We start from the raw sequence: 72,089 nt of genomic DNA on the forward strand, positions 1-72,089 counted from the left end.
CCACTGCTAAATGCAAACAATAAAGTGGAAATACTACAGGATCCCCTAAACTGCTGTATTGGTTTCTGCGCACTATTTTCTCAACTTGCTGTTCCCTGTCTCTCTTCCAGCGAACCTGGTGCCCATCCTGATCCTGTCCCGGGGAAAGTGCGGTCTCTCCAAATGTGTCACTCGCCACCTGGTGGGACTGGCTGCCGCCGATCTCCTGGTCGTTATATCAGATCGACTGTTGAGGTGCACTGTACTGATTTATTTGCCTTCCATCATTCCTGTCCGTCCCTGCTGTGTGCAACCCCTGTCATTGGTTGGTTTTTGTGAACACTGCGACCTCAGTCTGCTTGACTGATGCTTTCACCGCCGATCATTTGTGGCTATTTGCTGTGAAAAGCTGTAAACAAAATATTGCATTGAGCGAACAGCGGCTGTGGTTATAGGGACAGTGAGTATGCTGTCCTGTTTAGAATGTGTCCCCTGGAGCTTTATATACCAGCCTATAGAAATAATTCATGGTGCACCCTGGAGTTGTGTTCATACATAGAACTACAAAGCATCTCTGTCATGGGTTGCATATCATTTATATCCTCCGGAACCATGCCAGAATCATTTAATTATTGAAAGATCATAACTAATGACTACGCAATCTCTTCAGCCATCTCCTTCAGGACCCTGGTCAAGGTGACTTACCTTCGGTCTTTCCAGTTTCTTATGGCAAATTCTTACACTTCTGCCCCGACACGCTGAGACATCTGGCATACTGCTAACGGCTTCTACGATGAAGACTGATGCAAAATACTTATTCAGTTCATCTGCCATTTCCTTGACTCCATTAACTCTCCAGCATCATTTTGCAGCAGTCCGATATCTCCCCTCATCTCTCTTTTACACTTAATATCTGAAGAAGTATTTGCTATGATCTTTACTATTATTGGCTAACTTACATCTTTTCCTTCTTTATGACTTCTCTAGTTGCTTTCTGTTGGTTTTAAAAGCTTCCCAACTGTGTAAATTCCCACTAATTATTGCTGTATTATATGTGCCCTCTGGATTTTATGTTGACACGATTATGCCATCCTGCCTTTAGAACTTCTTCCCCCGAAAAGATCCTAGTGATCCAGAAACATAAACGCCTGCCCCGCTGCACCCAGTTCCTCAGCAACACATCCATTTGCCAAATCATCTTATTCTTATTTTCACTGCCATGTGGCAGAAGCAGTCGTCCTGAGCCTACAACCCTGGAGATTCTGCTTTCAGCTTTCTACCTAGCTCCCTAAAATCTCTCATCAGGACTTTGTCACCTTCCCTATCTACGTCTTTGGTGCCAATATGTTTCAAGACATCTGGCTGCTCACCCTGCCCCTTTAGGATGTCATGGACTTGATCTGAAACATCCCTGACCCTGGCACCTGGGAAGCAGTATGGTTCTCTATCATGTCCACATAATATCATCCCAATTCCTCTGAGAACTATGGAATTTCTTATCACTATACAGTCCTCTTTACCTCTCTTCTCTTCTGAGGCGTAGTCAGTATAGCGACCTGGTTTACTGTGGCTGCCCCCTGGTACCTCCTCTCCCTCAAAAATATCGGAAGTGGTATAGTTGTAACTGAGAGGAGAGGCCACCGGGTACTCTGCATTGCCTGCCCATTTCCTTTCCTTCTGACAGCCACCCAGTTACCTGCATCCTACAACCTGGGGGTGAATACCTCCCTTTATCACTTCCTCAGTATGCACCAAAGGTCATCAAGCTGCAGCCCCAGTTCCTTAACACGTTCTCTGAAGATCTGCAGCTCAGTGCACCTGGTTCAGAATTGGTTATTTGCAAGGTTGGAGGTCACCAAGAATTCCCACATCTCACACACAGCACTAAACTCAGCCCCTAAAGCCATTCTCATTGTACTAGTTTTTCCCTGACAAATGAGGAATGAAGAATAAAGAAGAAACTTACCTGATACTTACCTTGCCCAAGCCAGATGGAGCCACAGCCACTATAACACTGCTGCGCTCACTATAACTCTGCTTGCTCCTATCTTATTTGTATTAGCCCTTTCTACTGATTCCTATTCACCGATTGGCAAAGTCTGATTCTGAAAACTACTGCGATGCACTACTTTTTAAAAAAAAATCTTAAGCTCCGGAGCTAAATGAAATCACTGCTTCTTTTCTTGCTCACATTCACCAACTCCTCATTTTGCCCTCTCTTTGGCTTTTATGTTGGCTTTGACTACTCATGTTGGCTCAGGAAATTGCGGATGCATTGGTAATCATTTTCCAATGTTGCTTAGATTCAGGATCAGTTCCTGAAGATTGGAGAGTGGCTAATGTTGTCCCACTTTTCAAGAAGTGAGGGAAGGAGAAAACGGAGAACTATCGTTAGCCTAACGTCAGTCGTGGGGAAGATGCTTGAGTCCATTATTAAGGACGAAATAGTGGCACATCTAGATGGCAGAAATAGGATTAGGCCAAGCCAGCATGGATTTACCAAGGGCAAATCATGCTTGACTAATCTGTTGGAGTTTTTTGAGGGTGTAACAAGGATGTTAGATGAGGGTAAGCCAGTAGATGTTGTGTACCTAGATTTTCAGAAGGCATTCGATAAGGTGCCACATAGGAGATTGGTGAGTAAAATCAGAGCTCATGGCATTGGGGGCAGGGTTTCAACATGGATAGAAAACTGGTTGGCAGATAGAAAGCAAAGGGTAGCAGTGAATGGGTGTTTCTCAGAATGGCTGGAGGTGACTAGTGGGGTACCACAAGGCTCTGTATTGGGACCACAGCTCTTTACGATTTATGTCAATGATTTAGATGAGGGCATTGAAAACTATATCAGCAAGTTTGCTGACGATACTAAACTGGGTGGCAGTGTGACATGCGAAGAGGACGTTAGGAGAATACAGGGAGACTTGGATAGGCTGAGTGAGTGGGCAGATACTTGGCAGATGTCATTCAATGTGAATAAATGTGAAGTTATCCACTTTGGAAGCAGGAACAAGAGGGCAGAGTATTGTCTGAACGGTGTCGAGTTAGGTAAGGGAGAAATGCAAAGAGATCTAGGAGTCCTAGGCAACAGGCAGTGAAGAGGGCAAATGGAATGTTGGCCTTTGTTACAAGGGGAATTGAATACAAGAGCAAGGATGCTCTTTTGCATTTGTACAGGGCCCTGGTGAGACCACACCTGGAATATTGTGTACAGTTTTGGTCTCCAGGTTTAAGGAAGGACATTCTGGCAATTGAGGAAGTGCAGCGTAGATTCACTAGGTTGATTCCTGGGATGGCAGGGCTGTCTTACGCAGAGAGATTGGAGAGATTGGGCTTGTACACGCTGGAATTGAGGAGATTGAGAGGGGATATGATTGAAACGTTTAAGATAATTAAAGGATTTGATAGGATTGAGGCAGGAAATATGTTCCAGATGTTGGGAGAGTCCAGTACCAGAGGGCATGGATTGAGAATAAGAGGTCAGTTATTTAAAACAGAGTTGAGGAAGAGCTTCTTCTCCCAGAGAGTTGTGGAGGTGTGGAATGCACTGCCTCGGAAGACGGTGGAGGCCAATTCTCTGGATGCTTTCAAGAAGGAGCTGGATAGATATCTATGGATAGGGGAATCAAGGGATATGGGGACAAGGCAGGGACTGGGTATTGATAGTGAATGATCAGCCATGATCTCAGAATGGCGGTGCAGACTTGAGGGGCCGAATGGTCTACTTCTGCACCTACTGTCTATTGTCTATTGTACACTTGTCAGCCACGTTGTGTCATCCTGCCTTTAGAATGCTTCTTGAGTATTTTCTTTTGTACCTATATATTGTGTGCCTTCTGAACTGCTTGCAAAAACTCCTGGCATTACTGCTATGTCATCACCCCGCTAGTGTTTACTTCCAATGAATTTTGGCCCGCTGCTTTATCATGCCTCTGTAATTCAATTTACACTACTGTAATAAAGATAAATCTGACTTTAGCTTATCCTTTTCAAATTTCAGGGTGAATTCTATCATGATCACTGGCCTTAAGGGATTCAATTGCCTTCTGCTCTCTAATGATTTGTGGTTCATTGCACAATCCCTAGTTTGCTCAATCTTGTGTTAATCAAATGAGCCATCTCGCTGGCATTCTACAAACACCTCCTCTTGGGATCCAGAACCTACATGATTTTCCCAGTCCACTACATATTTAAACCTCCCATGACTATCCTAACATTGCCGTGCAATATGATAACATTATTGTAACATGGCGTGCATTTTATATCTCACACTGAAATTTTGTAGACCACATCTCTGCTACTGTTCAGAGGTCTGCATATGACTCACATCAGATTCTTTTTACCCTTGGAGTTTGTTAGCTCTGCCCACAGTGATTTAACACCTCCTGGCAAAATTTGATTTCATTTTTTTTAACTAGCGGAGCCACTCCTCCTCCTTTGCCTATTTGCCAGTCCTTTCAATACATTGTGTATCCTTGGATACTAAGCTCCCAACCACAATCATCTTTCAGCCATGACTCCATGATATCTACCACTTCATACCTGCCAACGTCTAATTATGTTACATGATTATTTGCGTTATTCCATATACAGTGTGCATTCAAATATAACACCATAAGTCCTGTATTTGTCACCCTTGTCATGTATCCCGTAACCAGGTTACTAAACCAGCAGAAATGGAATGATACGTTGGAGTCTGGTGGTACTGTAACTAAAGGTGTTTATTAGTAAACTAAGTAATACAGTATCAAAAATGCAAATATACATATAAAACAGGTTAAATTAACCATATAACCATATAACAATCACAGCACGGAAACAGGCCATCTCGGCCCTCCTAGTCCGTGCCGAACTCTTAATCTCACCTAGTCCCACCTACCCGCACTCAGCCCATAACCCTCCACTCCTTCCCTGTCCATATACCTATCCAATTTTACCTTAAATGACACAACTGAACTGGCCTCTACTACTTCTACATGAAGCTCATTCCACACAGCTATCACTCACTGAGTAAAGAAATACCCCCTCGTGTTTCCCTTAAATTTCTGCCCCCTAACTCTCAAATCATGTCCTCTCGTTTGAATCTCCCCTACTCTCAATGGAAACAGCCTATTCACGTCAACTCTATCTATCCCTCTCAAAATTTTAACTACCTCAATCAAATCCCCCCTCAACCTTCTACGCTCCAATGAATAGAGACCTAACTTGTTCAACCTTTCTCTGTAACTTAAGTGCTGAAACCCAGGTAACATCCTAGTAAATCGTCTCTGCACTCTCTCTAATTTATTGATATCTTTCCTATGATTCGGTGACCAGAACTGCACACAATATTCCAAATTTGGCCTTACCAATGCCTTGTACAATTTTAACATTACATCCCAACTTCTGTACTCAATGCTTTGATTTATAAAGGCCAGCGTTCCAATAGCCTTCTTCACCACCCTATCTACATGAGACCACCTTCAGGGAACTATGCACTGTTATTCCTAGATCTCTCTGTTCCTCTGCATTCTTCAATGCCCTACCATTTACCCTGTATGTTCTATTTGGATTATTCCTGCCAAAATGTAGAACATCACACTTCTCAGCATTAAACTCCATCTGCCAACGTTCAGCCCATTCTTCTAACTGGCATAAATCTCCCTGCAAGCTTTGAAAACCCACCTCATTATCCACAACACCTCCTACCTTAGTATCATCAGCATACTTACTAATCCAATTTACCACCCCATCATCCAGATCATTTATGTATATTACAAACAACATTGGGCCCAAAACAGATCCCTGAGGCACCCCGCTAGTCACCGGCCTCCATCCCGATAAACAATTATCCACCACTACTCTCTGGCATCTCCCATCTAGCCACTGTTGAATCCATTTTATTACTCCAGCATTAATACCTAACGACGGAACCTTCTTAACTAACCTTCCATGTGGAACTTTGTCAAAGGTTTTGCTGGTCCATATAGACTATCCACTGCCTTACCCTCGTCAACATTCCTCGTAACTTCTTCAAAAAATTCAATAAGGTTTATCAAACATGACCTTCCACACACAAATCCATGCTGGCTACTCCTAATCAGATCCTGTCTATCCAGATAATTATTAATACTATCTCTAAGAATACTTTCCATTAATTTACCCACCACTGATGTCAAACTGACAGATCTATAATTGCTAGGCTTACTTCTAGAAACCTTTTTAAACAATGGAACCACATGAACAATACGCCAATCCTCCAGCACAATCCCCGTTTCTAATGACATCTTAAAGATCTCCGTCAGAGCTCCTGCTATTTCTACACAAACTTCCCTCAAGGTCCTGGGGAATATCCTGTCAGGACCCGGAGATTTATCCACCTTTAAATTTCTTAAAAGCTCCAGTACTTCCACCTCTTTAATTGCCATAGGTTCCATAACTTCCTTACTTGTTTCCCACACCTTACACAATTCAATATCCTTCTCCTTAGTGAATACCGAAGAGAAGAAATCGTTCAAAATCTCTCCCATCTCCCTCGGCTCCACACATAGCTGACCACTCTGATTCTCTAAGGGGCCAATTTTATCCCTCACTATCCTCTTGCTTTTAATATAACTGTAGAAACCTTTCGGATTTACTTTCACCTTATTTGCCAAACCAACCTCGTATCTTCTTTTAGCTTTTCTAATCTCTTTCTTAAGATTCCTTTTACATTCTTTATATTCCTCGAGCAATTCCTTTACTCCATGCTGCCTATATCTATTGTAGACATCCCCCTTTTTCCCAACCAAATTTCTAATATCCCTTGAAAACCATGGTGCTTTCAAACCTTTAACCTTTCCTTTCAACCTAACAGGAACATAAAGATTCTGTACCCTCATAATTTCACCCTTAAATGACCTCCATTTCTCTATTACATCCTTCCCATAAAACTTGACCCAATCCACTCTCTTTAAATCCCTTCGCATGTCCTCAAAGTTAGCCTTTCTCCAATCAAAAATCTCAACTCTAGGGCCTGTCCTGTCCTTCTCCGTAATTATATTGAAGCTAATGCTATTGTGATCACTATAGCATTAGCTATAGTGATCACAATGTGGGGTTAGCAATGATAAATACAGAAGTGCAGGAATAAGAATCAAAACCAAGCTCTATCAAAGTCTAGGGGTAAATAAATAATCATAAGAGAATAGAGAGTTCAGTTCAGTTCGTGTTGAGGTAGTTGTTGTGTTACAATATTGGAGAGAGAGAGAGAGAGAGAGGGAGCAAGAGATGAGCAACTGCAGCAAGCAAACCTTCCGTCATCTTCTTGTTCCGTTGTACCGTTGGGGTCACCGGCTATGACCCTTCTTTTCCAGGCTAGACCGTTCTTCAGTGATGGACTCGTCACCTGGGCAAGGGCGGACACACACACAAGTCCCCACCGGTCTGCCTTCATCCACTGTGCTCCGGACCGATTCTCCTGAACCGATCCTCCAGGCCCCGACCTTCCTGTGGGTGCACAACGCTCTTTCAGTGTCCACTGGTGTGTCTGAGGGTGTCTCCCCAGACCCATCTTTTATCCCCACTGATGGGGTATCAGCCATCCATCAACTCAACATGTCCATGTCCATCAAACTAGGCCACTCCCTGCTGTCCCAGCAAGAATGTTAATGAGCAAAGAAGTGTCCTTGCAGCAAAAGGTAAACAATCAGTGAAGATGCCATAATACATAAATCATCCGTCTCTCTCTCTTATCTGTAGCAGATGCCTCTACCTCTGTTCTTCATCTGTCTCTTTCATTAGCAGCATAGTTCCAAAGGGGGGGGGGGGTCAGCGCTGGACCCCATTTCATCACACATAACACCCTTTTCAATTTTGTTCCCTTTATACACTGCACCCATCCCACTGACTGACTGCAATTTTGCCCTATCATCTGACTGTCCTCTCTGACCGTCTCATTATTTACCACCTCTGCTTGTGAACTAACATCCCTATCCTAGGCCCTATCCCCTGCCATATTAGTTGAAACTCTCTGACAGAAAAAGGGGAAAAACATGTCAGACATAACTGCATTTAGCTTGTCTTCTGCAATAAATCATTCAAGAAATACAAAGGAAAGCTCTTCACCCACAGAGTGGTGACTGTTTTGAACCCATCATCACAGGGAGATCTGGAGGTGAATCACAGGGAAGGGTTTAAAAGGACTGCCATGGGTCAGAAATAGTGGCAGGGACCAGCTGGGCCGAGTTGACTCCCTAATATACACTGGGTGTGTTGCAGATTCACTCAGTACCTGAGACAGAGTTTAAAATAAAACTGATTTATCTGAAACAAATCCAGAATATTAAAGTCCAGTCCCATTAAATGTGAACATTAGCAAAAATAACTCCTCCCAGTCTCAGTATGCAGAAATGGTTAACAGCAGCAATAATCGCAGTTTGACACCAACAGTCACTGTTGAACTTGCCTCTGGATTTGGTAACAGTGATTGTAGTGTTCTCGCACAGGTGTAAAAGAACTCTGAACTAAACACCAAGCTTAAATCAGTCAATGAGGCGGTCCCAGTAAGATTAACCATTTACTGTTCACTCTTCCACATTAACGTATGGTGAAAACTGTTGATAAAACAATACAAAATATATACAGTATTTGTTTCCTTCTTGATATCACATTTACATCATAAATACTTGCAAAAGTAAAACTACAACAACTATATTAAAGTGCAACATACAGTCAGAATCTACCTAAGCCATCGACTGCTTTAAATACACATGAAAACAAACTATCTGCAACTCTTTAAATAACAAAAACATAAACTTTATCAACCGTCATTACTTTTAACAGAATCAGCGTTAACATTTTTAATTCAACATATCGATTATCTCATGAACTTACGGCATTGTTTCACCGATGTTTCTAGTGCGTAGAAGGAAAACTTTTCCCGCACTGATCCTGCACACTTGAGCCCCCTCCTTCCCGTTTCTCCAAACCAGTATTTTCCCACAAGACGCGGCGAAACCGGATGTGACGTCATCGCGTGCCGCACTATATCGCAGACAACGAATTTACTTTAAACAATCTTAACTTTAACTAGAAAACGATAACAAACAAATTACTAAAGCGGAAATATAATAAACTAAACAAATGCCATAAAGGCAACACAGTGATAATTAAATATCCAGCATGTAGCTTATTTACTCCAAGTGTGAACGCGATACGGTGTGACATGTGGTCGGATGACTTTGTGAATTCCTCTGAGCCAGTGAACGGGCTCGCTCTAGTGTGAACTAGCTTTTGTTGAGGACTGAGTAAATCCCTTCCCATATTCTCAACAGGTAAATAGGCTCTCTTCAGTGCGAACTCACTGGTGTACCTTCAGTTCAGATGTCTGAGGAAATCTCTATGCGCAGGCGGAACATTGACGTCCTTTCCCTACTCCGGACTCGCTGGTGATCTACAGGTGAAATAACCGACCCTTTCCGTAGAATAGTAGGTACCAGTAAACGGTCTCTCCCCAGAGTGAACTCGCTGGTTTGTCAGGATCAAATGAATCTCTTCCCAAACGTGGACCAGTTGAACAGTGTTTTTTTCCTTAAGTACTCACTTTTATCTGCCGATCGGCTGAGTGAGTGAATCTGTTCCTACACTCAGAGCAAGTGAACGGCCTCTTACTACTGTAATTTTTCTAGTACCGTCAGCTCGGATGACAGAATGAATCGCTTCCCGGTGACAGAACTTGCTGATGTATCATCAGGGTGGGCGACTGGGTAGATCCTTTCCCACGTACAGAGCAAGCGAGTGGTGTCTCCCCTCTGTGTTTTTACGGGTCAGCTGAGTGAGACAATACATTACAACAGCGAGAAGAGAATGATAGCTCCGGGCTATCAGTTCTCTGGCAATCCATTAGAGTGAATCCCCCACACAGTCAATGAAGCTCAAGAACTGGTCTCTAGTGAGCAAATATCAGTTGGTTCTCACATCCCGGTTCCAGTTCAAAAGTTCATTTATTATCAAAGTATACAACTTGAAATTCTTCTTCTCTGGGTAGCCATGAAACCAAGAAAGAAAGGCTGCACGATCATCAACCCCCAAATTCTCCCCTTCCTGCACAAAAAAGCGAACAAAACGGAACAGACCTATTGATCCCCAAATCCCTCCTCTCGGAATTTAAAAACGACCAAAACAGATAGGCACATCAACCCCCAAGTCCATTGCATCAACCCCGCACGAAAAACAAGGAAGATTGGGCGAAAACACAAGATATATATGAAAAAAACTATAAGAATGAAAATTTTCTATAGTCCAAGTGTTATAAAAAACGCCGAAAACCTGGGCAACATTCTCTGGGCCCAGCGGCAGACAGTTCCCTCTCTGTCACAGAGCCATCAGAGACTGCCGCTGACACTCACCCTCCAATGCTTCAGTCGCTATAATCGGCGAAATGGTGTCGAAAATCAGCTTGCAGCCTGACCATCATGCAACTTCCGCACGTTGCCTCTGCCTCTCGGAGACCGCAGAATGCTGGAACACCCAAACGATCTCCAAACAGCAATTCACAGGCTCCAGCAGTTCCAGAATCACATTCAAGATGTACAACATAAAATTTTGCTTCAAGCATAAAGGGTGTTTCCAGCTAGGATGAAATACTTCTTCATCTCCCGGGATAACAGATATATTGGTGTTACAAAGGTAATATCCAGTCACTCCTTAAATATCTGAACAGACGTTAGAACTGACATGTTGTTGTGATTAAGATTGCTGCACACAAATTATTTGTCATTTCTAACCTGTAAAAAGATTTACAAAAGGCGGCAATGGGTGAAGAACAGCATTTCACATGAGATCATTTTAGTGTCGATGGTGATGTCTGACATCACAGTGTTACAGCGAGGTTTGGTCAAAGTCGGATTTTGTAGCTGAGCACAGACCTTGTAGCTGGGGATGGGAGAGGTTCTGGAGGATTGGAGGGTTGTGGATGTTGTTCCTTTATTCAAGAAAGGGAGTAGAGATAGCCCAGGAAATTATAGACCAGTGAGTCTTACCTCAGTGGTTGGTAAGCTGATGGAGAAGATCCTGAGAGGTAGGATTTGTGAACATTTGGAGACCAGAAAGCAGTTGATTGGGCCATCAAGATTTGAGTAGCTCAGACTCAGCAGAAAGTAGCTGATTGGGCAATCGAAAATTGAAAAGCTCAAATAAATAAAAAGAGGGGTAGCTCAAGCAGAGCAGCCAGTGAAGGAGTGGAGCTTTGAGGCTTTGGCTTGAGAGGCTTCGGTGAGAAGAGACGGAGGATCAGCTTGCTCCCAGTGAGGTAAGGCCGGGTAAATTTCTTTAATTAATTTAATTAACTTAGGAGTTGGTAATGGAGGCAGTAGATAGGGCAGTTCAGTGCTCTGATTGTAGGATGTGGGAAGTCAGGGACAGCACAATTGTTTCTGATGACTACACCCGTAAAAGGTGCATCCAGCTGCAGCTCCTGTCAAACCGTTAGGGAACTGGAGCTGGAGCTGGATGAGCTTTGGATCATTCGGGAGAAATAAATAGGCAGAAATAGATTGGAGTTTCAGGGAGGTAGTCACCCCTGGGAGTCAGGAGACAGGTAGTTGGGAGAGGGAAGGGGAACAGACAGGAAGAGCAGAGCACCCCTGTGGCTGTTCCCATCAACAATAAGTATACCGTTTTGGATACTGTTGGTGGGGTGACCTACCAGGGGTAAGTTGTAGTGGTTGCGTCTCTGCCATCGAGACTGGACCCTCAGCTCAGAAAGGAAGGAGGGAAAAGAGGAGAGCAGTAGTGATAGGGGATTTGATAGTTAGGGGGACAGATAAGAGGTTCTGTGAGAGAGATCGAGAATCCCGGATGGTCAGTTGCCTCCCTGGTGCCAGGGTCTGCGATATCTCGGATCAAGTTCTCGGTATTCTCAGGAGAGAGGGTGAGCAGCCAGATGTCGTGGTCCACGTGGGGACCAATGACATAGATAGGAGTAGGGATGAGGTCCTGAAGAAGGAATATAGGGAGTTAGGAAAGAAGTTAAAAAGCAGGACCTCAAGGGTGGTAATCCCGGGATTGCTGCCTGTCACACGAGACAGAGAGTGTAGGAACAGGAAGTTATGGCAGATGAATGCGAGGCTGAAGAGTTGGTGCAAGGGGCAGGGGTTCAGATTTCTGGATCATTGGGATCTCTTCTGGGGAAGGTCTGACCTGTACAAAGAGGACGGGCTGCACCTGAACTGGAAAGGGACCAATATCCTGGTGGGCAGGTTTGATAGAGCTGTTGGGGTGGGTTTAAACTAGTCTGGCAGAATGTGAGTGCAGGGATTAGAGTAGCAGGACAAGGGCATGATGCTATGTGTTCTGAGTTGGTGAGGAAGGACAAAACAGAAATGTAGCCAGTTAGAGGGGTTGAAATGTGTCTATTTCAACGCTAGGAGTATTAGGAATAAAGGGGATGAACTTAGAGCATGGGTCAGTAAGTGGAACTATGATGTTGTGGTCGTTACTGAAACTTGGCTGGAGGAAGGACAGGATTGGCTGATGCGGGTACCGGGGTTTAGGTGTTTTAAAAGGAATAGGATGGGAGGTAGAAAAATAGGGGAGTAGCATTACTGGTCAGGGATAGTATCACAGCTATAGAGAGGGAGAACGCTGCACAGGGAATGTTCACTGAGTCAGTGTGGACTTTGAAGAGATGAGGCAGGAACTAGCGAGAGTAAATTGGAAACAGACGTCCAAGGGTGAAAGGGTTCAAGCAACACACTGGAGCATGGTCCCACTGAGCTTTCAGGAACAGGGGCTTTTGCTTTCCGGGGTTCCTCAGTACATTGCTGGGAACGGGTTCCCCTAGAGACACCAGGCCATCCCCTCACTGGGTCCCCTCTAAGTTTTCCCAACGACTGTCTCTGCTTAGGTACGGCGGGGGGGGGGGGGGCTCACTCTCCTTCTGGTGTGACACTGGCTGCTAGCAGCCCTCCGCATTGTTCGTCCCCTTGGGGGATCTGTCTCCCCCCCCCCCCATCAGCTCCATGATAAGGGGGTCACACCTACTGATAACAACCAAGTTATCTCAGTTCGCAACTCTGTCACAATCTCCTCTACCATTCCCTGGGGTAGGATATCCATGGTCACTTCGCCACAGGAGACCACTACCGATGACTGTACCCTGCTGACCTCCTACACCTCCGACGCATTCTCTTCTTCTCACACTTCTCTGATCAGTTCAACAAACACTGCGCTACAGAGAAACTATTACAACAGCAGTGAAATCTTTCCCAGGTCGTTACACGTAATAGTCCCGGAGATGAGCATATATACCACAGAAATGGCGTCAGGGCCTTCCTTTAGCAGCAGAAAGCTCCCCGGGGCCCAGGAACAGATCGTGAGGTTGAGAGAGAGGGAAAGGACTGGGAATGTCTCGGGAAGTGGAGCAACGGTGTGTCCAGAACTTGTAACAATTGTCCCTCAGTCACAGAGTAAATGCCAGTGCTGGGAATGTTGCCGTCTGGAGCCGTACTCCTACCTGCTGCTGATCTTCCACAGCCTGTCGGACCCTGAGCGGATTTCAGGGACAAAAGGGAAAAGAAACAAAACTAGCAGACCTTAAAATTCCACCCACCCGGCAGCAAAAAAAAAACAGCCACAGTTAACAATCCCCAACCCCTCACTTGCAGAAGAGATCAACGGCAGTAGCACCAAACCCCCAACCCCCGCTCCCGCCCCCCTCCCCACACACACACAAATGAACAGATCACCCACCGGCCAATCGACCGCAAGAAACCAACAAAGTGCAGAGTCCAACAATCAGATAAATCTCAGAATATGGAAAATGTCTTTTCATCTGCATAAGAAGAGAGCTGCCGCATGAACTCAGTCCTTCTGTAAAGAGTGACCGCCGATCAGGGGCCGAACGCGTCAATCCGGCTGCTGACCACTTCTGTCGGGAGTCATCTCTGACACCTTCCACGTTCTCGTTAATGCTTCAATCGTCCTCGCCACTTTAAGGTGGAGTCGTTCATGACCTCACGCTTCATCGCTGGTCTTTTCCATGAGTCAGCTTGTGTTCTCGGACATTTTCGCCCCCCACCCCGTCTCTAATCTCCACAAGGCAGCTCTCCGGGCTCTGGATCCTTCGATCGAGATTCAAGCTGTACCTCACAGGCTCCAACAGTTTCCATTGTAGCGGTGTGCTACAAACAGCGCTAAAATTACGACACGGAGTCGGTAACTGCAGTCGAAGGAAAAAAACTTTATTCGAAAACTTCAGCCTCACTTTTAAGCCTCTGTCAACCGGCCCCCCATGGCGAAGAGGCTCCAAAGCTCTCTGCTCGCAAACCCCCGTAGGCTATCTAATTGTGAGTCGGTTCGCATACGCTAGGAAATGAGCCGCCACATAACCCCCCCCCAGAACCGGCGATACACCCCCCAATGTCCACAGCCTGGGCCAGAACCTGCTTGGGAGGTCGGCCTCTGCGCCGAGGCACCGGAAACTCGGCCGGTTGCGCCAGGTCCACATGGGCCGGCTTGAGGCGGTCCACCGTGAAAACCTCCTCCTTCCCCCCAACGTCCAGCACGAACGTGGACCCGTTGTTCCGGAGCACCGTAAACGGCCCCTCGTATGGCCGCTGCAGCGGTGGCCGATGCCCGCCCCTTCGTACAAACACAAACTTACAGTTCCGTAGGTCTTTGGGTACGCAGGTCGGGTGCCGCCCATGCTGTGAAGTGGGTATGGGGGCCAGGTTACCGAGCTTCTCGCGAAGTCTGCCCAGGACTGCAGCGGGTTCTTCCTCTTGCCCCCTCGGGGCTGGTAGGAACTCCCCGGGGACGGCCAGGGGCGCGCCGTATACCAACTCGGCCGACGAGGCGTGCAGGTCGTCCTTGGGCGCTGTGCGGATGCCGAGAAGGACCCAGGGAAGCTCGTCCGCCCAGTTGGCTCCTCGCAGGCGGGCCATGAGGGCCGACTTCAGGTGACGGTGGAAACGCTCCACTAGCCCGTTCGACTGTGGGTGGTAGGCAGTGGTGTGGTGCAGCTGAGTCCCCAAAAGGCTGGCCATAGCTGACCACAGGCTGGAGGTGAACTGGGCGCCTCTGTCGGAGGTAATGTGGGCTGGTACACCAAAGCGGGATATCCAGGTGGCGATCAGGGCTCGGGCGCAAGATTCGGAGGTGGTGTCGGTGAGCGGGACCGCCTCTGGCCATCTTGTGAACCGGTCCACGATAGTCAGGAGGTAACGCGCTCCGCGCGACACTGGCAGGGGGCCCACGATATCCACATGAATGTGGTCGAAACGCCGGTGGGCGGGATGGAACTGCTGCGGTGGGGCTTTGGTGTGCCGCTGAACCTTGGCCGTCTGGCAGTGCATGCACGTCCTGGCCCATTCACTGACCTGTTTGCGGAGTCCGTGCCAAACGAACCTGCTGGAAACCATCCGGACAGTTGTCCGGATGGAGGGATGCGCCAAGTTATGAATGGAGTCGAAAACACGTCGCCGCCAGGCTGCGGGGACGACCGGACGGGGCTGGTTGGTGGCGACGTCACAGAGTAGGGTCCTCTCACCTGGGCCCACGGGGAAGTCCTGGAGCTGCAAACCAGAGACTGCAGTCCTGTAACTCGGAATCTCCTCATCTACCTGCTGTGCCTCTGCCAGTGCCTCAAAGTCTACCCCTTGGGAAAGGGCATGAACGGTAGGGCGAGAGAGCGCATCCGCCACGACATTGTCCTTACCCGAGACGTGCCGGACATCCGTTGTGTATTCAGAGATGTAGGACAGGTGGCGTTGCTGGCGGGATGACCAGGGGTCGGATGCTTTCGTAAACGCAAAGGTAAGCGGTTTGTGGTCCGTGAACGCGGTGAAGGGCCGACCTTCTAGGAAGTACCTGAAATGCCGGATTGCCAGGTAGAGCGCCAACAGTTCCCGGTCAAAAGCACTGTACTTGAGCTCGGGTGGCCGCAGGTGTTTGCTGAAAAACGCCAGGGGTTGCCAGCGACCTGCGATGAGCTGCTCCAGCACCCCACCGACTGCCGTGTTTGATGCGTCCACTGTGAGGGCGGTAGGGGTGTCCATTCTGGGATGTACTAGCATTGCGGCGTCAGCCAAAGCTTCCTTCGTTTGAACGAAAGCGGCGGCGGACTCCTCGTCCCAGGTAATGTCCTTGCTCGGACCCGACATCAGGGCGAACAGGGGGCGCATGATCCGGGCAGCTGAAGGGAGGAAGCGGCGGTAGAAATTGACCATACCTACGAATTCCTGAAGGCCTTTGACCGTGGTGGGTCGGGGGAAGTGGCGGACCGCATCTACCTTAGCGGGCAGAGGGGTTGCCCCGTCTTTAGTAATCCTGTGGCCCAGGAAGTCAATGGTATCAAGTCCGAACTGGCATTTGGCAGGGTTAATTGTAAGACCGTACTCACTCAGTCGGGCGCAGAGTTGACGGAGGTGGGACAGATGCTCCTGACGACTGCCGCTGGCTATGAGGATGTCATCCAAATAGATGAACGCGAAGTCCAGGTCCCGTCCCACCGCGTCCATTAACCGCTGGAACGTCTGTGCGGCATTCTTCAGGCCGAACGGCATGCGGAGGAACTCGAAGAGGCCAAACGGGGTGATGAGAGCCGTCTTGGGGACGTCGTCAGGATGCATCGGGATTTGATGGTACCCTCGGACAAGGTCGACCTTGGAGAAGATCCGGGCGCCGTGCAGGTTTGCCGCAAAGTCCTGAATGTGCGGCACAGGGTAGCGGTCCGGTGTGGTAGCCTCGTTCAGCCTGCGGTAGTCGCCGCACGGTCTCCAGCCCCCCGTCGCTTTGGGCACCATGTGCAGGGGGGAAGCCCAGGGGCTGTCGGACCGCCGGATGATCCCCAATTCCTCCATTCTCTGGAACTCCTCCTTCGCCAGTCGGAGCTTGTCCGGGGGAAGCCGCCGAGCACGGGCATGGAGGGGTGGTCCCTGTGTCGGGATGTGGTGCTGTACGCCGTGCCTGGGCATGGCTGCTGTGAACTGCGGTGCCAGAACCGATGGGAACTCCGCCAGGACCCTGGTGAAGTCGTTGTCGGACAGCGTGATGGAGCCGAGGTGAGGGGCTGGCAACTGGGCCGCGCCCAGGGAGAACGTCTGAAAGGTCTCGGCGTGTACCAGTCTCTTCCTGGGCAGGTCAACCAGCAGGCTGTGAGCTCGCAAAAAATCCGCACCCAGAAGCGGTTGGGCTACGGCGGCCAGTGTGAAGTCCCACGTGAACTGGCTGGGGCCGAACTGTAGCTGCACCTGACGGGTGCCATAGGTCCTTACTGTGCTGCCATTCACGGCCCTCAGGGGGGGACCCGGTGCCCTGCTGCGAGTGTCGTAACTTGTCGGAGGTAAAACGCTGACCTCAGCCCCAGTATCGACCAAAAAGCGGCGTCCCGACCTGCTATCCCACACATACAGGAGGCTATCCCGATGGCCAGCCGCCGTAGCCATCAGCGGCGGCTGGCCCTGGCGTTTCCCGGGAACTTGCAGGGCGGGCAGCAACGGCGGGCTTCTGCGCCCCACCGCTGGTGGTAGAAGCACCAGTGGTCATTGGGCCGGGGGTTAGTGGGCTCTGCGGCCGGGCCTGGACTGGTTTGCTGCCGGGAGCGTGGCTGGGTGATCTGTGCGATGGACGCCCCGCTCACCTTTTTGGCGTTCCACAGCAAGTCCGCCCGGGCTGCCACCTTCCGGGGGTCACTGAAATCCGCGTCGGACAGCAGCAGGCGTATGTCCTCGGGCAGCTGCTCCAGGAATGCCTGCTCAAACATGAGGCCTGCGTGTCCCTCGGCCAGAGACAACATCTCGTTCATTAAAGCCGATGGAGGTCTGTCGCCCAAGCCATCCAGGTGCAGTAAACGGGCAGCCCGCTCGCGCCGTGAGAGTCCGAAAGTCCTGAGGAGCAGGGCTTTGAATTCCGTGTACTTGCCGTCTGCCGGGGGCGACTGTACGAACTCCGCGACCTGGGCAGCTGTGTCCTGGTCGAGGGAGCCCACCACGTAGTAGTAGCGGGTGTCTTCTGAGGTGATCCGGCGAACGTGGAATTGGGCTTCGGCTTGCTGGAACCATAGGTCCGGGCGCTGTGTCCAGAAACCCGGCAGTTTCAACGAAACCGCATGAACAGAGGCGGCGTCGGTCATTTCTGGTCCAAAAATCGTTTGGACCGTCGGGGTCACCAATTGTAGCGGTGTGCTACAAACAGCGCTAAAATTACGACACGGAGTCGGTAACTGCAGTCGAAGGAAAAAAACTTTATTCGAAAACTTCAGCCTCACTTTTAAGCCTCTGTCAACCGGCCCCCCATGGCGAAGAGGCTCCAAAGCTCTCTGCTCGCAAACCCCCGTAGGCTATCTAATTGTGAGTCGGTTCGCATACGCTAGGAAATGAGCCGCCACACCATAATACAAACAAGACAAAAAGAACAAGCAAACGGCGTAGAAAAAGTGACATAGTCGGATAGATTTCACCCAAGGAATTATGAATGAATGAATAAAATTTTATTTCGGTCAGTACAAACATAACAAAAAGCATCATTTTCAACAATGATTTCATAACGATGATGTCATAAGACAAAATTAAATAATAAAAATTTTTAAAACAGACCGAAAGGGTGTAGGCTGAAGCTACGGCTTATTACGCCTACCCCTCTTACTTACTTACTTACTAGAGATGGGACAGTGTTGGATCTCCTGTTAGGGAATGCGATAGGTCAGCTGACAGATGTATGTATTGGGGAGCACTTCGGGTCCAGTGATCACAATAGCATTAGCTTCAATATAATTATGGAGAAGGACAGGACGGGACCTAGAGTTGAGATTTTTGATTGGAGAAAGGCTAACTTTGAGGAGATGTGAAGGGATTTAGAGAGAGTGGATTGGGTCAAGTTGTTTTATGGGAAGGATGTAATAGAGAAATGGAGGTCATTTAAGGGTGAAATTATGAGGGTACAGAATCTTTATGTTCCTGTTAGGTTGAAAGGAAAGGTTAAAGGTTTGAAAGCACCATGGTTTTCAAGGGATATTAGAAATTTGGTTCGGAAAAAGAGGATGTCTACAATAGATATAGGCAGCATGGAGTAAAGGAATTGCTCGAGGAATATAAAGAATGTAAAAGAAATCTTAAGAAAGAGATTAGAAAAGCTAAAAGAAGATACGAGGTTGGTTTGGCAAATAAGGTGAAAGTAAACCCGAAAGGTTTCTACAGTTATATTAAAAGCAAGAGGATAGTGAGGGATAAAATTGGCCCCTTAGAGAATCAGAGTGGTCAGCTTTGTGTGGAGCCAAGGGAGATGGGAGAGATTTTGAACAATTTCTTCTCTTCGATATTCACTAAGGAGAAGGATATTGAATTGTGTAAGGTGTGGGAAACAAGTAAGGAAGTTATGGAACCTATGACAATTAAAGAGGTGGAAGTACTGGCACTTTTAAGAAATTTAAATGTGGATAAATCTCCGGGTCCTGACAGGATATTCCCCAGGACCTTGAGGGAAGTTTGTGTAGAAATAGCAGGAGCTCTGTCGGAGATCTTTAAGATGTCATTAGAAACGGGGATTGTGCCGGAGGATTGGTGTATTGCTCATGTGGTTCCATTGTTTAAAAAGGGTTCTAGAAGTAAGCCTAGCAATTATAGACCTGTCAGTTTGACATCAGTGGTGGGTAAATTAATGGAAAGTATTCTTAGAGATCTGGATAGACAGGATCTGATTAGGAGTAGCCAGCATGGATTTGTGCATAGAAGGTCATGTTTGACAAACCTTATTGAATTTTTTGAAGAAGTTAAGAGGAATGTTGACGAGGGTAAGGCAGTGGATGTAGTCTAGATGGACTTCAGCAAAGCCTTTGACAAAGTTCCACATGGAAGGTTAGTTAAGAAGGTTAAGTCATTAGGTATTAATGCTGGAGTAATAAAATGGATTCAACAGTGGCTAGATGGGAGATGCCAGAGAGTAGTGGTGGATAACTGTTTATCGGGATGGAGGCCGGTGACTAGCGGGGTGCCTCAGGGATCTGTTTTGGGCCCAATGTTGTTTGTAATATACATAAATGATCTGGATGATGGGGTGGTAAATTGGATTAGTAAGTATGCCGATGATACTAAGGTAGGAGGTGTTGTGGATAATGAGGTGGGTTTTCAAAGCTTGCAGGGAGATTTATGCCGGTTAGAAGAATGGGCTGAATGTTGGCAGATGGAGTTTAATGCTGAGAAGTGTGATGTTCTACATTTTGGCAGGAATAATCTAAATAGAACATACAGGGTAAATGGTAGGGCATTGAGGAATGCAGTGGAACAGAGAGATCTAGGAATAATAGTGCATAGTTCCCTGAAGGTGGAGTCTCAGAACGCTGGCCTTTATAAATCAAAGCATTGAGCACAGAAGTTGGAATGTAATGTTAAAATTGTACAAGGCATTGGTTATGCCAAATTTGGAATGTTGTGTGCAGTTCTGGTCACCGAATTATAGGAAAGATATCAATAAATTAGAGAGAGTGCAGAGACCATTTACCAGGATGTTACCTGGGTTTCAGCACTTAAGTTACAGAGAAAGGTTGAACAAGTTAGGTCTTTATTCATTGGAGCGTAGAAGGTTGAGGGGGGATTTGATCGAGGTATTTAAAATTTTGAGAGGGATAGATAGAGTTGACGTGAATAGGCTGTTTCCATTGAGAGTAGGGGAGATTCAAACGAGAGGACATGATTTGAGAGTTAGGGGGCAGAAGTTTAAGGGAAACACAAGAGGGTATTTCTTTACTCAGAGAGTGATAGCTGTGTGGAATGAGCTTCCTGTAGAAGTAGTAGAGGCCAGTTCAGTTATGTCATTTAAGGTAAAATTGGATAGGTATATGGACAGGAAAGCAGTGGAGGGTTATGGGCTGAGCGCGGGTAGGTGGGACTAGGTGAGATTAAGAGTTCAGCACGGACTAGGAGGGCCGAGATGGCCTGTTTCCGTGCTGTGATTGTTATATGGTTATATGGTTATACAAAAACATATTTGGCATCAATCATCACATCAAAACAAAAAAATTCATAATCTTTTAACACAAAATCCAATTCCAAGTATCATTTATTTACATTACTCCCATTCATTTCAAATATAAATATATTTTAAATTTGTTCATTAAATTTTTAAATATTTTTTTTAACTTGATAAGTGTGGTGCATGTTTTTAAATTCTCACTACAACTGTTCCATTGATTCACCCCTGAAATATGATGATTTTTTACATTTGTTCTTATCCTCTGTTTTTGAAACATACATGTTCCTCTCAAATCATGTTGACTTTCTCTCATTTTAAACAATCTTTGGATACTTTGTGGTAACTGTCCACAGTGTATAAGAATGTGGAACACTCTGCTGGGACCCTTATCTGTGAGTTCTGTGATTTCCTGTAACCTATGAACATGTTGAGTGACAAAACTAAGTGCAAGAGAAAAAATATACAAGATCTGCTCAGTGATAGGATGTCCCAATGGCTTTGAGCATTTAGGGAGGGGGAAGGTAGGCATAGAGAGGAAGTTGGGGGGAGGGGGTGGGATGCGTTGTGAACGTCTATCCTTATAACCTTTTAAATAAAAGTATTTGTTTCAACCTGCTTGCTGTAAACTTAGCAACAAACTTTGTATATTCTCACCAGTCACAGGTATTGAGTCCGAGAAACAGACTTACAGCATTTTCTGATTCAAAAGGAAAACTGGATGAGCATTGAATCTGTTGGGAAATAATTAGCTATCAGAGTCAGAATCAGGTTTAATATCACCGGCATACGTCGTGAAATGCTTTGTGGCATCAGTACATTGCAATACTAGACACTAGAACTCTACAGCACAGTACAGACCCTCGATGTTGCGCCGACCCATATATTCCTTTAAATAAAGCACTAAACCCACTGATGCACTATCAATTACTCCAAAAGACTGAAGTAGAGTAAATACGGAAAGGCTTTTATTAACAGTAAAATGGATCCACATCCATGCTGTATGTCTGTCCTGGACAGTGGGAGAAAAAGTGACACAATCTTTATTCAGGGGTCTGTGGGAGGAGCAGAGGGGCGTGTCCAGGCATATCCAGACAGATATACATGGTTTACCACATTCGAAAGACAGACAGACATACTTTATTGATCCTGAGGGAAATTGGATTTCGTTACAGTCACACCAAGAATAGTGTAGAAATATATTAATATAAAACTATAAATAATTAAATAATAGGTAAATTATGCCAAGTGAAAATAGGTCCAGGACCAGCCTATTGGCTCAGGGTGTCTGACACTCCGAGGGCAGAGTTGTCAAGTTTGATGGCCACAGGTAGGAATGACTTCCTATGACGCTCAGTGTTACATCTCAGTGGAATGAGTCTCTGGCTGAATGTACTCCTGTGCCTAACCAGTACATTATGGAGTGGATGGGAGTCATTGTCCAAGATGGCATGCAACTTCGACAGCATCCTCTTTTCAGACACCACCGTCAGAGAGTCCAGTTCCTCGCCCACAACATCACTGGCCTTGCGAATGAGTTTGTTGATTCTGTTGGTGTCTGCTACCCTCAGCCTGCTGCCCCAGTACACAACAGCAAACATGATAGCACTGGCCACACAGCCTCATAGAACATCCTCAGCATCGTCCGGCAGATGTTAAAGGACCTCAGTCTCCTCAGGAAATAGAGACAGCTCTGACCCTTCTTGTAGACAGCCTCAGTGTTCTTTGACCAGTCCAGCTTATTGTCAATTCGTATCCCCAGGTATTTGTAATCCTCCACCATGTCCACACTGACCCCTTGAATGGAAACAGGGGTGACCAGTGCCTTAGCCCTCCTCAGGTCCACCACCAGCTCCTTAGTCTTTTTCACATTAAGCTGCAGATGATTCTGCTCGCACCATATGACAAAGTTTCCCACCGTAGCCCTGTACTCAGCCTCATCTCCCCTGCTGATGCATCCAACTATGACAGAGTCATCAGAAAACTTCTGAAGATGGCAAGACTCTGTGCAGTAGTTGAAGTCCGAGGTGTAGATGGTGAAGAGAAAGGGAAAGGGAGACAGGACAGTCCCCTGTGGAGCCTCAGTGCTGCTGACCACTCTGTCTGACCACAGTGTTGCAAGCACACGTACTGTGATCTGCCAGTCAGGTAATCAATAATCCATGACACCAGGGAAGCATCCACCTGCATCACTGTCAGCTTCTCACCCAGCAGAGCAGGGCGGATGGTGTTGAACACACTGGAGAAGTCAAAAAACATGACCCTCGCAGTGCTTGCTAGCTTGTCCAGGTGGGCACTTGTCCTGGAGGTGGTAAACAGTGGGGAGGAGCATCTACTAACTGGGAGAGGACAGTGGATTGCAAATGGGTTGTCACAGAGATGGGAGTGAAGGCTGGACCCACAGACAGGTTGCAGGGGAAGGGGCTGGAGTGGGAGGGAAATTGAGTGGGAAGGGCAATGGGGGGAAGGTACATTAGAGACTGGGAGGGGAGAGTTTAACCAGAAATGGGTTACCCATGGCTGGGAGGCAGGAAGAAGAGAGGGCCAATGAGAAGTCCCAGAGTGTGTGTGATAGGGCATCCCTGTATCAGAAGGGGGGCAGAGAGAAAGGAGGTGAGGGCGGAACAGGAGCTTCTGAGATGGGGAGCTAATGGTCTCAGAGATGGGTTAGGAAGTAAGAGTGCTGTGCAGATTTGGGGGGGGGGGGGGGGCGGTGGCATTTGTCCCAGAGACCATGTGGTAGAGGAGTGGGCATCCCAAAGACTGAGCGGAGTCCAAGTGGGATGTACTGGGGAAAGGAAAGGGGTTTCCAGAGATGTGGAAGGAAGGAGGCAGCCTAGGCCGGGGACAGAGTGTTGTAAGGAATGAGGAAATATGCACATGGCAGGGAATGGAACAGGAGATAGAAGATGGAAGTTGCATCCCAGTTATGAGAGGGGCAAGGGAACAGTCCAGAAATAGGGTGTGGAGCTTTGGGTAAAGGGGACACCTCAGAGATCGGTGTGGGAGGGGTGCAGGGGTTATTAGGCAGCGGTGTGGAGTAGTGGATGGCTACCACAGAGATGATAAGAAGCTCATCCCAGAAACAAATCTGCTAAGTCAGAAGGGGTGTACGATACATGGGCAGGGGTCTTCCAGAGATGTGGCCGGTTTTTCCTTGCTATGACTGGTGTGATATCTATCCAGGTGCTATCTAGCATCAACACCATATTCAAAGATCGATGATATTCCAGTGCTGATTCAAAGCTGAACTAATGAGTTGTTTGTGTTTGCCTTTTGTACTCTGTAATAAGTTTACTAAAGGTAACAGTGGATGAAGGACAGCCAAGGTGATGTCTGACATCACACTGATACAGTGAGGTTCCACACAAAAGAACAAATCCTCAACTCCTCAAGTCATGGTTCAGGCATCTGGACACACCACCAAATTCCAAATGTCTACCTGTCTGTATCATGATGAGACAATCCTACCCATCAACAATCTGTGATCTGGCTCATTCCTAGACCTTAACAGTTCTGGGCATGCCCCACTGCCCTACCAGGAGCACACAGTATTTACACAGCTGCTCATAGAGACTTTCTGATCACTGTCACCCTGAGGTGGTGATTGACAGTGGAAAACTCCCACAAATCCACTGGAAGTTGGACCCAGTTTTTCTTTTTGGCCTCAATCTCAACTATTCCCGTGAGCTCCCAAGGTACAGACATCAGTTGTTTTTTGTCATCAGACCCAATCTTAAAGTTCCACTTTAACCAGTTTCGGGCCGAAACGTCGTCACTACCTCCTCCCATAGATGCTGTCTGGCCTGCTGAGTTCTGCCAGCATTTTGTGTTTTTAGAGCAGGATCTCAGCTGTGCCTGGGAGTTCCGGTGCATCCATTTCCAGAGCCTTTTATCCATTGACACATGTGCACCTTTGGGAACAACTTTGGACTCTTGGCACTAGTACACTCTATTCACATTAAGCTCACAGATTTCTGGGTAAAAACAGTGCCATCAAAAACATTTACAAGCATTGCTACCCCTCTGCTAGATGCTACAAAACTGGTCAATATTTTTATGAGGACTTGATATTGCTACTCTGTCATTCGTTGCCATGCCCCTGCTAACCATATCCTCTTACATCTCCCATTGTCCAGAGACTGAAACTCTGCCCTGTGCTGACCCACCTCTGGTTTCTCATCCTGCTCCATCGACCAACCAACTTAACGTTATGCCTTGTTTTCAGACTTTAGAGAACAGTGGTGTATTCTAACAACTCTGCTGGGTGAGACACACCCTTTGGAAGCAGCGACAATGACCCATAACATTGAACTGGACAGGGAACAAAGTGGGTAACTGAAAATGTTATTCTTCCTTGGTCCAGAGATTTGAGGGACAATGAACATATCAGACAAAACTGCAGTCAGCTTGTCTTCTTCTTCAGTCTGTAGGAAATTCAAGGGAAACCTTTACACCCACAGATTGGTGACTGTTTGGAACCCATCACCACAGGGAGAGTGAGAAGTGAACAGTAGGGAAGGATTTAAAAGGACCGTCATAGAACAGAAAGACTGACAGGGACCAGCTGGGCAGAGTTGACTCTCAACTGTACACTGGGTGTGTTGTAGATTCACTAAGTGCTTGAGACAAAATGTAAAATAGAACAGATTTATTTGTCACAGATTCAGAATATTAAACACCAGTCCCATAAAATGTGAATAGCAGAAAAAACTCCTCTCTGCCCAGTGACTGGGGTGCAGAACTGGGTGTGATGAGCAGCAGCAATAATTTCGGAGTTTGATACCAACAGTCATTTTTGAATTTGCTGCTGGATTCAGTAACTGCGATGGTTAAATATCCAGCATACGGTTTATTTAAACTTTTCCCCAGAGTTTCTGAAGTTGGATCAACGATGGAATCCCTTTCCACATTCAGAGTAGGTGAGCAGCCTCTCCCCATTGTGACTTGCTGGCTGTTCCTTCAGGTGAGGTGAGTCACTGAATCCCTTCCCACCCTCTGAGCAGACAAATGGCTACTGTCCAGTGTGAACTCGCTGATGTATCTTCAGTTCAGATAACTGGGTGAATCTCCTCTTGCAGTCTGAACATATAAACCATCTCTCCTCAGTGTGAACTCGCTGGTGTGCCAGTAGGTTTGATAACTGAGTGAATCCCTTCCTGCAATCTGAGCACGTGAATGGTCTCTCCCCAGTGTGAACTCGCTGATGTACCTTCAATTGCGATGAATGAGTAAATCCTTTCCCACATTCAGAGCAGATGAACGGTCTCTCCCCAGTGTGAACTCGCTGATGTACCTTTAGTTGAGATGAATGAGTGAATCCTTTCCCACAGTCTGAGCAGGTGAATGGCCTCTCCATAGTGTGAACTTGATAGTGTGCCACAAGGTTGCTTGACTGAGAAAATCCCTTCCCACATTCAGAGCAGGTGAACGGCCTCTCTCCAGTGTGAACTCGCAGGTGTTCCTTCAGGTCAGATGATCGGGTGAATTCCTTCCCACATTCTGAACATGTGAACGGCCTCTCCCCAGTGTGAACTCGTTGATGTACCTTCAATTGAGATGAATGATTGAATCCCTTCCCACATTCAGAGCAGGTGAACGGCCTCTCTGCAGTATGAACTTGATAGTGTGCCACAAGATTGCATGATCGACTGAATCCCTTCCCACATTCAGAGCAGGTGAATGGTTTCTCCCCAGTGTGAATTCGCAGGTGCCTTAGTAAATTAGATAACTGTGTGAATCCCTTCCCACACTCTGAACAGGTAAATGGTCTCTCCCCAGTGTGAACTCGCTGATGTACCTTCAATTGAGATGACTGAGTGAATCCCTTTCCACATTCAGAGCAGGTGAACGGTCTCTCCCCGGTGTGAACTCGCTGATGTTCCTTCAGGTGAGATGAGTGAGTGAATCCCTTCCCACAATGTGGACATGTGAATGGTTTCTCCCCAGTGTGAACTCGCTGGTGTGCCTGTAGGTTAGATAACTCAGTGAATCGCTTCCCACAGTCTGAGCAGGTGAATGGCTTCTCCCCACTGTGAACTCTCTGATGCGCCTTCAATTGAGATGATCGATTGAATCCCTTCCCACAGTCTGTGCAGATGAATGGCCTTTCCCCAGTGTGAACTCGTTGATGTACCTTTAATTGAGATGATTGATTGAATCCCTTCCCACAGTCTGAGCAGGAAAATGGCATCTCCCCAGTATGAACAAGCTGGAGTGTCTATAAAGATAACAGAGTGAATCCCACAGTCTGAGCTGGTGTACTCTGTTGTATGCACTCACTGGTGTGTCTGTGGATGGGATGAGTGTGAATCACTTCCCACAGTCTGAACTGTTGAACAACCTCCCTACATTGAAAGCTTGCTCATGCGTCAACAGATCAGATTACGGAGGAAATGTTTTCCCACACATGAAACAGCTGAACAGTCTCTATTCCTGAAGAACTCACTGATGTGCCTTCAGTTTGGCTGAGAGAGTGAATCTCTTCCAAAATAGACGGAGCAAGTGAACGGCTTGTTACTGCTGCAAATTTGCTGTCGTATCATCAGCTTGGATGACAGAATGCATCTCTTCCCGCAAACAGATCAACAAGTGCTGGTGTGTTCTCAGCACCCCGGTTCCAGTGGACTCACTGAGTTCAAACCGAAAACTTCATTTCAGACACAAAGCACATTTCCAGCTGGGATGAGACACTTCTTCATCTCCTAGGATCAACAACAGAAATACCAGTGTTACAAAGGAAATATCTGGTCACTCCTTATGGTTCATTTTGGTAGGTCAAATATGATGGCAGAATATAGTATTAATGGTAAGACTCTTGACAGTGTGGAGGATCAAAGGGATCTTGGGGTCCGAGTCCATAGGACACTCAAAGCAGCTGCGCAGGTTGACTGTGTGATTAAGAAGGCATATGGCGTACTGGCCTTCATCAATCGTGGAATTAAATTTAGGAGCCAAGAGGTAATGCTGCAGCTATATAAGGACCCTGGTCAGACCCCACTTGAGGAGTACTGTGCTCAGCTCTGGTCTCACTACAGGAAGGATGTGGAAGCCATAGAAAGGGTGCAGAGGAGATTTTCAAGGATGTTGCCTGGATTGAGGAACATGCCTTATGAGAATAGGTTGAGTGAACTCGCACAAAATACTGGTGGAACACAACAGGCTAGGCAGTATCTATAGGAAGAAGCACTGTCGATGTTTTGGGCCAAGACCCTTCGTCAGGACTAACTGAAAGAAAAGATAGTAAGAGATTTGAAAGTAGGAGGAAGAGGGGGAAATCTGAAATGATAGAAGACAGGAGGGGGTGGGTGAAGCTAAGAGCTGGAAAGGTGATTGGCAAAAAGGATACAGAGCTGGAGAAAGGAAAGGATCATGGGACGGGAGGCCTAGGGAGAAAGAAAGGGGGAGGGGAGCACCAGAGGGAGATGGAGAATAGGCAAAGAGTGATGAGCAGAGAGAGGAAAAAAAGGGAGCAGGAAATAAATAAATTGGGGATGGGGTAAAAAGGGGAGGAGGGGTATTAACGGAAGTTAGAAAAATCAATGTTCATGCCATCAGGTTGGAGGCTACGCAGACGGAATACAAGGTGTTGTTCCTCCAACCTGAGTGTGGCTTCATCTTGACAGTAGAGGAGGCCATGGATAGACATATCAGAATGGGAATGGGACGTGGAATTAAAATGTATGGCTACTGGGAGATCCTGCTTTCTCTGGCGGACAGAGCATAGGTGTTCAGTGAAGCAGTCTCACCAATATATAAAAGACCACACCGGGAGCACCGTACGCAGTATACCACACCGGCTGACTCACAGGGGAAGTGCCGCCTCACCTGGAAGGATTGTCTGGGGCCCTGAATGGCGGTGAGAGAGGAAGTGTAAGGGCAGGTGTAGCACTTGTTCCGCTTTCAAGGATAAGTGCCAGGAGGGAGATCGGTTGGAAGGGATGGGGGGGGGGGGGGGGGTGAATGGACAAGGGAGAGTGATCCCGTGGAAAGCAGAAAGAGGAGAGGGGAAGATGTGCTTGGTAGTGGGATCCCGTTGGAGGTGGTGGAAGTTATGGAGAATGTTACGTTGGACCCGGAGGCTGGTGGGGTGGTAGGTGATGAGAATGTGGAGAGGGTAAGGGGTACATGTAAAAGGGGGGACATGGGGTAAGTGTAGCAAAATATGTAGACAGGACCAGGGAGAGAATACGTCATTGGGGAAGTGTAGGAGGACAGAGAACAGGTAACTAAAATAGAATGCCAGATAGGACATGGCAACCACAAGGAAAGGGGAACATTGTCACCGCAAGACAGTGTTTGGCAAAGTATCTGAGCAATATACCTATTTCAAGTGTTTTGCTTGTGTCTATACTTATTCCAAGTACTTCGCTTGCGTCTATGCTCATTCCGAGTATTTTGCGTGTTTAACTATACGATAGCCAATCAATCGATGAATTTGAATCAGTAACCATATTTGCGAATGTATTACCCCGCTTTTGGGTATAAGTATGACCTTTGTAAACCGACAAATTGGGAGTTGGCTACCTTACGCCCGAAGTGCGTGGGGCTGCGAACTCCTCTCTGAATAAAAACCACTTCAGAGGTAATTTCTTGTCTCTCGTGTTTTTCCTCAACTGAGCAGGCTAATAATTTCAGTTGAACAATTTGGCGAGCCAGCCAGGAGCCAAATGGCTGGCAGTTCAGGATCCGGCGCAAGAGATCGGCGGGCAGGTACGAGCAGGTTGAGACGGAGTGGCCCTCCGAGAGATTTTTCTCAGTCTCTATCTCCCTCTCTGACTCCACGTTCCAACCTCTTCAGCTCCGGCTGACCATCCTACGGCCTCCACGGACAAAACGGAGAACCTCAGTTGGGAGACATGGATAACAGGTAAGAATTGCACAGAGTTTGGGGTTCGAGTCCCCAGTTTAAGAAGTTGGGGTTAGAGGCCCTGCATAGAGTTTGGGGTTTGAGTCCCCTGGTATAGGAAGCGGGGTTAGAGTCCCTGCGTGGGGTTTGGGGTTAGAAGCTCCAGAGCAATACATATTTAATTTGATTAAGGTCTGGTTCCAACATCTAACTGAAACCGCATCCTGCCTTTGACTGGTTGTTAAGAACAGAAATCTGCCAGGCGAAGGTCAGGACACTGAAGTGGATGCGAGAGTAAGTTACCAAAATGGGCCACTCTGGATAAATCAGGACCAAATACACCATTGTGGAAAATGTGTAAAGAATTCCCTGAAAACGAGACAGATTTACGGAGACTGAGCACGCGGATGAATAAGAAGTTGGGGAACGAATTTTGGCCATTAGGGGGAACCTGGGATCTTGAGAAGTGTAAGCGAGCAGAGGGACAGGTGTGGCGACAGAATGTCTCACTGAAATGGAAAGATCTAATTACACGTGGTATACCGTGGCCAGCAGACTTAATGAGCGCTCCCGCCAGACCTCCTGGGAGGTGAATGCAAAAAATAGAAAGATACCCATCAATGATAGTGACAGAAAACCCAGGAGCTGGCCAGTACTGGAGGCCTTATGTGAAATCTATGATGAGCAGCGTAGGACTGATGATCATAATGTAAAACTTGGTGATAAAAGGCTGGCACCGGATATGACTGGGCTGCAGACCCTATTTGACCCTAATGAGGACACTGAGGAAGAGGAGCAGCAGCTCGCCTGCCTCCCTTCGCCTGCAGGGGCTGCGAATCCTGTCCCGCCTGTACCTTCGGAACATTCCGCTCCCCCTGTGCCCTTGACCCATGATCGTTCCCCCCCCCCCCCCATGCACTCCCGACCCCAAATCCACGGTTCACTGACCCCATTGCGGCCCGTACCCGAGCTAAAACCAGGAAAGGGGACACACAAGTTACTAAACCTGCGACCCCTAAGAACCGCATGGCTCATAAATGGACGACAAGACGGAACCTCTACGTGGGTGACAGCCCACTGATAGACCCCCAAGGGGACGAGTTTGACCCTGACTCAGACCTTACCACCTCCAGTGATGATACTGACCCCAAGGATAATCCTGACGCAGCCCTTGCTCGAAAGTACCCTGATTGGCCCTACCCCACTAAATATCCAGGTAGATCTAAGCCCCCCACCCCCCGACAGATGCCAATGCGAGAGGTCCCTAACCCTCGTCACAATCCAGCCCAGGCTGAGGATGCTGTGCAAAATCCCTTGACGGTTTCTGTGTATACCCCCTGGAAGCCCAATGAAATGCTGGTAGTGATGCAGGGCGCTCCGGACAGAAAGCAGAAACTGGAGGAGTTTATTGAATATTTGCTGAGTACTATTAAGATCTACAGGGCGACCCCAAGGGATCTTTTTAGTTTATGTTGTATGGCCCTCACCACTACTGAGGCAGAACAATGGGGGATAATGGCCCATTAGAAACCTGGGAGGATTTGGTACGGGAGGTCCCCGGTGAAAGGGAGCAAACGGAACGCATCCGCTGAGCTCTCAGAAGGGCTCTGCGACAACCTTTAGATCTCACTAGGGTGATGGAGACCCACCCGAAAAAGGAAGAGGACGGTCCTGACTTTTTTGACCGTTTCTGCTCCACTTATGCGGCGGATGTGGCAATTAACACTGGACAGCCCTCCCCACACTTCAATGCCATCCTTACCCTGTGCCTCCCAGACGAGGTCTCGAAGGCCATAAAGACCCATACCTTAGACTGGGCTGACAAGACCAGAAGCCAGATGCGGCACCTGGTAACCCATTTCTGGGCACAGGACAAATCTGCGCTGACTCTTGTTAAGCGAGAAATGATACAGCGCCCTCCCCGTTGCTAACGGGGGAACAGGGTATCCGATGGAATCTGAGGTGTGTACCCGGGGGTGGTTAGATGTCTATGGAAATGGGTATTACGAACATCCAAATGGACCATATGGACCTGCCCATCGATCCTCTCCCAGGGGTCCCCAGCGCTTGCCCACAAGAATGCCGCTGCCAACAGATTACTGTTTCGCTTGTGGCAAAAGGGGCCATTGGTGGCACTATTGCCCCCGAAGGACTGACCCCTGCCCTCCTCGCTTCCCTGCGCTGGCACCCTGGGATAGGGGTCAACCTGGACCCCCGCGAAATAGGCCCCCTTATACAACCGCCAACCCCTTCTGACAATGACGGGAGGCGGGCGAATGGGACTCTCAAGGCCATCCACACAACCTGCTGGTCCTCTCTCTGTCTGCAGAGGATGAGCCAATTTTTCACCTCTGGGTCCATTCCGTATGCATACCCTTCCTCCTTGATTTCGGGGCCACCACCGTGGACCGTGATATTTGCATTCCATACGCCTTCCCCCTTTCCGACTCCCGACTCTCCTTTTCGGGATTGTCAGCTCTGGTGCAGGAGTTCCAGATGACCAAAGAACTCCCTACTCGCTACAACCACCATGAGTCCCTTATCAGATTTGCGGTGACCTCCAATTTGGGCGTCAACATGGCATGAAGGGATATACTCTGTCATTTCCATCTCACCGTTACCTGCACCAGTGATGGTCTCACCCTGACCGAACCATTGGGTGTTCTGGCTTCACATTCCCCCACAAAGGTGGGCATTGGACCTCGCCCACCTCCCCTCCTGCTCACCAGTTGCCCTTAAGCCCTCATACACTCCCCATGTGAACCTTGCATACGATTCTTCAGGATGCTCAGAGGTCTTGGCAGCCTTATTCTTATTCTGAAATTCCCAATTTCAGTCTTTGCCATTGTGACTGCGGAGGCAGGCATAGTCCTAGCCGCCCATGTCCCCGACTTCCTGTGGCAACAATCCCCTGGAATAAGCCCCCATATAACCCTCCGCATAAATGAGGGTCATGCAGCTAAGGAATTGGACCCCGCCGTATTTAGTGTGCTGCAGCAGGCAGACCCTTCCCTGACGGGAAACCCGCAGGAAGTGGATAATGGTGGTATTCTTTTCTTCGATAAGAAATGTGACACCTCAGGGACCCTGCACCACCATCAGCCTCCGACTGACCCCTGCTGCAAACCCCCCACTGAGATCTGGGCAACCTCCAAGACCGACGTAGGCCTTACTCCAGTAGCCCCTGTCCAGATATAGGTAAAGCCCAACTCACGACTACCTCGGATCCCGCAGTACCCTCTCAAAGCAGAAGCCGTTCAGGGTGTCCACCCACTTATTACCTCCTACTATTAAGCAGGAATTGCAGCATTAGCTTTGCCTGACTACAAGAAGGTTTTTCATTTGTATGTATCTAACCGACAGGAGGGTTATGTCACAGCGGTTCTAACACAAGAGACAGGCACAGGAAAAGCGAAGCAGCCGATAGCAGACTACAGTACGAGACTAGATGAGGTGGCTCAGGGGTATCCACCCTGTTTGTTATCAGGGATTGGCGGCGCTGTACTATGCATATGAAAAGGCATCATCTGTAACCCTGGGCTATCCTGTGACTCTGTACACACACCACAAAGTAGCAGAATTGCTGGAAAGAGGGAAATTTGTGTTGACGCCAGCCAGGATAGCAGTGTATCAGATGCTATTGACATTTCCAGATATAACTATACAGAGATGCACTACCAGTAATATAGCCGATTTTGTCCCTTTGGGCTATGAAGGAGAACCCCATGATTGTGTAGGGAAGACTATGGCATTTGCCAAATTGAAAGCAGATTTACGGTCAGAACCACTGGAGGATGCAGATAAAAAGGTTCTGTTCGTAGATGGCTCTTGTTATAGGGACTATGGTGGAAATCATGCAGGGTTCTCAGTAGTGCAGCAGGATCAGTCGAGCTATAAGAATATTAGGATGGAGTCCTGTCCCCAACCGTGTTCCGCCCAACTGCGTGTGAAATGATGGAAGGTGAGAAAGTAGACATCTATACTGATTCGGCATATGCCCATGGAGTATGTCATTTGTTCGGGGCAGTGTGGAAGCAGAGAGGTTTTAAAAAAAGTAATGGAGATCCCATACAACATTGTCAGCAAATTCTAGACTTAATAAAAGCCATAATGAAACCTAAAGCATTGGCTATAGTAAAATGCCAGGCACATAAAAAGGGAAATGATGTAATAACAAAGGGAAATCAAGCTGCGGTCAAGGCAGCCAGAAAAGCGTCTGGGTGTACGTCAGCTGTCGTTGCCCCCCAGGTAAGCCTAACTCCAGAACCTGAGGTAGAGGACCTAATTGAAATACAAGGTAAGGCAACTTTGGCAGAACAGACAACGTGGAGAAAAAGGGGGGCCAAGCAGAACCCGGAAGGCTTGTGGAGCATGGAAGACGGTTTGTTGGTAGCGCCCACCCCTCTACTGACGTTTCTGATTTCAGAAGCGCATGGGATGGACCATTGTGCAAGGAGGTAAGTGATAAAGAAAATAAAGAAGGATGGTTTTTGGACACCTTATTTACAGGCTTCAGTGGACTTTGTCTTGTCACAGTGCAAGGTATGCGCACAGAATAATGTTCGGAAGGGAATTACAACCCCAATAGGTCACATTCCTGTACCTGAAGGACCATTTAAACATCTAGTGATCGATTACGTAGACATGATAAAGATGGTGAGAGAGAAAAGATACATGCTGGTAGTAATTGATCGATTTAGCAGATGGGTAGAGGCGGTACCTTCAAGAGATCAAGGGGCAAAGACAGTGGTAAAATTTCTGACAAATGAAGTGATCCCAAGGTTTGGAATACCTACATAAGTTAGCTCAGACAATGGTTCAGCTTTTATCCAGAAAGTGGTCAAACTGGTACTACAGGCACTGAGGATAAAGCGAAGATTTGGATGTGTATACCACATTAATGGAACCCTGAAAGCAAAACTAAACAAAATTTGTGCAGACACTAAACTTAAGTGGGTCGATGCTTTACCGTTAGCATTGATGAGTTACCGCATGCAAACTAATCGAATAACATGCCTGACTCCGCATGAGATGCTCACTGGGAGGCCCATGCCAGTGCCCCAGTGGAGAGGGCCGTATAAGGGATCTAGTTTGGAACAATGGGAAATAGAATTATGAATGTTTCACACGGGTGGGCACTCACCCGGTTGGCCATTTCCGAGGCAACTGCACTCAGACGTGGGATATAACCCCAGGTAAGAGACACTTGACGGGCTCCCCTCCTCCTGAGGGTGCAATGGACTCTCAGACTATCCCATTAGCAGACACTTGGTGGCTGTGTGGACAGGAAGGAGGTCTGAGATCTACGTTCCTCCTCAGGTGGGAAGGAACATGTACGCGTGTCATGCTGCTTCAGGTTATAATGTCCCCTGAAGTACAGTCCAATGCTAACTTCCCTGAGCAGCGGACTCTGCTACGGCAGAAGAGAAAATATGACCCAGACCCGACAATCCGGATTGACAGTATAGCCGAGAGGTATACCTAACGAATTCAAGGCACGAAATGAGATTGCTGCAGGCTGGGAAGCTATCATACCTGTGATAGGGGTAAGCAAAGATGTTGAATGGATAAACTATATATACTACAATCAACAGAGATTCATCAACTACACCGATGATGCACTGAAGGCATTAGGGCAACAGCTAGATGCAACTAGCAGGATGGCGTGGCAAAACAGACAGGTACTGTATTGGCTTTTGGCAGAAAAAGGGGGTGTGTGTGTAATGTTTGGAGAACAATGCTGCACTTTCATACCGAACAATACTAGCCCAGAAGGGTCTTTCACCAGAGCAATGAATAAATTAAAGAATCTGCGGACAGAGGTCAAACAGAATGCAGGATTCGGACATCAGTTCTTTGATTGGATGGAAAGTAGACTCGGAGGATGGGGAGCATGGCTGACTAAAATAGCAATAACTGTCAGTATTGTATTGTTGAGCTGTGTGCTTGTGCTGTGCTGTTTTCTTCCTTGTCTCAAATCTCTTGTAGTGCGTGCTGCAACCAAACAATTTCCAATGCTCGTGGCAATTACTGAAGCAAGCTTAGTCGAGAAAGAAACACCGAGAATGTATCGTTACAGCCTACAACACCTGCAGGATGAACAAGAGCAAAACGACAGTGTGGGAGTAGATTGTAAGGGCTTCCTGAGTTTTTTTTCCCTGTCTCAGGTACAAAGGGACAGGTTTTTGGCTCAGCGGCCCAGGGTAACAGGGAGAGAATACTTTGAGATCTTGGCGCAGAAAATTATAGTTTAACCCGAGATTTGGGAATAAGTGCTTGAATTTATTGGGGCTTTTGTGCGCGGACTCTTAGTCTTCTCTCTGTGTGAGACCCTCTGGGTCTCAAAGGGGGAATATATTGGAGTATAAAAGTTGTATTATTTGCTGTGGAACCAAAACTATGTAGTCAGTTTGCTATGCATGTATCCAAGATGAAATCCTAGGAATATAGAAGACAATGGTGTGTTAATGTTAATGAGAGGTAGCTAAGAGATGTAGTCAGCATTGAAACTTGCTATTTGCTATGCATGTACCCAATTTAGCAGAATGAAATATTAATAATGTTAAAGATAGGTAGCTAAGAGATGTAGATTAGAACATGATTAAGTCACGAAGTATTAAGAATGTAAACTTGCTATTTGCTAGAGAATGAAATCTTAGGAATGTAAAAGACAATGGTGTGTTAATGAGAGGTAGCTAAGAGATGTAGATTAGAACATGATTAAGTCAATAGGTAGAAACAATAGGGACAAGGTGCACGTGTGGTACGTGTGATATGCAACTATAGACCGATTATATTTGCTAATGCAACTGGACCAGGATTTTGCTATAAAAAATGCCGTGTCCAAGGATTGGTGGGCAATCAGCGGCTAGCTCACTGACTGTCTCAGCTTTGATTTGCAAATTAAAGTTTAATCCTTCTTGAAGAATCTTCTGCGTCTCCTGGTCATTTGTGAGGCACGAAAAACCACGACAAAATTGGCGACCGCGGCAGGACCGGAAAGAGACCCGCGGAAAGGAAACGGCAGATTGGGGACGCTTCCCAGTCCTCTAGGGACCCCCACAAGGCTAACAGAATTAAGGGTGCACCCAAACAAAAGATAAGCGCTTTCTGCGACAATTTGGACTAAGAATTCTGTTGGTGTTGGGGAGGTATTGGAGTCTCAGAAGTGTGGAACCACTGCCGAAGGGTCTCTCCGGTCCAAAGAATCTGGCAGAATTGGGGGTTAACAGGAGGCTCAGAGGATTGATCAAGAACACTGCAGTGAGGGTAAGTACAAATGTTAATAAAAAGTTAAGAAAAATTCCACGTGGTGTTGGTAAGTCCCTGCGGATACCGCTTGTATAAAACGAAGGTCTGAACGGGCAGGGAAAGGGAAAATAGAGAAAATCCCTGTGGATACCGCTTTATATCCTCTCTGAGCAGGTTAATAATTTCAGTTGAACAGTGAGGACAAGGGGAACCCTATCCCAAGTGGGGTGGCGGGCAGATGGGGTGAGGGCAGATGTGTGGGAAATGGGAGAGATGCGTTTCAGAGCAGAGTTGATGGTGGAGGAAGGGAAGCCCCTTTGTTTAAAAAAGGAAGACATCTCCTTCATCCTGGAATGAAAAACCTCATCCTGAGAGCAGAGACGGAGCAATTGCGAGAAGGGGATAGCATTTTTGCAAGAGACAGGTTGGGAAGAGGAATAGTCCAGATAGCTGTGAGAGTCAGTATGCTTATAGTAGATATCAGTAGATAAGCTGTCTCCAGAGATAGAGACGGAAAAAAATCAAGAAAGGGGAGGGATGTGTTGGAAATGAACCTGGTAAATTTGAGGGCAGGGTGAAAGTTCAAGGCAAAGTTAATGAAGTCAACGAGCTCAGCAGTCGTGTAGGAGGCAGCACCAACACAGTTGTTGATGTAGCAGGAAAAGAAGGGGACGGATACCCGTATAGGCTTGGAACATGGACTGTTCCACAAAGCCAACAAAAAGGCAGGCATAACTGAAACCCATGCAGTTGCCCATGGCTACACCCTTGGTTTGGAGCAAGTGGGAGGAGCCAAAGGAGAAATTATTGAGAGTGAGGACAAGTTCCACCAGACGGAAGAAAATGGTGGTAGAGAGGAACTGGTTAGGTCTGGAATCCAAAAAGATGCAGTGAGCTTGAGACCTTCCTGGTGGGGGGATGGAGGTATACAAGGACTGGATGTCCACAGTGAAAATAAGGCAGTGGGGGCCAGGGAACTTAAAATCATCTACGCTCTGTCCACCATAGAAAGCAGGATCTCCCAGTGGCCACACATTTTAATTCCACGTCCCATTCCCATTCTGATGTGTCTATCCACGGCTTCCTCTACTGTCAAGATGAAGCCACACTCAGGTTGGAGCAACAACACCTTATATTCCGTCTGGGTAGCCTCCAATCTGATGGCATGAACATTGATTTCTAACTTCCATTAATGCCCCTCCTCCCCTTTTTACCCCATCCCTCATTTATTTATTCCCCCCCTTTTTTCCCACAATAGACAATAGGTGCAGAAGTAGACCATTCGGCCCTTTGAGCCTGCACCGCCATTTTGAGATCATGGCTGATCATCTACTATCAATACCCGGTTCCTGCCTTGTCCCCATATCCCTTGATTCCCCTATTCATAAGATACCTATCTAGCTCCTTCTTGAAAGCATCCAGAGAATTGGCCTCCACTGCCTTCCGAGGCAGTACATTCCAGACCCCCACAACTCTCTGGGAGAAGAAGTTTTTCCTCAACTCTGTCCTAAATGACCTACCCCTTATTCTCAAACCATGCCCTCTGGTACTGGACTCTCCCAGCATCTGGAACATATTTCCTGCCTCTATCTTGTCCAATCCCTTAATAATCTTACATGTTGCAATCAGATCCCCTCTCAATCTCCTTAATTCCAGCGTGTACAAGCCCAGTCACTCTAACCTCTCTGCGTAAGACAGTCCTGACATCCCAGGAATTAACCTTGTGAATCTACGCTGCATTTCCTCTACAGCCAGGATGTCCTTCCTTAACCCTGGAGACCAGAACTGTACACAATATTCCAGGTATGGTCTCACCAGGGCCCTGTACAAATGCAAGAGGATTTCCTTGCTCTTGTACTCAATTCCCTTTGTACAGGGAATTTTCTCTCTCTCTGCCCATCACTTTGCCTGTTCTCCATCTACCTCTGGCACTCCCCGACCCCTTTCTTTCTCCCTGGGCCTCCCAACCCATGATCCTTTCCCTTCTCCAGCTTTGTATCTCTTTTGCCGATCACCTTTCCAGCTCTTAGTTTCACCCCACCCCCTCCTGACCTTCTATCAATTCAGATTTCCCCCTCCCGCTCCTACTTTCAAATCTCTTACTACTTTTCTTTCAACAAGTCCTGATGAAGGGTCTTGGCCCAAAATGTCGACAGTGCTTCTTCCTATAGATGCTGCCTGGCCTGCTGCGTTCCACCAGCAATCTGTGTGTGTTGCTTGAATTTCCAAAATTTGCAGATTTCCTCATGTTTGAGTGTACTCGGCCTTTTCTCTTTGGAGCGACGGAGGATGAGAGGTGACCTGATAGAGGTGTATATGCCAATGAATTTGACGGGGAGGGCATTTGTCTTTCCCATTGGATTGTGGCACCTTTGTGATGTGAAAGCTGCAAGTCACTTGTTACCCAGGAGAAAGGTGCTTGATATCATTATGTACCACTGCGTTGGAGTGGTTTAAACTAATATGGCAGATGGGTAGAAACCAGTATGATAGAGCTGAGGATGAGCCATCAAGTTTACAAGCAGATGATGAATGTAACATGACTGTAAGGAAGGACAAGCCAATGATTGGGTACAAATGCAGACAGCACAGAGTTAAATTGTACCCCAAAGGCAAAATTCTAAAGGGTGAAGGGTGAAGAATGCAGGACTGAAGGAGTTACAGACAGGTGGTCACTCCAGGGTCACGGGGGACAGAGAAATGGGTCACAGTCAGGAGAGGGAAGGGGAAGAGTGAGGTACTAGAGAGTATCCCTGTGACTGTACCCCTTGACAATAAGTACTCCCGTTTGAGTACTGTTGGGGGGGGGGGGGGGGCAGCCTTCCTGGGGGAAGCGACAGCGGCCGTGCCTCTGGCACAAAGTCTGTCCCTGTGGCTCAGGAGGGTAGGGAAAGGAAGAGGAAGGCAGTAGTGCAGTGGTGATAGGGGACTCTATAGTCAGGGGTTCCGAAAGGTGATTCTGTTGGCGCAGGAAAGAGACTCGGATGGTAGTTTGCCTCACAGGTGCCAGGATCCGGGATGTTTCTGATTGCATCAAAGATATCCTGCGGTGAGAGGGAGAACAGCTAGAGGTCGTGGTACATATTGGTACCAATGACATAGGTAGGAAAAGGGAAGAGGTCCTGAAAGAAGACTACAGGGAGTTAGGAAGGAAGTTGAAAAGCAGGACCTCGGGATTACTGCCTATGCCACGTGACGGTGAAAATAAAAATAGAAATAGAAATAGGTGGAGGATAAATGCGTGGCTGAGGGATTGGAGCAGGGGGCAGGGATTCAGATTTCTGGATCATTGGGACGGGTGTTACCTCTTCTGGGGCAGGGTGTGACCTATACAAAAAGGGCGTGTTGCACCCGAATCCCAGGGGAACCAATATCCTGGCGGGCAGGTTTGATAGAGCTGTTGGGGTGGGTTTAAACTAGTTTGGCAGGGAGTGGGAATCAGAATGTGAGTGCAGGGATGAAGGTAGAAGGACAAGGGCATGATGCTAAGAGTTCTGAGTTGATGAGGAAGGACAGGCAGGGGACAGAACATAATTGTAGCCATTAAAGGGGTTGAAATGTGTCTATTTCAATGCTAGAAGTATTAGGAACATGGAGGATGAACTTAGAGCATGGATTAGTACATGGAATTACGATGTGGCCATTACTGAAACATGGTTGGACGAAGGGCAGGATTGGATGATGCAGGTCCTGGGGTTCAGGTGTTTTAAAAGGAATAGGATGGGGGGTAGAAAAGGAGGGGGGAAGTGGCATTGCTGGTCAGGGATAGTATCACGGCTATAGGAAGGGAGGACGCTGCAGAAAGAGTGTCCACGGAGTCATTTTGGGTGGAAGTGAGAAATAGGAAGGGATCACTGTGCTGGGAGTCGTCTATAGGTCCCCAAATAGCCCTTAGGACAGCGAGGAGCAGATAAGCAGGCAAATTTTAGAATGGTGCAGGAAATACCAACTTCCCTCACATTGACTGGCACCTCCTGACTGCAAGGGGGATAGATGGGGCTGAATTTGTCAGGTGTGTTCAAGAAGGGTTCCTGACACAATATGTGGACCGGCTGATGAGAGGAGAGGCTATACTGGATCTAGTTCTGGGTAATGAACCTGGTCAGGTGACATACCTCTTGGTGGGGGAGTACTTTGGTGAGAGTGACCACAACTCCCTTAGCTTCAGCATAGCTATGGAAAGGGATAAAATCAGACAAAATGGTAAAGTGCTTAACTGGGGAAGGGCTAACTTTGAAGGGATGAGGCAGGAACTAGTGAGAGTAAATTGGAAACAGATGTTCAAAGGGGAAAGCACAGAAGTAATGTGGGAGAAGTTTAGGGACCACTTGAGCTGGGTTCAGGATAGGTTTGTCCCATTGACACAAGGAAAAAATGGTAGGAAAAGGGAACCGTGGATGATGAAACATGTGAGGCAACTCGTCAAGAGGAAAAAGGAAGCATATGTTAGATATAAGAAGCAGGAAGTAGGAGGGGCTTATGATAAATATAGGGGGCTTATGATAAATATAGGGTATAAATATAGGTAGCCTTATATAAATATAAGGAGCTAAAGAAAGGACTTAGGAGAGCTCGAAGGGGGCATGAGAAGGCCTTGGCATGTAGAATTAAGGAGACCCCCCAAGGTGTACTATGCGTATGTGAAGAATAGGAGGATGACGAGAACGAAGGATAAAGGATAAAGAGGGCAACATATGTCTGGAGGCGGAGGAGGTTGGGGAGGTCCTAAATGAATACTTTGCTTCAGTATTTACAAGTGAAAAGGATCTTGATCAGGATAAGGTCGAAGTAGAGCGGGCCTGTGTGCTGGACAATGTGGAGATTAAGGAAGAAGTAGTGTTGGATCTTCTTAAAAACATTAAGATTGATAAATCCCCAGGGCCGGATATGATACACCCCAGGTTGTTGTGGGAATTGAGAGAAGAGATCGCAGGAGGTTTAGCTATGATCTTTGAATCCTCTTTGGCTGCAGGGGAAGTGCCGGAGGACTGGAGACTGGCAAATGTAGTTCCCTTGTTTAAAAAAGGTAATAGAGAGAAACCTGGGAACTATAGACCGGTGAGCCTTACGTCGGTGGTCTGCAAACTACTGGAAAGGATTCTTAAGGATAGGATCTACAAGCATTTGGAGAAGTACAGTCTACTCATGGATAGTCAACATGGCTTTGTGAAGGGAAGATTGTGCCTCACGAGCCTGATTGAGTTTTTTTGAAGAGGTAACAAAAGAAATCAATGAGGGTAGGGCAGTGGATGTGGTCTACATGGACTTTAGCAAAGCATTTGACAAGGTCCCTCATGAGAGACTTATCCAGAAAGTCATGAGGCATGGGATAAGTGGAACCTTGGCTGTTTAGATAAAAAATTGGCTTAAAGGAAGAAAGCAGAGGGTAGTTGCAGAAGGAAAGTATTCTGCCTGGAGGTCGGTGACTAGTGGAGTGCCGCAGGGATCTGTCCTGGGACCCCAGCTATTTGTGATTTTTATAAATGACCTGGATGTAGAGGCGGAAGGATGGGTGAGTAAGTTTGTGGATGACGCGAAGATTGGAGGAGTTGTGGATGGAGCTGCAGGTGGTCGAAGGTTACAAAAGGATATAGACAGGCTGCATAGTTGGGCAGAAAAATGGCAGATGGAGTTCAATCCGGACAAGTGTGAGGTGATGCATTTTGGAAGGACAAACCAGAAGACTGAGTACAGGATTAACGGTCAGTTACTTAAGAGTGTGGATGAACAAAGGGACCTTGGGGTTCAAATCCATACTTCGCTCAATGTCGCTGCACAAGTTGATAGGGTAGTTAAGAAGGCCTATGGGTTGCTAGGCTTCATTAACAGGGGGATTGAGTTCAAGAGTCGAGGGGTCATGTTGCAACTCTACAAATCTCTGGTGAGACCGCACTTAGAGTATTGTGTTCAGTTCTGGTCACCTCATTATAGGAAGGATGTGGAAGCTATGGAGAGGGTGCGGAGGAGATTTACCAGGATGTTCCCTGGTTTGGAGAACAAGTCATACGAAGCAGGGCTAGCAGAGCTGGGACTTTTCTCTTTGGAGCGTAGAAGAATGAGAGGGGACTTGATAGAGGTCTACAAGACTATGAAAGGCATAGATAGGGTGGATAGTCAGTACCTGTTTCCCAGGGCACCAATAGTAAACACCAGAGGGCATAGGTACAAAATTAAGGGAGGGAGGTTTAGGGGAGACATCAGGGGTAAGTTTTTTTTTAAAAACAGAGGGTTGTGAGTGCCTGGAATGATTTGCCAGGGATGGTGGTGCAGGCTAAAACATTAAGAGCCTCTTGTACTTACTTAAGAGTATTTAAGAGCCTCTTGGACAGGCACATGGATGAAAGAAAAATGAAGGGTTATGGGGTAGTGTAGGTTTAGTACCTTTTTTTTAAGGATTATATGGGTCGGCACAACATGGAGGGCTGAAGGGCCTGTACTGTGCTGTACTGTTCTATGGTTCTAAGGTGCTGTACTTAAACATGTGTAGCATTCGAAATAAGGTGGCTCAATTAGAGATTGGTTGGTATGACATTGTGAATTTGGAGTATTGTGTACAGTTCTGGTCACTGTATAGGAACTGTAGAGGCATAGGAAAGATATCAACAAAATAGAGAGCGTACCGAGAAGATTTACTAGAATGTTACCTGGGTTTCAGCACCTAAGTTACAGGGAAAGGTTGAACAAGTTAGGTCTTTATTCTTTGGAGCGTAGAAGGTTGAGGGGACGTCGACAATAGAGGTATTTAAAATTATGAGGGGGATAGATAGAGTTGACGTGGATTGGCTTTTTCCATTGAGAGCAGGGGGAGATTCAAACAAGAGGACATGAGTTGAGTGTTAGGAGGCAAAAGTTTAAAGGGTAACATGAGGGGGAATTTCTTTACTCAGAAAGCAGTAGCTGTGTGGAATGAGCTTCCAGTAGAAGTGGTAGAGGCAGGTTCGGTATTGTCATTTAAAGTAAAATTGGACAGGTATATGGACAGGAAAGGAATGGAGGGTTATGGGCTGAGTGCGAGTCAGTGGGACTAGGTGAGAGAAAGTGTTCTGCACGGACTAGAAGGGCTGAGATGGCCCGTTTCCGTGCTGTAATTGTTATACGGTTATATGACATTTCTGAATCATGGCTGAAAGAAGGCCATATATGGGAGCTTAACATCAAAGGATATATTTTGTTTCGAAAGGATAGCAGGAAGGCATAGGCAGGAAGGTATGGCTTTGTTGGGAAGACAGAAAATGCTGGCATTGAGTCAGAGAGTGTTGAATCTTTCTGGGTGGAGTTAAGAAACTACAAGGATAAAAAGCCATAATGGAAATCATATACAGGCCTCCAAAGAGCAGCCAAGATGTGGGGTTGAGATTGCAGAGGGAGCTGGAAAAGGCATGTAATAAGGGTAATGGTAATTATATTATGGTAATAAAGGTAATTATAATGGGGGACTTCAATATGCAATGTGATATTGGGAAAATCATGTTGGTGTTGGATTGCAAGAAAGGGAATTTGTTGAAAGCCTACCAGATGGTTTCTTAGAGAACCTTGTGCTTGAGCCTACTCGGGGAAAGTCCATCTTATATTGGGTGTTGTGTAATAAGCCAGATATTATTTGAGAGCTTAAGGTAAAGGAACACTTAGGAGACAGCGATCATAATATGATTGAATTCATAATGTAAATTGACAAGGAGAAGCATAACCCACATGCATCAGTATTGCAATGGAATAAAGAGAATTACAGAGGCATGAGAAAGGAGTTTATCCAGGAGGATACTAGCAGGGATGATGGCAAAGCAGAGATAGATCACAAGGCACAGGATAGATATGTCCCACAGAAGACATTCTCAAATGACAGAGGTAGACAACTGTGGAAAGTTAAGAAAAGATAAGGAAAGTTAAGAACTGCATAAAAGCCAAGGAAAGGGCATATAAGGTAGCAAAAGATAGTGGGAAATTGGATAATTGGGAAGCTTTTAAAATCAAACCAATGGTAACTAAAGAAGCTACAGGAAGGGAGAAGATGAAATATGAGGACATATTATTGGCTAGTTTAAAGCAGAATACTAAAAGTTTTTACAGTTATACAATGAGTAAAATTGAGGTGAGAGTTAATATGGACCACTGGAAAATGATGCTGGTGAAGTAGTAATGGAGGACAAAGAAATGGCAGATCAACTTAATGGATACTTTGTATCAGTCTTCACTGTGGAAGACACCAGCAGTGTGCCAAAGGTCCATGAGCGTCAGGGAGCAGGAGTAAGTGCCATTGCTGTTACAAAGGGGAAACTGAGACAAACTCAAAGGTCTTAAGCTGGATAAGTTACCTGGACCAGATGGACTATATCCCAGAGTACTGAGAGAGATTGCTGAAGAGATAATGGATGCATTGGTCATGATCTTTCAAGAATAACTTGATTGTGGCATGGTCCCGGAGACCTGGAAGATTACAAATGTTACACCACTCTTTACAAGGGGAGAAAGGCAAAAGAAAGGAAATTATACGCCAGTTAGCCTACTCTCAGTGGTTGAGGAAGTGTTGGAGTCTAATATTAAGGATGAGATTTCAGGGTACTTGGAGACTAATAAAATACCTCAAAATTCAGCATGGTTTCTGTAAAGGGAAATCTTGCCTGACAAATCTGTAGAATTCTTTGAGAAAGTAACAAGCAGGTTGGACAAAGGGGAGGTATTGGATGTCATTTACTTGGATTTTCGGAAGGCCTTTGACTAGGAGCCATACATGAGGCTGTTTAACATGATAAAAATCATATGGCTTTACATGAAAGATATTGGCACAAATAGAGGAATGGCTGACAGGCAGAAGGCATCTAATGGGAATGAAGGAGGCCTTTTCTGGTTGTCTGCCAGTGACTAGTAGTGTTCCTCAGGGGTCAGTATTAGGGCCACTACTTTTCACATTGTTTGTCAGTGTGATTTAGATAATGGAATTGATGGCTTAGTGGCAAAGTTTGTGGATGATATAAAGATAGGTGTAGGTAGTGCTAAGAAAGCAATGCAATTGCAGTAGGACTCAGACAAATTGGAAGAATGGGCAAAAAAGTGACAGATGGAATACTGTGTTGGGAAATGTATGATAATGAATTTTGGCATAGGAAAATATAGTGCGGACTATTATTTAAGTGTAAGAAGGTTCAAACATCAGAGGTGCAGAGGGACTTGGGAGTCCTCGCGCAAGTCTCCCAGAAGTTTAATTTACAAGTTGAGTCTGTGGTAAAGGTGGCAAATCCAATGTTGGCATTTATTTCCAAGGGGAATAGAATATCAAAGCAAGGAGATAATGCTGAAGCTTTATAAGACACTTGTCAGGCTGCACTTGGAGTATTGTCAACAGCTTTGTGCCCCTTATCTCAGAGGAGCAAGTCCAGAGGAGGTTCATGAGGATGATTCTAGGATGAAAGGGTAAAAAAAAACATATGAGGAGCATTTTGTGAGTTTTGGGCCTGTGTTCACTAGAATTTATAAGAATGCGGGGGATCTCATTAAAACCTACTGAATATTGAAAGGACTAGATAGGAGCAGAATTAGATCATTCAGCCCATTGAGTTTGTTCCATCATGGCTGATCCTGGATCCCACTCAACCCCAGACATCTGCCTTCTTGCCACATCCTTTGATGCCTTGACCGATCCGGACTACCAACTTCCATCTTAAAATATACTCACGGACATGGCCTCCACCAGAGTCTGGCAGAGCATTCCACGGATTCACTACCTTTTGGTTAGAAAAATTCCTCCTTCCCTCTGTTCTACAATGTTGCCCCTCAATTCTAAGGCTGTGCCCCCTGGTTCTCGATACCCCCATCAAAGGAACATCCTCTTCACATCCACCCTATCTAGTCCTTTCAATATTCAGTAGGTTTTAATGAGATCCCCCACATTCTTCTAAATTCTAGTGAACACAGGCCCAAAGTTCCCAAATGCTCATTTTACAACTCCTCATCCAGCAATTTACCTACAACTGATGTGAGACTCACTTGCATATAGTTTCCAGTATTTTCCCTTGATCCCTCCTTATTAGCCACGCACCAGTCCTCCGGGACCTCGCCTGTGGATAGAAAGGAAGGGCCCAGCAATCTCCCCTCTTGGCTCTTTCCGTAATACTCATTTTAAGACAATGCTTTATTATATTAATTCAGTTATGCTGTTGAGTACTCAATTTCTACAGATTTTCTCAAAATGCATTCCTTTAATTATAAAATCAAGTAATTAAGTTGATTGATAAGTTAGGCTTGTTGAATTAGCCAATAAGATCTTGTTAATATTTAACCAATCACTAACATTTGGCCAATAAAATGGCCCGCAACATTCTAGAGGGATTGTGGGTAGCCATTTTCTAGAGAGCTAAAAGAAGAGAGGAGAGAGATGAAAGAATGGAAATGGACGACAAACATGAGTGAAGAACATGGTGAAATGCTCACAGAACACCTTTGGAAGGTCTGATACCGCTGTTGTAAAATCCTCATGCAGTCTATGGTCTCTGAGAACATACACATAACTTTTAATTAGCTGGTTATCACATGACCTTGGAGAATGTTTGACACCTTGTCCTTGGCATGGATATTTATTGATGTTTCACTTGGACTGTGTTTTCAGACAGAATTGTTCAATACCACAAGTAAAAGAAGTGAAGTAAACCAGATTGATTACGTAGCAATGAGCTCCAACACACTATGGGCTAATCACTACACGTGTAATGGGCCCTTTTCTTTATTTTGTTTGTGATAGTTTAGAATATTTTGTCAATACAATTTTAATCAAAGTTAAGACTGGTAGAGTTTAATTATTGCTTCTTGGCAAACAGTAAATTTGCTTGGGGTATCAGTATTCATACAAGTAACAGTCCTACTTTCCCTTACCCAAACTGTAGTTACCCTATGACGTGTTTATTTACTGGTGATGGTCATTTCATTGTTAATCCCCATGCATTGTAAGGTTATGTTACTGTTAGTTTGCTAACTCATTACATGCCTACAGTGAAAGGGTATGACTTTAATAACTGGGAGCAAATCCCATCAGCTTCTGGGGACTATCCACCTTAATACTCAATAGGAAGCCCAACACTTCTTCCTCCTTGACCTCTAAATGCCCTAACACATTTATACATTCAGCACTGATCTCCTGGTCCTCCATATCTTTTTCCTTGGTAAATACTGAAGCAAAGTACTGCCTTGGGATTCACCTTAATCTGACTTGCTAAGGACTTTTCATAGGAATGACCCTCCCAGTTGCCACTCACTTCAACTCTGCCTCTCATTCGCATCTAGATATGTCCAAACATGGAATCCTCTACTGCCATGATGAGGCCAAACTCAGGTTGGAGAAGCAACACCTAATCTACCATCTGGGTAGCCTCCAGCCTGGTGGTATGAACATTAAATTCTCCAATTTCTGGTAATTCCCTCTCCCTATCCCAGGTCCCTCTCTGCCTCTCTCCTTTCAACTTTCTGCTTCTTTACCTCTACAGTTCTTTCATGCTTATCCCCTCCCCCTCCCCTCTTTATCTTTCCTCTGATTGGTTTTCCACCTGACGCCTCTAGGCCCTACCCCCTCCCCTATCTCTATTACTGGGCTTCGGCCCTCTCTTCCCCCAGCCCCCCATTCCTGATGAAGCGTTTCGGCCCCAAACGTTGGCTACTCTTTTCTCACGGATGCTACCTGACCTACTGAGTTCTTCCAGTGTTTTAATTCCATGTCCCATTCCCATTCTGATAGGTCTATCCATGGCCTCCTCTACTGTCAAGATGAAACCAAACTCAGGTTGGAGGAACAACACCTTATATATCGGCTGGGTAGCCTCCAACCTGATGGCATGAACATTGACTTCTCTAACTTCCGTTAATGCCCCTCCTCCCCTTCTTACCCCATCCCTGATATATTTAGTTGTTTGTTTTTTTCTCCCTGCCCATCACTCTGCCTGTTCTTCATCTCCCTCTGGTGCTCCCCTCCCACCTTCTTTCTCCCTAGGCCTATGATCCCATGGTCCTTTCCCTTCTCCAGCTCTGTATCACTTTCCCCAATCACCTTTCTGGCTCTCAGCTCCACCCCACCCCCTCTGGTCTTCTCCTATCATTTCACAATTCCCCTCCCCCTCCTACTTTCAAATCTCTTACTATCTTTCCTTTCAGTTAGTCCTGACGAAGGGTCTCAGCCCAAAACGTCGACAGTGCATCTACTTATAGATGCTGCCAGGCCTGCTGTGTTCCACCAGCATTTTGTGTGTGTTGCTTGAATTTCCAGCATCTGCAGATTTCCTTGTGTTTACTCATCAATGAGGATGCCCATCTCCCAGGACATGCCCTCTTCTCATTGCTACCATCAGGAAGGAGTAACAGGAGCCTGAAGACACACTTTAGGAACAACTCCTTCCCTTCAGCCATCTGATTTCTGAATGGACATTGATCACACAAACACTACTTCAATACTTCTTTGCATGACATTTAATTTAACTACTTATATAGACAATTAAGCCATAAGCTATCTGAGCAGATTTGAGCAATTTGGCTCATTAAGACTGCTCCACCACTCCACCATGGCTGATCTATTCTTCCTATCAGCACCAATTTCCTGCCATCTCCCCATATCCCTTCATGGCATGATCAAGCAAGAACCTATCAAAGTCTGCCCTAAATATGCCCAAGGACATAGGCTCCACAGCTTCCTGTGGCAACAAATTCCACAGTTGCCACTTTCTGGCTAAAGAAATTCCTCTATATCTCCATTCTAAAAGGATGCCCTTCTACTCTGAGGTTCTGTCCTGCGGACTTAGACCACTCTATCAAGGCCTTTCAATATTCGATAGGCCTCAACCCATCCTTCTTCTGAATTCCAGTAAGTACAGGCCCAGAGCTATCAAATGCTCTTTGTTTGAATGACAAACCTTTCAATCCTGAAATCATTTTCATCAACCTCCTTTGAACTCTCTCCAATGTCAGCGCAATGTAAGGGGCACAAAACTACTCTCAATCCTCCAAGAAATACCTCACCAGTGCTTAATAAGGACTCAACTTATTAAGAAATAAGTGCTTACATCACATTTGCCTTCCTCAACCTGCAAATTAACCTTTAGGGAATCCTACTCAAGGTCTCCCGTCCCTTTACGCCTCAGATTTTTGAATTTTCCATTTAAAAACGTCTACTCCTTTATTTCTTCTATCAAAGTGCATGACCACACATTTCCCGACACTGTATTCCATCTGCCACTTCTTTGCGTTTTCCTAATCTGTCCAAGTCCTTCTGTAGACTCTCTACTTCCTCAAAAGTACCTTCAACTCCACCTAACTTACCATTGTCCGTAAACTTGGCCACAAAGCTATAAATTCCATCAGCCAGTCATTGACATATAACGTAGTAGAGTAGTGTGTCAACGTAGACCCCAATGGAACACCACTCATCACCAGCAGCCAAGGTTTGCTCTTTGCCTTCTGCCAATCAGCCACTGCTTTATTCACACTAGTATCTTTCCTGTAATACCATGGGCTCTTACTGTTAAATCACCTTATGCATGGCACCTTGTCAAAGGCCCTTCTGGAAAAAAGGTCCACAACATCCTTTTCTATCCGGCTTGTTATTTCTTCAAAGAATTTCAACAGCTTTCTCAAGCAAGATTTTCCTTTGAGGTCTTTATTCGTTGGAGCGTAGAAGGTGGAGAGGGGATTTGATAGAGGTATTTAAAATTATGAGAGGGATAGATACAGTTGACGTTGATAGGCTTTTTCCAGTGAGATAGGGGAGATTCAAACAAGATGACATGAGTTGAGAGTTAAGGGGCAAAAGTTTAGGGGTAACATGAGGGGGAATTTCTTTACTCACAGAGAGTGGTAGCTGTGTGGAACGAGCTTCCAGTAGAAGTGGTACAGGCAGGTTCGATATTGTCATTTAAAGTAAAATTGGACAGGAAAGGAATGGAGGGTTATGGGCTGAATGCAGGTTGGTGGGACTAGGTGAGAGTAAGTGATCGGCACGGACTAGAAGGGCCGAGATGGCCTGTTTCAGTGCTGTAATTGTTATATGGTTATATACAGCCCATTTTACCATGTGCCTTCAAGTATCCCAAAACCACATCCTTCACAATTCCAACATCTTCCCAACTACAGAGGTCAGACTAACTGGCCTATAATTTCCTTTCTTCTGCCCATCTCCCTTCTTGCAGAGTAAAGTGACATTTCCAGTTTTGCATTCATATGGAACCATGCCAGAATCAATTAGCTTTTGAAACATCATCATTACTCATGCCTCCACAATCTCTTCAGCCACCTCTTTCAGGAACCTGGGGTGGATACCACCTGTTCCAGATGATTTATCTGTTTTCAGATCTTTCAGTTTCCCAAGAACTTTCTCCCTAGTGATGGCAACTTCACATACTTCTGCCCCCTGACACTCTCAAACTTCGGACATACTGCTAGTGTCTTCCACAGTAACGACAGCTGCAAAATACTTATTCAGTTCACCGGCCATTTTCTGTTCCTTATTGCTCCAGCATCGTTTTCCAGCAGTCCAATACCTACTTTCGACTCTCTTTTACACTTTATGTATCTGAAGACATGTTTGGGATTATCTTTAATATTATTAGTTTGCTTATAGTAGTATTGTAATATTTTATCTTTTCTTTCTTAATGACTTTTTAGTTGCACTCTGTTAGTTTTTAAAAGCTGCCGAATCCTCTAACTTACCACGAATGTTTAACCAATGATATGACATCGCTTTGGCTTTTATGTTGGTTCTAAATTCTTGTCAGCCAACCGTGCTGTCAAAAGAACTGTGCCTTTAGAATACTACTTATACACCTACTGTAATTTATTTTTTATATTATTATTGCATTGGACTACTGCCACAAAAACAACAAAATTTCACGACATACGCCGTTGATACTAAAGCTGATTCTGAACGAGAGCCGACCGGGCATCACCGGCCCCGGAATACGCATGCGCCTTGGAAATGGCGCCAGCTCCTCCCCTCATCAGCACAAAAATCGCCGGAGATGGCGGGACTGGGAGAGAGGGAAAAGACCTGGAATATCGTGGTGTGCGGGGCCACGATATGTCTGAAGCTCACCACAATTTCCCCTCAGTCACGGTACGAACGCCCCAAGTCCCGCTCCTACCTGCCGCAGATTCTGTCGTCTACTGTGTGCACGCGCGATTTCCGGGAACTATTTTGCGTCCTTTCCGCATTTCCGCATCTCGATAACAGGTTCTGAAACGCGGAGATTTCTGGGTAATCCAGGTGCCATTAAAAGCAAGCACCAGTTCCTTGTTGCATGTCTCAAAAGGTCAAATTTTTATGCAGAAACCTCAGCAGCTACTATCACGCAGCACGTACAAACAAGCTGGATGAACACAGCAGGTCTGGCAGCATCGGTTAAAATGAGGAGTCAACGTTTCGGGCCGAGACCCTTCATCAGGACTAAAGAAGGAGGGGGCAGAGGCCCTATAAAGAAGGTGGAGGAGGGTGGAATGTCCCAGGTGAAAAACCAATCAGAGGAAGGATCAAGGGGTGGGGGAGGGGAAGCAGAGGGGGGATAGGCAGCTAGAAGAAGAGACACAGTGAAAGTGGGAAGGGAGAGGGAGGGAATTACCAGAAGTTGGAGAATTCGATGTTCATACCAAGGGGCTGGAGACTACACAGACTGTATATGAGGTGTTGCTCCTCTAACTGGAGTTTGGCCTCATCATGACAGTAGAGAAGTAGATATGGACATATCTGAATGGGAATGTGAAGCAGAGTTGAAGTGGGTGGAAACCGGGAGATCATGTCTGTTGTTGCGGACAGAGTGGAGATGCTCGATGAAGCGGTCCCCCAATCTGCGTTGGGTCTCGCCGAAGTAGAGGAGGCCGCACCGGGAGCACTGGATGCAATAGATTACCCCAACAGACTCACAAGTGAAGTGTTGCCTCACCTGAAGGACTGTTTGGGGCCCTGAATGGTAGTAAGAGAGGAGGTGTAGGGACAGATGTAGCACTTACGCTTACAGGATAAGTACCAGGTGGGAGATCTGTGGGGAGGGACATGTGGACCAGGCAGTCATGGAGGGAACGATCCCTGCAAAAAGCAGAGAGGAGTAAAGAGGGAAAGACGTCCTTAGTGGTGGGGTCCTGTTGAAAATGGCGGAAGTTGCGGAGGATAATATGCTGGCTCCGGAGGCTGGTGGGGTGATAGGTGAGGACAAGGGGAACACGGTCCCTGTTGTGGTGACGGGAGGATGGGGTGAGGGCCGAAGTGTGGGAAATGGAGGAGATGCGGGTGAGGGCATCATAGGGCGCCATGCCAGAAGGGAAACCACGATTCTTAAAGAAAGAGGACATTTGGGATGTCCTGGAACGGAAAGCCTCATCCTTGGAGCAGATGCGGTGGAGACGGAGGAACTGGGAATAAGGAATAGCATTTTTACATCTTTTTACATTTGGTAGGGTGGGAAGAAATATTATCAAGGCCCCTGCCCCCTCCTTCTTTAGTCCTGACAAAGGGTCTCAGCCTGAAATGTTGACTACTCATTTCAACGGATGCTGCCAGACCTGCTGAGTTCATCCAGCTTGTTTGTACGTGTTGATTTGACCACAGTATCTGCAGTGTACTTTGTGTTTACTATAACGCAGCAAGCTGCTACAAACAATATTCTTAACAACAGGCAATCCGTGTGACAATTGTTACGTACTCGTGACATGACAGTGGTACCCTTGTCACGTGACTGGGGTTGAAGCTATACTGGACTTGAGGTAATGGTCTTGTGATTGTGGAGTGATGTCATTTTCCCGCCAGTAGAGATCATGTGACAGGTTTTTTTTACAAGTTATAAAAGGAAGACCCCACCCTGTGAGGAGGGGCAGTTTGTGGTTGGATTTGCCAAGTTGACTTCATGCCACTGCGTGATTTAATGTGATGTCGCAGTTTAATTGAAAAATGAAGTTTTATCTAATACCTAAAGTTTAAAAGGTCATTGCCAGCAGTTTCTTCACAATACTGCTAGTTCAGAAATCAGTGGAGAGTGAAGATCAGATTTCGGGAGTTAAAGATCGAGGAGAATCGACTTCTATGGTGAAACGGGTTCAACCTTTGTTTGATCCTTATTTGGAAAGATTTTGTTGACTATTCTCATGTTAATCCCTGGGAATATCAGAAAGGATTGAGGATAGTATGGAAGGAAAGGTCAGTGCCTTTAAGCCGTTCTGTTTCGTAAAATTCTTCGTGGGAAAAGTTCGACGCCAGGGACTGAAGAAAAACGACGTGAAAGAGAATTTAAATCATCTTAAAAAGTCTCTCCCTTAAATGAACCATGAGCATTTTGAACTTGTGGCAATCCTACTTAAAAGAACTGTTTTTGCAGCATTGCTTTAAGAACTGTTTAAGCTGCCGCACAGCAGCTGATTTCCAGTTATGTTAGTGTTTGTTTACTTTTTGGGGGTTTGTTTTCAGTGTTTAATAAAAGTGTTGTTTGTTGTACAAACCCTTGCCGAACTCATATATTTATTGTTGCCTGAATACGTAACATAAATATGGGGGCTCGTCCGGGATTGGATTGTTTGAGTTTAAATGCTTGCTAACTTTTGAATCGGTGTTTTGGAAATGGGGAATGCTCGATTCTTTTGTTTGACTGGCTTGTGAGTGTTTTTCAACAACAATGAATATTGATGAGTTTCTGGTTTCGCCAGATGCAGAGTTGTTAGTGAAGGCGAAAAATACTGAGGTATCTGAGATAGCTCATAGATTGCAACTTAAAGGTATTTTGCAGACGACATCAAAGGCTGTAGTACAGAGAAAAATCACGTCATGCTATGTGGATTCGGGTGTTTTTGATGATTCAGTTTTAGAGTTGTTTCCAATAAGTAATCTGGAGATGCAGTTGCAAATCGAACAAATGAAAATGGAGCATTATAAATTGGAGGCTGAACAAATGAAGAGGGAATTTGAATATGCAATGTTGGAATTAAGGTCTGGGAAACAGTCTTCTGGTTCTGAAAAACCGTTTGTTGCTAGTCAGGAAATTAAATTGGTCCCTCCATTTAGTGAAATGGAAGTGGAAAGATATTTTCAACATTTTGAAACTATTGCTCGGATGTTAGAGTGGCCAAAAGATAAATGGTCAGTGTTGTTACAGAGTGTAATTAAAGGCAAAGCACAACAAGTTTACATAGCTTTTACAGTTGCGCAAGCACTTGATAATGATATTGTGAAAATGCATATTCTAAAAGCATACAAATTAGTCCCAGAAGCTTATAGGGAAAGATTCAGAAATTTGAAAAAATCTGTGGAAAAAACTTATGTGGAATTTGCCTATGATAAAGCTGTGTGTTTTGAGAGATGGGTTTCTTCTAAAAATGTAAATGGGGACTATGGTACATTGAAAGAGCTAATTTTAATGGAGGAATTTAAAAGAAGCATTCCTGTTGAAGTAAGGACCTACTTAAATGAGAGGGGTACTGATAAATAGCAGGATTGTGCTAGATTAGCTGATAAGTATGTTTTAATCCATAAGAATAAATTTCCTCAGGGCGGAATTTTTAAGAGGAAAAATAACATGGAGACTCAAGGTAAATTAGAAATTAAATCAGAAGTTAATGAGAATAGTAAGGAGGAAGGAAAACCTGTGAAGGATAGACAGTTTGGTATTATTTGTAACTATTGTAAGAAGCCTGGCCATGTAATAGCTAACTGTTTCAGATTGAAAAAGAAAGAGAAAGAAGCAGTTCCAGATGCTGTGTGTGCACCTGTAAAGTTACAGGGTTTGATAAACACAAATGAGGGTTTGTTAGAGTCTGACCAAGTTAAAAAGGGATATGATCATTTTATAACTGAAGGGTTTGTATCCTTGAAGGAAGGATCTACTCTGGTGCCAATAAAAATCCTTAGGGATACTGGAGCTTCTCAATCAGTGATGTTAGACAGTGTGTTGAAGTTTAATGAAGAATCTGATACTGGTGAGGTAAATTATGTAAAAGGTGTTGGGAGTGATTTTATGCCTGTACATTTACATAAAGTAAGATTAAAGTCAGGGTTAGTTACAGGATTTGTTAAGGTAGGATTACAGCATAGCTTACCTGTGAAGGGTATTTCTTTATTGTTAGGTAATGTCTTGGCAGGTGGACAAGTTTTTCCTGAAGTGCATTTGACAATGGAGTCAGAGGAACCAGAGTTGAATTCTAACACAGATTCTTCCTGTGTTGTGACTAGAGCTATGGCTAAAAAGATTGATGCGCAGAATGAGGTTGTTACTCAGGACTGTTCAACTCAGGATTCGAGTCTTGAGGATGTGTCAGAGACTTTCTTACCTTTGTTGTTTGAACAATATTCTTGGTGTAAGTCTGACTATAAAGATTTATCTCTGTCTCGGAAGGAGATGATAGCAGAGCAGAATAGAGACCCTGAGATTATAAAATTAAGAGAACAAGCTTTGCTTGGTAGTGAAATTGAAAAAGTGCCAGTAGGATATTACTTGGAAAAAGGAGTGTTGATGAGGAAGTGGAGATGGCCTCCAATTCCTGCAAGTGAGGATTGGAATGTTGTTTACCAGGTAGTTGTCTCGAAAGTTTATCAAAATGAGATTTTGACTTTAGCTCATAGTGTGCCTTTAGGTGGACATCAAGGGGTAAAGAAAACTGTGGACAAGATTTTAAAACATTTTTACTGGCCTGGTTTAAGAAAAGATGTGGCGATGTTTTGTAAAACGTGCCATACTTGTCAAATTGTGGGTAAACCAAATCAGGTTACACCAGTAGCTCCATTACAACCTATTCCAGCATTTGGTGAACCGTTTTCTAAAGTTACAGTAGATTGTGTTGGTCCATTACCAAAGACAAAAACTGGTTATCAGTACTTGTTGACTATCATGTGTACTTCATCTAGGTTTCCAGAGGCAGTACCACTTAGGAATATAAAAGCTAAAACTGTGACAAAGGCTCTTACAAAATTCTTTACTTATTTTGGATTACCTAAGGAATACAAACTGATCAAGGCAGTAATTTTATGTCTGGATTGTTTCAACAGATAGTTTATAAATTGGGAGCTAAGCAAATCACTTTGTCTGCATACCATCCAGAGTCGCAAGGTGCCTTGGAGAGGTTTCATTCTACCCTCAAGAATATGATTAGGACATATTGTATGGAAAATGAAAGTGACTGGGTTGAGGGTATAAACTTACTTTTATTTGCAGTAAGGGAATCGGTACAGGAATCTTTAGGTTTTAGTCCATTTGAACTTGTGTTTGGGCATAGAGTTAGAGGACCTTTAGCTTTATTGAAAGAACAGTGAACAGTAAGAACAGTAAGGAAGTACACACTAATTTGTTGGACTATGTGTTGAAATTTAAGGAAATGACGTCAGAGGTGCATTACCAAAGACTCCCCCCGCGCGCTGGCTATTTGTGAGCTGGTTCGCCTGCGCAGAAATTGGGTCGCCACAGTGCATCCAAATCCACATCTCTGCACACTCTTCGACTACTGAAGCCAACATGAGTTGATTATTAACCCTTCTAAATGCCAGTCTGAGTTGTCAATCACTGACTTTCTCAGACTTCACATCTGTGTGTCTATGTCAGTGTGACATCCCGCCTATCAAAAGGAGCCACTATTACAGATTTCTCACCATCCCGCAATATTGAAGAAATATTGGAGTTTTTAGGCCTGGTGAATTTCTATCACCACTTCATTTTGCGAGCTGCTGAACTTATGTTCCCCCTGTATAGTGCACTTACAGGTAATACCTCTAATCACATGCATGACTAATCAGCGGACATGACCAGGACAATTAATGATACCAAACAAGCTCTTTCCAACATGACCTTACTGGTGCAACCCCCTCCGCAATGCACCTATAGCCATTACTACTGACGCTTCAGACTATGCTGTAGGTGCTGTGTACAAACAGTTGTTCACAGGCATGTGGCAGCCGCTCGCCTTCTTCAGCCGGCAGTTCTGTCCCCCCAAAAGTCTATCTTCCTGTCTTCCATTTTGTTTTCTTCTAGAGGGTCGCCATTTCACAGCATTTGTTGACCACAAACCCCTTGTGCACGTGATGGCCAAAATATCAGCAGCAATGCCACCAGGCCTACAACTGATATACAACACAAAAAAGGGAAAAATAATACCATGGCTGACTGCCTCTCATGGTCAGCCATGAAGGTCATATGCACAGTGGTTGACTATGCTGGCAAGTTACTGACCCAGGGGCCCAAGCTTACTGAACTGCAGTCACAGGCCTGCAGTTGGCTGACATTAAGTTTGAGGAACCAGGGGTTTCTCTCTTGTGCAATATCTCAACTGGTCTCTCGGTCTCTTGATATCTTGGATCAAGTTCTCAGTATTCTCAAGAGGAAGGGTGAGCAGCCAGATGTCGTGGTCCATGTAGGGACCGATGACGTAGATAGGAAGAAGGAGACGGTCCTGCAAAGAGAGTGTAGGGAGTTAGGTGCAAAGTTGAAGGACAGGACCTCCAGGGTTGCAATCCCTGCCACGTGCTAGTGAGGCTAGAAATAGGAAATAATGCAGCTAAATATGTGGCTAAGGAGTTGGTGCAGGAAGGAGGGCTTCATGTTTCTGGAAAATTGGGTCTTGCTCCAGGGAAGGTGGGTCCTGTTCCGACAGGATGGGTTGCACCTGAACCGGAGGGGCATTAACATCCTTGCGGGAAGATTTGCTAGTGCTGCTCCGGGGGGTTTAAACTAGATTTGCAGGGGGAGAGGAAGCAAAATGTTCGAGCAAATAGTGAGGTGGAGGAGGATAAAGGTCATGCGAGAACTGCAAGTATAGTTCGGGAGGCAGAGGCAGAGATAGATAGGAGTTATCAGGAGGTAGTCACACCAAAAATCCAAGAAGTAGGCAGATGGGTGATGGTCCAGAGAGGCAGGGGGATCAGGCAGAGAGAGCAGAGCACCCCTGCGGCCATTCCCATTAACAATAAGTATACCGTACTGGATACTGTTGATGGGGATGACCTACCAGGAATGAGTTGTAGTGGTCCTGCCTCTGGCACAGAGGTTGAACCCTCAACTAGGAAGGGGAGGAGGGAAGAGAAGAGAGCGATAGTTTTAGGGGATTCTATAGTCAGGGGGGCAGATAGGAGATTTTGTGGGGCAGATCGGGAGTCTCGGATGGTATGTTGCCTCCCTGGTGCCAGGGTCCAGGACATCTCAGATCGGGTGCAGGCTATTCTTGAGAACGAGGGCATGAACCCAGATGTAGTGGTCCATGTAGGGACCAACGATGTAGGTAAGGTGAGTGAGGGGATCCTGCTTAGAGAGTTCAGGGAGTTAGGAGTGAAGCTGAAAGGCAGGACCTCCAGGGTGACAATCTCGGGATTGCTACCTGTGCCACGTGCGAGTGAGGCAAAGAATAGAATGATTATGCCCATCAATACGAGGCTGAGAGCATGGTGCAGGAAGGAAGGGTTCAGGTTTTTGGATAATTGGTCTTTGTTCCAGGGACGTTGGGATCTGTTTTGAAGGGACAGTCTACATCTGAACTGGAGGGGTACTAACATTCTTGCAGGAATGTTTGCCAGTGCTGCTCGGGGAGGTTTAAACTAGATGTGCAGGTGGCAGGGATCCAGAATACGAGAGAAGATGATATGATGAAGGATAAGGAACAGGTTTCCCAAACATTAATTGTGTAAAGGAGAAAGGTGAGACAGAACATGTGTTGGAAAAGTTACATGTACAGAGGGTTGGTCAGAAGGAGTATGGGGTTAAATGTATAGAAGGTTTGGGTGATCTTGAGAAGGTCATCAAAATTCAAGGTGCAATTAGCCCGATGGAAGTTCAAGGAGCTGGGTTAGGTACAATAGACAGTGTTTTAAGCAAAGAGAGGAGGAATGGGCTAAGAATTCTATACTTGAATGCGCGTAGTGTCAGACATAAGACAGATGAGCTTGAAGCTCAGATGAAAATGGGGAACTACGATATTGTTGGGATAATGGAGACATGGCTGCAAGGGGATCAGGCCTGGGAATTGAGTGTACCAGGGTATACGTGCTATCGTAGAGACAGAAATATGGGAAGAGGGGGTGGGGTGGCCCTGTTGGTGAGGAATGAGATTCAGTCCTTAGCAAGGGGTGACTTAGGAACAGGGGAAGTAGAGTCTGTGTGGATTGAGCTGAGGAACAGTAAGGGTAAAAAGACCCTAATGAGTGTTGTGTACAGGCCCCCAAACAGTAGTGTGGATATTGGGTACAAGTTGATTAGGGAGTTAACAGTGGCATGTGCTAAAGGTAATGCAGTCGTTATGGGAGATTTCAACATGCAGGTGAACTGGGAGAATCAGGTAGGTGCTGGACCCCAGGATAGGGAGTTTGTGGAGTGTCTAAGGGTTGTATTTTTGGAACAGCTTGTGCTTGAGCCAACCAGGAACGAGGCTATTTTGGACTTGGTGATGTGTAATGAACAGGAATTGATAAGTGATCTTGAAGTAAAGGAGCCATTAGGAAGTAGTGATCATAACATGATAAGTTTTTATCTACAATTTGAGAGGGATAAGGGCAGATCAGAGGTGTCAGTGTTGCAATTAAATAAAGGAGACTATGCAGCCATGAGGGAAGAGCTGGCCAAAGTTAAATGGGTGGATGCCCTGGCAGGAAAGACAATGGATCAGCAGTGGCAGATATTCTTGGGGATAATACAAAAGATACAAAAGCAGTTCATTCCAATGAGAAGGAAGGATTCAAAGAGGGGGAATGGGCCACAGTGGTTGACAAAGGAAGTCAGAGATTGTATAGCATTAAAGAAAAAGAAGTATGACAGATGAGTGGGAATACAGATGATTGGGAAAGTTTTAAGGAACAGCAGATCTTAACTAAAAAAGCAATACGGAGAGAAAAAATCAGGAATGAGCTCAGTCTAGCCAGGAATATAAAAGGGGATAGCAAAAGCTTTTTTAGCTATGTGAAGAAAAAGAAGATAGTTAAGAACAATGTTGGCCCCTTGAAGAATGAATTGGGAGAAATTGTTATGGGAAACAGGGAAATGGCAACAGAATTTAATGTGTACTTTAGATCTGTCTTCACCAGGGAGGACACAAGCAATCTCCCAGATGTATGGATGGGCCAGGGTCATAAGATATCAGAGGAATTGAAACAGATTGACATTAGGAAAGAAACTGTGATGAGTAGACTGATAGGACTGAAGGCTAATAAATCCCTGGGTCCAGATGGTCTGCATCCGAGGGTTCTAAAAGAGGTGGCTCAGGAAATTGCGGATGCATTGGTAATCATTTTCCAATGTTCCTTAGATTCAGGATCAGTTCCTGAAGATTGGAGAGTGGCTAATGTTATCCCACTTTTCAAGAAGGGAGGGAAGGAGAAAACGGAGAACTATCGTTAGCCTAACGTCAGTCGTGGGGAAGATGCTTGAGTCCATTATTAAGGACGAAATAGTGGCATTTCTTGATGGCAGTAATAGGATTAGGCTGAGCCAGCATGGATTCACCAAGGGCAAATCATGCTTGACTAATCTGTTGGAGTTTTTTGAGGGTGTAACAAGGATGTTAGACGAGGGTAAGCCAGTGGATGTAGTGTACCTAGATTTTCAGAAGGCATTCGATAAGGTGCCACATAGGAGATTGGTGAGTAAAATCAGAGCTCATGGCATTGGGGGCAGGGTTTCAACATGGATAGAAAACTGGTTGGCAGATAGAAAGCAAAGGGTAGCAGTGAATGGGTGTTTCTCGGACTGGCTGGAGGTGACTAGTGGGGTACCACAGGGCTCTGTATTGGGACCACAGCTCTTTACGATTTATGTCAACGATTTAGATGAAGGCATTGAAAACTATATCAGCAAGTTTGCTGATGATACTAAACTGGGTGGCAGTGTGACATGCGAAGTGGACGTTAGGAGAATACAGGGAGACTTGGATAGGCTGGGTGAGTGGGCAGGTACTTGGCAGATGTCATTCAATGTGAATAAATGTGAAGTTATCCACTTTGGAAGCAGGAACAAGAGGGCAGAGTATTGTCTGAACGGTGTAGAGTTAGGTAAGGGAGAAATGCAAAGAGACCTAGGAGTCCTAGTTCATCAGTCAATGAAGGTGAATGAGCAAGTGCAACAGGCAGTGAAGAGGGCAAATGGAATGTTGGCCTTTATTAAAAGGGGAATTGAGTACAAGAGCAAGGATGTCCTTTTGCATTTGTACAGGGCCCTGGTGAGACCACACCTGGAATATTGTGTACAGTGTTGGTCTCCAGGTTTAAGGAAGGACATTCTGGCAATTGAGGAAGTGCAGTGTAGATTCACTAGGTTGATTCCTGGGATGGCAGGGCTGTCTTACGCAGAGAGATTGGGCTTGTACACACTGGAATTGAGGAGATTGAGAGGGGATCTGATTGAAACGTTTAAGATAATTAAAGGATTTGATAGGATTGAGGCAGGAAATATGTTCCAGATGTTGGGAGAGTCCAGTACCAGAGGGCATGGATTGAGAATAAGAGGTCAGTTATTTAAAACAGAGTTGAGGAAGAGCTTCTTCTCCCAGAGAGTTGTGGAGGTATGGAATGCACTGCCTCGGAAGACGGTGGAGGCCAGTTCTCTGGATGCTTTCAAGAAGGAGCTAGATAGTTATCTGATGGATAGGGGAATCAAGGGATATGGGGACAAGGCAGGGACTGGGTATTGATAGTGAATGATCAGCCATGATCTCAGAATGGCGGTGCAGACTCGAGGGGCCGAATGGTCTACTTCTGCACCTATTGTCTATTGTCTAGTGTCTATAGTGCATGGAGTAAAGCCAGATCTAACATATAAAGAGGCTTTGAGGAAAGAGAAACAGAATAAAGGGTGTAAAGGTAGTAAGGTAGAAGGGCTAAAGTGTGTGTACTTCAATGCAAGAAGCATCAGGAACAAAGGTGATGAACTGAGAGCTTGGATACATTCATGGAGTTATAATGTAGTGGCCATTACAGAGACTTGCCTGGCACCTGGGCAGGAATGGATTCTCAATATTCCTGGATTTCAGTGCTTTAAAAGGGATAGAGCGGAGGGAAAAGGGGGAGGAATGGTGGCATTACTGGTCAGGGTTACTATTACAGCTACAGAAAGGGTGGGTAATGCAGCAGGATCCTCTTTTGAGTCAGTATGGGTGGAAGTCAGGAACAGGAAGGGAGCAGTTACCCTATTGGGAGTATTCTATAGGCCCCCTGATAGCAGCAGAGATACCGAGGAGCAGATTGGGAGGCAGATTTTGGAAAGGTGCAAAAATAACAGGGTTGTTATCATGGGTGACATTAACTTCCCTAATATTGATTGGCACCTGATTAGTTCAACACACACAAAATGCTGGTGGAACACAGCAGGCCAGGCAGCATCAATAAGGAAAAGTACTGTCGACATTTCGGGCCAAGACCCTTCATCAGGACTAACTGAAAAGAAAGATACTAAGAGATTTGAAAGTAGTGGGGGGAGGGGGAAATGCAAAATGATAGGAGAAGACCGGAGTGGGTGGGATGAAGCTAAGAGCTGGAAAGGTGATTAGCGAAAGTGATATAGAGCTGGAGAAGGGAAAGGATTATGGGACGGGAGGCCTCGGGAGAAAGAAAGGGGAGGGAGCACCAGAGGGAGATGGAGAACAGGCAGAGTGATGGGCAGAGAGAGAGAAAAAAAAACAAATAACTAAATATGTCAGGGATGCGGTAAGAAGGGGAGGATGGTTGTTATCCTTGTTCGGCTTACAACGATAAGTGCCAGGAGGGAGATCGGTGGGAAGGGATGGGGGGGACGAGTGTACAAGGGAGTCGCATAGAGAGCGATGCCTGCGGAAAGCAGGAAGAGGGGGTGGAGGGAAAGATGTGCTTGGTAGTGGGTTCCCATTGAAACAAGTGCTACACCTGCCCTTACACTTCCTCCCTCACCACCATTCAGGGCCCCAGACAGTCCTTCCAGGTGAGGTGACACTTCACCTGTGAGTCGGCTGGTGTGGTTTACTGCGTCTGGTGCTCCCAGTGTGGCCTTTTATATATTGGTGAGACTCGACGCAGACTGGGAGACCGTTTCGCTGGACACCTATGCTCGGTCTGCCAGAGAAAGCAGGATCTCCCAGTAGCCACACATTTTAATTCCACGTCCCATTCCCATTCTGATATGTCTATCCATGGCCTCCTCTACTGTCAAGATGAAGCCACACTCAGGTTGGTGGAACAACACCAGTTTATACTGGCTGGGTAGCCTCCAACCTGATGGCATGAACATTAACTTCTCTAACTTCTGTTAATGTCCTTCCTCCCCTTCTTCTCCCCTCCTCCCCGACATATTTAGTTGCTTGTTTTTTTCTCTCTCTCTGCCCATCACTCTGCCTGTTCTCCATCTCCCTCTGGTGCTCCCTCCCTTTCTTTCTCCTGAGGCCTCCCATCCCATGATCCTTTCCCTTCTCCAGCTCTGTATCACTTTCGCTAATCACCTTTCCAGCTCTTAGCTTCATCCCATCCCCTCCGGTCTTCTTCTATCATTTTGCATTTTCCCCTCCCCCCACTACTTTCAAATCTCTTAGTATCTTTGCCTTCACTGGGTCAGGTCACAGATTTCTCAGTGGGTGAGCATCTGGGGGACAGTGACCACTGCTCCCTGGCCTTTAACATTATCATGGAAAAAGATAGAATCAGAGAGGACGGGAAAATTTTTACTTGGGGAAGGGCAAATTATGAAGTGATAAGGCTAGAACTTGCAGGTGTGAATTGGGATGATGTTTTTGCAGGGAAATGTACTATGGACATGTGTTCAATGTTTAGGAATCTCTTGCAGGATGTTGGGGATAAATTTGTCCCAGTGAGGAAGATAAAGAATGGTAGGGAGAAGGAACCATGGGTGACAAGTGAGTGGAGAATCTAGTCAGATGGAAGAAAGCAGCACACATGAGGTTTAGGAAGCAAGGATCAGATGAGTCTATTGAGGAATAGAGGGTAGCAAGAAAGGAGCTTATGAAGGGGTTCAGGAGAGCAAGAAGGGAGCATAAGAAGGCCTTGGCAAGTAGAGTAAAGGAAAACCCCAAGGCATTCTTCAATTATGTGAAGAACAAAAGGTTGACAGGAGTGAAGATAGGACTGATTAGAGATAAAGGTGGGAAGATGTGCCTGGGGGCTGTGGAAGTGAGCGAGGTCCTCAATGAATACTTTTCTTTGGTATTCACCAGTGAGAGGGAACTTGATGACGGTGAGAACAATATGAGTGAGAATGATGTTCTGGAGCATGTTGATATTAAGGGAGAAGCAGTGTTGGAGTTGTTAAAATATATTAGGATGGATAAGTTCCTGGGCCTGATGGAATATTCCCCTGACTGCTCCACGAGGTGAAGGAAGAGATTGCTGAGCCTCTGGCTAGGATCTTTCTGTCCTCGTTGTCCAGGGGAATGATACCGGAGGTGAATGTTGTCCCCTTGTTCAAAAAAGGTAGTAAGGATAGTCCGGGTAATTATAGACCAGCGAGCCTTATGTCTGTGGTGGGAAAGCTGTTGGAAAAGATTCTTAGAGATTGGATCTATGGGCATTTAGAGAATCATGGTCTGATCAGGGACAGTCAGCATGGCTTTGTGAAGGGCAGATCATGTCTGACAAGCCTGATAGAGTTCTTTGAGGAGGTGACCAGGCGTATAGATGAGGGTAGTGCAGTGGATGTGATCTACATGGATTTTAGTAAGGCATTTGACATGGTAGGCTTATTCAGAAAGCCAGAAGGCATGGGATCCAGGGAAGTTTGACCAGGTGGATTCAGAATTGGCTTGCCTGCAAAAAGCAGAGGGTCATAGTGGAGGGAGTACATTCGGATTGGAGGGTTGTGACTAGTGGTGTCCCACAAGGATCGCTTCTGTGACCTCTACTTTTTGTGATTTTTTATTAACGACCTGGATGTGGGAGGTAGAAGGGTGGGTTGGCAAGTTTGCAGATGACATAAAGGTTGGTGGTGTTGTAGATAGTGTAGAGGATCATCAAAGATTGCAGAAAGACATTGATAGGATGCAGAAGTGGGCTGAGAAGTGGCAGATGGAGTTCAACCTAGAGAAATGTGAGGTGGTACACTTTGTAAGGACAAACTTCAAGGCAGAGTACAAAGTAAATGGCAGGATACTTGGAAGTGTGGAGGAGCAGAGGGATCTTGGGGGTACATGTCCACAGATCCCTGAAAGTTGCCTCACAGGTGGATAGGGTATTTAAGAAAGCTTATGGAGTGTTAGCTTTCAAAAGTCGAGGGATAGAGTTTAAGAGTTGTGGGGTAATGATGCAGCTCTATTAAACTCTGGTTAGGCCACACTTGGAGTACTGTGTCCATTTCTGGTTACCTCACTATAGGAAGGATGTGGAAGCATTGGAAAGGGTACAGAGGAGATTTACCAGGATGCTACCTGGTTTAGAGAGTATGTATTATGATAGAGATTAAGGGAGCTAGGGCTTTACTCTCTGGAGAGGAGGATGAGAGGAGACATGATAGATGTATACAAGATATTAAGAGGAATAGATAGAGTGGACAGCCAGCGCCTCTTCCCCAGGGCTCCACTGCTCAATACAAGAGGACATGGCTTTAAGTTAAGGGTGGGAAGTTCAAGAGGGATATTAGAGGAAGGTTTTTCACTCAGAGAGTGGTTGGTGTGTGGATTGCACTGCTTGAGTCGATAGTGGAGGCAGATACACTAGTGAAGTTTAAGAGACTACTTGACAGGTATGTGGAGTAATTTAAGGTGGGGGGTTATATGGGAGGCAGGGTTTAAGGATCTGCACAACATTGTGGGCTGAAGGGCGTGTACTGTGCTGTATTGTTCTATGTTCACCTTCGACCCACTGGGCCCACTAACTGGAGGAGGACTGATTTTGACTCCATACGTGGCCTCTCACTTCCGGGCCGGAACATCTCACAGAAACTGGCTGCACTAAAGTTTGTGTGACACAGCCTTGAAAGGATGTGCGCGATTGGACTACAATATGTCTGAAGTGCCAGCAGGCAAGGATTAACTATCATGTCCAGGCACAACTGACACTTTTTCAGGTCACTGAGCAAAGATTTGAACGTGTCCATGTGGACCTTGTTGGTCCTCTTCCTCCCACCCCCCTCCTGTGGTTTCATGCACCTCTGTACCGTAGTGGACCATAAAACCAGGTGGTCAGAACATCTGGTATCAACAACAGCGCTCGGGCAATCACCAGTACCTGCTTTACTTGGTTTAGCACCCCATCTGATATTTCCTCTGACTATGGTCCCCAATTCATATGGGACCACTGGGCTGCCATGGCCCCAGAACCTCGGGGTTACGCTACATCACACTGCAGCGTATCAGCCACAGTTGAATGGCCTATGCGAGTGGTTTCACTGCTCCTTAAAGGCTGCTTTGAGAGCTTCCCTGATGGATGAGTGTTGGCATGATCAGCTCCCATGAGTTCTGCTGGGGCTCAGAACTGCTCCAAAAGAAGATCTGCAGTCGTCCGCAGCTGAACTGGTATACGGGCAGCTGTTATGAGTGCCAGGTGATTTTACTCCTGACATCATGACTGCCCATTCGGCCTCTCAACCTCCCCAGGGCACCACTGCTCAATACAAGAGGACATGGCTTTAAGGTAAGGGGAGGGAAGTTCAAGGGGGATATTAGAGGAAGGTTTTTCACTCGGTTGGTGTATGGAATGCACTGCTTGAGTCGATGGAGGAGGCAGATACACTAGTGAAATTTAAGAGACTACTAGACAGGTATGTGGAGGGTTATATGGGAGGCAGGGTTTAAGGATCTGCACAACCGCGGTCCACCCTCCTCAGTAAATTCAATTCCTTTGCACCAAATCCTACCTCCCATCATAGTGTATGGCACTCTTGGGTTCCTCTTGATCTACAATCCACCTCATTTGTTTTCATCTGCCCTGACGCACCCCTGCTGTTCCTCCACCCTTGGAACATAGGACCGCAGACACGTTTTAGTGAATTGTGGGTGGGGGGGGGGGGCTATGTAGGGTAATGTAATTGGTGGAAACCTACAGAATTCACAACCACCTATATTGGATTGAGGTTCATTTTAGGAGGCAGGTCTGATGTGATGAGGTCATCACATAAAGGATTTTTAACATGCTTTGTTTTCACTTTTTGGTATTCATTAAATCAGTTGCTACTGCTATTCTGAGACACAAAACACCTCTGCCTTTTTATTTGTGAAAACATACATACCTGCCTCTTTGTTGTCTATGTAGAAGAGACTATGTTCAAAGTCTTTCCTGGTCATTGTCCACAGCTCTTCCTCCACTGCATTGACAACTGCATTGGTGCTGCTTCATGTACCCATGTTGAGCTCATTAATTTAATGAATTTTGCCTCTAACCTCCACTCTGCCCTTAAATTCACTAGGCCATCTCTGACACCTCCCTCCACTTTCTTGATCTCTCTGCCTCTATCTCTGGAGACAAACTGTCAACCGATATCTTTTATAAACCTACTGATTCCCATAGTTATCTCATATACTTCTTCCCACCCTATCTCCTGTAAAAATGCTATTCCCTTCTCTCAGTTTATTTGCCTCCACCACATTTGTTCTCAGGATGTGACTTTCCATAAATCTGCCCTCAACTCATCTTCCTGCTGTCATAATACTGATAGAGTGCCTCTTGCCCTTACCTGCCACCCCATCAGCTTCTATGTCCAACACATTATCCTCCACAACTTCTGCTGTCTACCACTAAACAAGGCTGAGGGATTGGAGCAGGGGCAGGGATTCAGATTTCTGGATCCTTGGGACCTCTTTTGGGGCAGGTGTGAATTGTATGAAAAGGACAGGTTGCACTTGAATACCAGGGGAACCAATATCCTGGTGGGGAGGTTTGCTAAGGCTACTGGAGAGAATTTAAAATAGAATTGTTGGGGGGTGAGAACCAAACTGAAGTGCCTGGGGAAGAGGAGGTTGGCTCACAAATAGACAAAGCTTGGAGACAGTGTGAGAGGGAGTATAGACAGGTGATAGAGAAGGGTCGCGCTCAGACCAAAGATTTGAGATGCATCTACTTTAATGCAAGGAGTGTTGTGAGCAAAGCAGATGAGCTCAAAGGGTGGATCAGTACTTGGAGCATTAATGTGGTGGCCATTAGAGACTTGGATGGCTCAGGGACAGGAACGGTTACTTCAAGTGCTGGATTTTAGATGTTTCAGAAAGGACAGGGAGGGAGGCAAAACAGGTGGGGGCATGTCACTGTTGATCAGAGATAGTGTCACAGCTGCAGAAAAGATTGACGCCATGGAGGGATTGTCTATGGATTCACTATGGGTGGAGGTTAGGAACAGGAAGGGGTCAATAACTTTACTGGGTGTCTTTTATAGGCCGCCCAATAGTAACGGGGGTATCGAGGAGCAGATAGGGAATCAGATCCTGGAAAGCTGTAATAATAACAGACTTGTTGTGATGGGAGTTTTTAATTTCCCGACTATCGATTGGCATCTCCCTAGAGCAAGGAGTTAAGATGGGGTGGAGTTTGTCAGGTGTGTTCAGGAAGGTTTCTTGACACAATATGTAGATAAGCCTACAAGAGGAGAGGCTGTACTTGATTTGGTATTGGGAAATGAACCTGGTCAGGTGTCAGATCTCTCAGTGGGAGAGCATTTTGGAAATAGTGATCATAATTCTATCTCCTTTGCAATAGCATTGGAGAGAGATAGGAACAGACAAGTTAGAAAAGTGTTTAATTGGAGTAAGGGGAATTATGAGACTATCAGCAGGAAATTGGACGCTTAAGTTGGAAACAGATGTTCTCAGGGAAAAGTACAGAAAAAATGTGGCAAATGTTCAGGGGATATTTGTGTGGAGTTCTGCATACGTACGTCGCAATGAGAGGGAAGTTATGGTAGGGTACAGGAACTGTGGTGTACAAAGTCTGAAATAAATTTAGTCAAGAAGAAAAGAAAAGCTTACAAAAGGTTCAGAGTGATAGGTAATGTTAGAGATCTAGAAGATTATAAGGCTAACAGGAAGGAGCTTAAGAAGGAAATTGGAGAGCCAGAAGGGGCCATGAGAAGGCCTTGGCGGGCAGGATTAAGGAAAACCCCGGCATTCTACAAGTAAGTGAAGAGCAAGAGGATAAGACATGTAAGAATAGGACCTATCAAGTGTGTCAGTGGGAAATTGTGTATGGAACCAGAGGAAATAGCAGAGGTACTTAATGATTACTTTACTTCAGTATTCACTATGGAAAAGGATCTTGGTGATTGTAGTGATGACTTGCAGCAAACTGAAAAGCTTGAGCACGTAGATATTAAGAAAGAGGATGTGCTGCAGCTTTTGGAAAGCATCAAGTTGGATAAATCGCCGGGACCAGATGAAATGTACCCCAGGCTACCATGGGAGGCAAGGGAGGAGATTGCTGAGTCTCTGGTGATGATCTTTGCATCATCAATGGGGATGGGAGAGGTTCCAGAGGATTGGAGGGTTGTGGATGTTGTTCTTTTATTCAAGAAAGGGAGTAGAGATAGCCCAGGAAATTATGGACCAGTGAGTCTTACCTCAGTGGTTGGTAAGTTGATGGAGAAGATCCTGAGAGGCAGGATTTATGAACATTTGGAGCAGTATAATATGATTAGGAATAGACAGCAAGGCTTTGTCAAGGGCAGGTTGTGCCTTATGAGCCTGATTGAAGTTTTTTGAGGATATAACTAAACACACTGATGAAGGAAGAGCTGTAGATGTAGTGTATATGCATTTCAGCAAGGCATTTGATAAGGTACCCCATGCAAGGCTTATTGAGAAAGCAAGGAGCTATGGAATCCAAAGGGATATTGCTTTGTGGATCCAGAACTGGCTTGCCCACAGAAGACAAAGAGTGGTTATAGACGGGTCCTATTCTGCATGGAAGTCAATGACCAATGGTGTGCCTCAGGGATCTCTTCTGGGTCCCTTACTCTTCGTGATTTTTATAAATGACCTGGATGAAGAAGTGGAGGGATTGGTTATTAAGTTTGCTGATGACGCAAAGGTTGGACATGTTGTAGATAGTGTGGAGGGCTGTCAGAGGGACATTGATAGGATACAAAACTGGGCTGAGAAGTGGCAGATGGAGTTCAACCCAGATAAGTGTGAAGTGGTTCATTTTGGTAGGTCAAATATGATGGCCTACCAATCATAATATTAATGGTAAGACTCTTGGCAGTGTGGAGGATCAGAGGGATCTTGGGGTCCAAGTCCATAGGTCTCTCAAAACAGCTGCGCAGGTTGACTCTGTGGTTAAGAAGGCATATGGTGTATTGTCCTTCATCAATCGTTGAATTGAATTTAGGAGCCGAGAGGTAATGTTGCAGCTATATAGGACCCTGGTCAGACCCCACTTGGAGTACTCTCAGTTCTGGTCGCCTCACTACAGGAAGGATGTGGAAGCCATAGAATGGGTGCAGAGGAGATTTACAAAGATGTTGCCTGGATTGGGGAGCATGCCTTATGAGAATAGGTTCGGTTAACTCAGCCTTTTCTCCTTGAAGTGACGGAGGATGAGAGGTGAACTTGATGAGAGGCATTGATCACGTGGATAGTCAGAGGCTTTTTCCTAGGGCTGAAATGTTTGCCACAAGAGGACATAGGTTTAAGGTGTTGGGAGTAGGTACAGAGGAGATATCAGAGGTAAGTTTTTTACTCAGAGAGTGGTGAATGCGTGGAATGGGCTGCGGGCAATGGTGGTTGAGACGAATAAAACAGGGTCTTTTAAGAGACTCCTGGATAAGTACATGGAGCTTAGAAAAATAGAGAGCTATAGGTAAGCCTACTAATTTCTAAGGTAGGGACAAGTTCAAGCATAGAACCATAGAAAATTACAGCACAGAAAAGGGCCTTTTGGCCCTTCTTGGCTGTGCCAAACCATTTTTCTGCCTAGTCCCACTGTCCTGCACCTGGCCCATATCCCTCCATACCCCTCTCATCCATGTACCTGTCCAAGTTTTTCTTAAACGTTAAAAGTGAGTCCGCATTTACCACTTCATCTGGCAGCTCATTCCACACTCCCACCACTCTCTGTGCGAAGAAGCCCCCCCTATTGTTCCCTTTAAACTTTTCTACCTTCACCCTTAACCCTTGTCCTCTGGTTTTTTTCTCCCCTGGCCTCAGTGGAAAAAGCCTGCTTGCATTAACTCTATCTATACCCATCATAATTTTATATACCTCTATCAAGTCTCCCCTCATTCTTAAA

General features: G+C 46.0%; 1 protein-coding gene across 7 annotated transcripts; it reads right to left on the bottom strand.

Moving 5' to 3' along the window:
* Positions 1-25,540: 25,540 nt before the first annotated feature.
* Positions 25,541-52,172, bottom strand: LOC132383239 (gastrula zinc finger protein XlCGF8.2DB-like). Of its 7 annotated transcripts, XM_059954166.1 has the most exons (4): positions 46,979-48,493; positions 45,310-45,421; positions 29,425-29,720; positions 25,541-27,602 (listed from the first exon to the last, which is right to left on the bottom strand). In XM_059954166.1, exon 4 carries the CDS (start codon positions 27,089-27,091, stop codon positions 25,913-25,915), a length of 1,179 nt encoding a protein of 392 aa, XP_059810149.1. In that variant the 5' UTR covers positions 27,092-27,602; positions 29,425-29,720; positions 45,310-45,421; positions 46,979-48,493; the 3' UTR covers positions 25,541-25,912. The 7 variants fall into 7 exon arrangements, with proteins under 7 accessions (XP_059810149.1, XP_059810151.1, XP_059810148.1 ...); XM_059954168.1 differs by lacking the exons at positions 29,425-29,720; positions 46,979-48,493 and adding an exon at positions 52,105-52,119; XM_059954165.1 differs by lacking the exon at positions 29,425-29,720.
* Positions 52,173-72,089: the final 19,917 nt, after the last annotated feature.

The sequence above is a fragment of the Hypanus sabinus genome, chromosome 29, assembly GCF_030144855.1.
Source record: "Hypanus sabinus isolate sHypSab1 chromosome 29, sHypSab1.hap1, whole genome shotgun sequence".
NCBI lineage: Eukaryota > Metazoa > Chordata > Chondrichthyes > Myliobatiformes > Dasyatidae > Hypanus > Hypanus sabinus.

Bases quoted from the DNA above. Each gene is read 5' to 3' on its own strand.
- LOC132383239 (XM_059954167.1), bottom strand. From the start codon at position 27,091: ATGCCATTTTCCTGCTCAGACTGTGGGAAGGGATTCAATCAATCATCT.